The sequence below is a fragment of the Primulina eburnea genome, chromosome 11 (assembly GCF_022965805.1).
Source record: "Primulina eburnea isolate SZY01 chromosome 11, ASM2296580v1, whole genome shotgun sequence".
NCBI lineage: Eukaryota > Viridiplantae > Streptophyta > Magnoliopsida > Lamiales > Gesneriaceae > Primulina > Primulina eburnea.
The window spans coordinates 36,493,813-36,553,147 of NC_133111.1; the positions used below are offsets into that span (position 1 = coordinate 36,493,813).

Here is a 59,335-nt window from a genome sequence, read left to right on the forward strand (position 1 = left end):
CAGCGAGAGGGACGTCGGGAGGACGCTGGAGCGGGAGCCAATAGGAGAGGTGTGGTATTGAAAGCGGACCGGTTACAGTGGCCGGAAGCGCAACGAAAGTCAAAATTTTAATTTTAAGCACTAAATTTTCGGCCACCATGGTTTATGTGCAATATTTACAAAACAAACACCAAAACATTCATAGGGTGTAAGAAGATATTACCTATCAACCTCTTGAGGTTGATGTTTGGCACCAACTTTGTTGTGAACAACAAAGCTCTTCAAAAGGGAAGACAAGTCTACAAGCTCCTCCTCCTTTGCTTCAAAATCAAGCCTACCACTAGCAATGTAAATCCCTTCTTGTTTTGCACTAGAAAAACAAGAAGATTTTTCAAGGAGAAGACTTTTATTCTCCAACACTTGAAGAACAAAAGAGAGAAAAATTTGAGAGAATTTTGAAGAGAGATTTCGGCCAAGTGAGAGAGGGAATGAGAGAGTGAAGTCTAGTCTTGGGTGTGTGTAAAGTTGGGAGACAAAGTTGCATGCCTTTTGAATTTTTTAATAAAAAGTAATCCACACCTTTTCACCTCCCAAGCATGCAAACCCTAGCATGTCATGTATATTATATGTTTTCTAACACATTAAAAACCATGGACTAAATTTTAATTATCTCAAACACATTTGAGATTAATTAAATACTACTTGAATTTATTCAAGTCCCACTAGTTAAATAATTATTTTAATTGAGCTCTACAAGACTCAATATTATTTAATTAATTCAACACTTAAATTAATTTGATTATTTAGACTCTACTAGGTCCACTAGTGTTTAATTAATTCAACACTTGAATTAATTTAATTTAGTCAACAATAATGTTTATGAAAATCACAATTTTCAACTACATTATTTACTTGGCCAAATTTTAATCTTAGGAACACTTCCATAAATTAAAATTTATATTTCTCTCTTAGAAGTCATACTTCTATTTTTCTTTACGCTTATAAACACATTTATAAGCCGTTCAACACATTGAACTATTTTACTTCTCATCGGGATTTACAAAGCTAATACTTGTGTGGCCCTCAATGGTTCATTGATACAACTAGCCGTGGGTTCACATCTCCATGTGATTCGGACTAAACATGTCCTTATACGAGCATACCCCAATTGCCCCATTCTTACTTATCAACTCCTTGATAGTAAGAACGTCAGAACTCAAGTCTGATAGTACCCAACCAATCACGTTAAACGCCTAGCAGCATCGCTTACGTGATTCCCTAGGTATCACATGATAGTGCCTGCAAGAACCAATCAATTATGGTTAGCGTACAGTACGGTCCCTTCAACTCATATATCCCGACCGATTCGACAACTATTGGTTTATCGAGAGTTGTCAATGAATCGATACTATGTGTCATGTTGTGGTTGCATCGATGGTGTAATCTATGAAACCCTTTTCATAATTACCACCATACTCTGATCAGAGATTTCAACCTACACATACATGGAAAAACACATAGGATATCCATACCCGTAGGTAAGCGGTGAATCCTCGGCTACAATGCATCGACTCCTATATGTTTCGCCGTAACACCCAACCTTGCCACCTGATGACCCCATAAGAGTCGGTAAACAAGTCAAAGTGAAACGCTAGCACATAGAGTCTCAATGTTGTCCCGGGTCATAAGGACTAATGGTGTACAACCATAAACTAGGACTTTTTCCACTCGATAAGTGAGAACCACTTGGAAAGTCCTTTATAGAGGGTTGTTCAGTGCACTCTACCAAGAGCACCTATCTGCATGCTCGGACATCACAATGTCCCCTACCAATGAAACATGGTACTCACATCGCAGATACTAGTCTCTAACTCGAGCGGCCTATATCCTTCTTAGTGGCGGCTGAATCGACTAGGAACCGTTTAGAATATACAATATTACAAATATGAGTTTCATGATACTCATCATATGAGCATCTCATATTCTTTCTACTATATGTATATTCAAGGACTTTATCTATGCAACTCGCATGGGTATAAAGATAAAGATGCGCCAAATTAATAAATTCAAATATTATTAAAATAAAGATCGTTTATACAAAGAGTTTCATCGTGAACAGTCGGCCAACACTTGGCTCGACGTGCACCTACTCTAACAGGTATTGGAGCCGGTTCCGAGCCTGAGGAATACGGAAAGTGATGTCGGACATGAAAAGATCCAACTGATTGAAAACCACGGCGGTCCGTCATCGTGGACATTCAAAATGGTGGCCAGAGATGTGCTAGTTAAGTCGATAGTAACTCTTTTGACGTAGGTACGAAGATGCTGCATCCAGTCTTGTCTTTCTCCTAAAAATTAGCGTAGAATTGCCAGACTAAGTCAGGGAAATATGGGCCATCAATATCTAGAAGAGGACCCCATCCAAATTTATCAAACTCCACCCGGAGTGGCACATCGTGGTCACTCCGTGGATGAATAGAACGTTACACAATGACGTAGTTTCCACGAAGCGCCGAGTACCACTCAAAATTCTCTCGGGAGGTGAATCTTAAAGCAATAAATGGCAATTTGGTGGACCCAGAGGATGAGGAGGCACTGGCTCGGGAGCACTTACTAGTGTGGCGGCGAGGAGGCATGGCGATATAAGCAAATCACCCTAACAGTGCAATCACAAAAATCCAATGATTTATCACAAACAATCCGAACCAATTCAAGTCTATCCCAACGCACCGCTAAGCAATCCACCACAATATCCTCAACAAAAACCAGAAGCAATCACCAAAAGTATTAACAAGGTAATCCAAGAACAATCAATGCCCAACAATCCAACAATCTAAGAACTATACCAACACGTAATCTGAAGTAATGCACAATACTCGAAGACTGAAAACAAGGGATAGCCACGCTTACCGGAAAGTAAGAGGTGATGGCACAGTGGTGATAGGTGGTCGGCGACGGTAGTAGGGCGCCGCAGCTGGTGGAGCAGTGGCTGTGATGCTATTGGTGGTGTGGGAGGTGAGAAGCGGTGGTATACGGTGGTGGTGGTGTGTGCGCAAGGTTGTGACGGCAAGGGGCAGCAGGAATCGGCGTGAGGTGGCGTGGCGCGGCGGTATTCGACTGGAGACGACTGTGGGAGGAGAATAAGCGACTGGGGATTTAGGTATTTAGGAAAGGATGTCGCGATTTTATTCTGAAAGCACTCGAAAATAGGAGGCACGGACCCCGTGTAGGGGTCCGTGTAAAGGTATGTGTACACTCGGGAGTTTGGCATTTGTGAAAGGGATGGACGCGGACCCCGTGTAGGGGTCCGTTAACAGGTCCTTGTAGGCTCTGTAAGTGGGCATTTCGAAAAGTTAAAGACACGCACGGGGTCCGAGTAGACATCCGTGTACACTCTGGAAATCAAAGTATATCCCCTTTTTTTCTTTCCAATCAAATGCGAAGCCATGAATGTACAATTCTATAAATCTACACATAAAAATTGAAACTCAATCAAGCACACAAGATGCAAGAATTTTACAGAAACTTCTCTGGTCTATTTAACGTTCTGAATCCGCTAGTCCGAATAGAATCCCCACACTGGAGAAATCCCACCATCAGTGAATAAACTACCTGCACCACCATTCACTGAGATTTCTCCTCGGCCCACAGAGACAAAAATTAGCTCGCGAGATAAGTAAAGACTAAATAAAAAAAACAACTAAAATAAAAGATGAAAGAAAAATAAAATTAAACACTGGTTTGCCTCACAGCAAGCGCTAAACTTTATAGTCGATAGCCTGACTGTACTCCATTTATTTAGTTTGGATCTTGTAGATCCACACTGATCGGCTCATCGGGTATGGTACCACCATTATAAACTTTCAATCTATGCCCATTCATCTTGAATGCTTCAGTTGCTTCACTAGTGATCTCCACTGTCCCGTAAGGGAAAACTAGCGTAATGGTGTACGGTCCTGACCACCGTGAGCGTAGCTTACCTGTCTTCAACTTCAGTCGAGAATTGTACAATAGTACCGGTTTTCCCACCACAAATTCTCGATGGACGATGTTCTGATCATGACAATGTTTGGTTTTTTCCTTGTACAACTTGGCGTTCTCATAAGCATCCAGCCTAAACTCATCCAATTCATTTAGTTGCAGCACTCTCTCGTCACTTGTGGCTTTGGCATCAAAATTCAAGAATTTAGTAGCCCAGTAAACCTAATGTTCAAGTTCTACAGGTAGGTGACACGATTTCCCATACAACAATTTAAAAAGAGACATGCCAATGGGGTTTTTTAATGCAGTGCGGTAAGCCCAAAGTGCATCGTCGAGTTTTCTAGACCATTCTTTCCTTGAAGCAGCGACAGTCTTCTCAAGAATGAGTTTAAGTTCTGTGTTTGATACCTCGACTTGGTAACTAGTTTGAGGATGATAAGGTGTGGCCACCTTATGTCGGACCCCATACTTAGACAACAGACTGTCAAACTGACGATTACAAAAGTGAGTACCCCCATCGCTAATAATGGCTCTAGGTGCGCCAAAACGTGAGAAAATATTTTTCATGAGAAATTGAACGACATTAGTTTTCTTGCAAGTGCCTCCACCCATTTAGACACGTAATCTACAGCCACCAAGATATATTTGTTTCCAAAAGAAACTGAGAACGGACCCATTAAATCGATACCTCATACATCAAAGATCTCACACACCAAAATATTATTAAGAGGCAATTCATGTCTCCTTGAGATATTACCTGTGCACTGACAATTTGAACATTTTGTAACATATTCATGTGCATCCTTAAACAATGTAGGCCAATAAAAACAAGACTGGAGGACTTTTTATGCAGTTCTTGTTGCCCCAAAATGGCCTCCAGCCGGACCAACATGACAATGAAACAAAATCTCACTTACCTCTTCTTGGGGAATACATCTCCGGACTATACCATCTGCACATATTCCAAACAAATAAAGATTCTCCCACAAATAATATTTCAAATCTGAGAAAAAAATTTCTTTTGCTGATAGTAAAATGGGGAGGAATGAACTTACTGGATAGATAATTAACAAAATAGGCATACCAGGGTAAACTGTTGATCTCAAAAAGTTGTTCATCCGGGAAATCATCGCGAATAATATCCTTACCTGAACTTGGATTCTCCAGACGCGAGAGATGGTCAACAAATTGGTTCTTTGTTCCCTTCCTATCGATTATTTCCAACTCAAATTCCTGCAACAGAAGAATCCAGCGAATTAGCCTTGGTTTTGCATCCTTTTTGGCCATCAAATATTTCAAGACTGAATGATCGGTGTGCACTACAACTTTGCTCCCTATTAAATAAGATCTAAATTTATCCAGAGCAAAAACCACAACAAGAAGCTCCTTCTCTATAGTGGCATAATTCAGTTGGGCAGCTGACATTGTCATACTAGCATAGTAGATGACATGGATGCATTTGTCCCTCTTTTGACCTAACACTGCCCCTAGAGATGTGTCGCTTGCATCACACATCACCTCAAATGGCGAGCCTCAGTCAGGCGCTATCATCACAGGTGCGGTGATTAATTTCTCCTTCAAAATTTGAAATGCCTGCACACACTCATCAGAAAAATCAAAGTGCACATCTTTTATTAGCAAATTTGTCAGTGGCTTAGCAATGCAAGAAAAATCTTTTATAAAGTGCCTATAGAACCCTGCATGGCCTAAGAAACTACGCACTCCTCTGACGTTTGTTGGGGCTGGGAGTTTCTCTATTACTTCAATTTTAGCCTTATCAACTTCAATCCCAGTTTCAGAAATTTTGTGCCCCAACACTATTCCCTCTCTCACCATGAAATGACAATTTTCCCAATTTGAAACCAGATTTGATTCCTCACATTTCTCCAAAACTTTAGACAGATTAATCAAACACGTATCAAATGAAAAGCCAAAGACAGAGAAATCATCCATGAATATTTCGATAAAATCTTCAATCATATCGTGAAAAATTGCCATCATGCAGCGTTGAAAAGTTGCTGGTGCATTACATAGACCGAATGACATTCGTTTATATGAAAATGTCCCGTAAGGACATGTAAAAGTAGTTTTCTCCTGATCTTCAAGGTCAATAGGAATTTGCATATAACCCGAATAACCATCCAGAAAATAGTAGAAAGGATGTCCAGCTAACCTTTCCAACATTTGATCAATAAAAGGGAGGGGAAAATGGTCTTTACGGGTGGCGTCATTAAGTTTTCTATAATCGATGCAAACACGCCACTTTGTAACAGTTCTGGTAGGAATTAACTCATTGTTTTCATTTTTTACTGCAGTGATCCCACCCTTTTTCGGAACAACTTGTACTGGACTTACCCACCTACTATCAGAAATTGGGTAAATAATACCTGCGTCCAGTAGCTTTATCACCTCTTTCTTTACCACCTCTTGCATAGCTGGGTTCAAACGCCTTTGAGGTTGGGTAGATGTCTTGTGGTCAGCCTCCATCAGAATTTTGTGCATGCACATGGATGAATGATCCCTTTGATGTCTGCAATACTCCAACCTATGGCCTTGATATTATCTCAGAACTCGCTACAGCTTTTCTTCTTCCGTACTTGTCAAAGTAGAGGAAACTATCACTGGCAATTTATCATTATCAAGTAAAAATAGATATTTTAAGTGCGAAGGAAGATGTTTCATCTCTAGGATCGGGGCTTCTTCAATGGATGATTTTAAAGGTCGTGGGATATGCCCAAGCTCCCCAATCCTCGAGTTTACCATTTTTGAAATCGGTCTGCATGCTTCCAGATAATGAATACATTCGTCCAACTCTTGATTTCCCAATTCTTGCGGACATGAATGGGTCAAACAGACCGCCAAAAGATCCTCACCAGAGGTCCGTGTAGCCACTGTAAATCTCATTCTCGGAGGTTAATTGACACGGACCCCGTGTAGAGGTCCGTCATGGGGTCCGTGTAGGCTCTGTCAAAGTCTTCCTTCGGCTTCTGAGGAACGGACCCTTACACGAGGGGTCCATATATGGGTCCAGGTGCTGTCTTTTTGTTATTTTCCTATTTTTCTGGGTATTTCTGGCATGGCATTGTGACGCTTGATTTTTCTTTGGCTTTTATCATCTTTTGGTCAATCCTGCAAATAACAATAATAACACGAATAGCGCAAAACTCGGAATAAACATGCCAGATAAGGACGAATACGACAAAATAAAACCCTTGAAACGCTATATAATTCGTGCTTATCACTTACACATATCTTATTCTAGTTTTGTATATGCAATTAATAAGCATTATTTGACTTAACTATATAAATCAAATAACACATGTATATTATTTAAAGTGATATCCAACATTTTATTGCCTTATGTTACTTTCTTTTCTAATCCGTAAATTGTTAAACATATTTTATATGTTTCTTGTGGTTATTTCTAATCATTTTTATAACAATTTTCGTCATTTATTTTTGTTTTTTTGTAATTTTGATTTTCTATATTGTCAAAATTGAGTTTTAGAATTTCATAGAAGAATTGCAATTCGTTAGTTGATATTGTCGGGTTTTCCACTCTCTCGAATTCTTTTTTTTTTTTTGGGATGTAATCATGTATATTTCAAATTTTGATAATTTATTTATTTTAATAGGGAGTGTTGATGCGACGCTGAACACATATGCACCACATCGGTGTTAACTTTGTGTCTTATGGGTGTCACATCGAAAAAATAGTTAAAATTAAAATATATATATATATATATATATATATATATATATATATATATATATATATATGTAACATATTAATACTGAAATTTGACAACATAAAGAACAGATTGTAAATAGATAAATATAAAAGACAAATTTATAATTTTTTTATTTATTTTATTATGACGATAAAATTCACAAATCATATTAAAATATTTCACCATTCTACAAATCGCACACTCCACCATTAAATTTTTTTTCGACGGATTCCAACCTCAAATCATGTTAAACCATCATTTTGCACCATTTCCTATTTCCATTAGAATATTTCCCCAAATATGCAAAATAAAGAGGCAATTTAGTCTATTGGGAAAAAATTTATTTAACCTAATTAATCATTTTTGTATAGCATAGCAACGTTGGACATCTCCCAATGAATATTTCTTACTTACAACTTGTTTGATATATTTTCGTTTTTGAGAAGAGAATCTGAAATTGAGAGAGGATATTGCGTAATATTTGGACAAGTTTAAAATAGAAATAAAAAATTGATTTTTATTATAAAATTTATTATTATTTAGTTATATTTTAGAATAAATTCATTATTTTTAAATAAAAAAAATCAGATGATTCAAGATCTCTTTTTAACCATAAAAGTGTAATTATTTTTAAATTTCTTGCTAATTTGTATTGATTAGCATTTTTGTTTCTGATCATCATATTTTTTCTCAATTATTTGTTCTACATTGATTTCATATTCTAATCAAAATAATTAATTTTCCTTCTCGGATTTTTTAACAAGTAATCACAATTAAATTATATTTTAATATTTTAAAATAACTTTATTAATAGGCAAAAACTTGTATGAGACGGTCTCACGGGTCATATTTCTGAGACGGGTCTCTAATTTGGGTCATCCATGAAAAAGTATTACTTTTTATACTAAGAGTATTACTTTTATTGTGAATATGGGTAGGGTTGATCCGTCTCACAGATTAAGATCCGTGAGACGGTCTCACATGAGACCCACTCTTATTAATAATAGTCAATACTTCTAAATCTATTGTAAAATTATCTGTCCTATTGGAATAATTTTCAGATTCTTTTCTCAAAACCCAAACGGTTAAAATATTTTTACCGTCCTTAAGTTTTGATGAATATCAAATTAAATAGTATCAAGCTCTTTTAAGGTCCAACCGTTTATTTTTGTATAAAACAGTTTTTTTACCACCGGATCAAATATGTATTTTTCAAGCCGTTCAGGAGTTCAAGCCTCTTTGTCTAGAAATCCAACCATCATATTTTATTCAACTCCAACTGCAAGACATCCTCTGACAAGTAATCGATACAAACTTGTTGAAACATTTAATGTTCGCAATCTTAATTTTTATTTTAACAAAACTTGCTATTTTGTTTCTAATGATTTACTTTAGTGCGCAGGTAGCTAGGAATTGATCAGGTTTTTAACTGATCAGTTAAGCAAGGTAAAATTAAAGCTGTCGAAGATGCCAACTGAAAGCATCAACTGATCAACCAAACTGAACCAGTTCAACTGATGTATCGTAAAAGAGTTCAACTGATTGTTCAATTAATAGGTGGTTCAGCAGGAGAACTTCAGAAGCCCGGCCAGCTGAAGGAGTGTTCAACTGATGAAGAACCCAACTGAAGTTCAGTTCAACTGAACAAGAGTGAAATCAGTTCAACTGACGAGTCAACTGATTTCACCAGCCCAACTGAAGACCAGCTCAGAACATCAGTTTGGAGCAATCAGCTGCAAAAGGTACAAAACATTTGTCCAGTCAAAGGACAATAATGGACGTTGCATCAGAACTTAAAGACAAAAATGTTCCAGAAAGATTGTCAGGAAGTACAATGCAGATCTCAAAGAACAAATTCAAATGCAACGAATACAATTATTGAGTCTCACTGTACGATCGGTCTCCCCGCTTATAAATAGAAGACCAGTGAAGACTCAAACACATATAGAACATAACACAGATACAAAAAAGCACGCTTCAAAGTCATATCAGCTTAAGAGAGAAGCATTCAGCCCAGTTGTGAGGGAACACTTCAACGTGTTATCAGCTTAGATTAGAAGCATATTTCCTTCAGTGTGTGAGAACACCTTTCGGGTAGTTTTCAGAGATCAGTTCTAACACACACACTCACCACCACTCAACTACAGTCTTGCACAAAGACGTTAAACTTGTGTATGTAGTCTTTCTCACATAGACATTAAGAAGTGTTGACTGGAAGGTGTTGCCTTTAGTTTAGTCTAAGAGTTCAGTTAAGCCAGTGGGTAAGTCCTAAGCTGGGTGGGTTTGTACAAGTTGTTGTATAAATCAAAGTCTTCTAGTGAATCCTACCCGAGGTGATAGAAGGGATGACGTAGGAGCAGTTGAAGTCTTCGAACATTCATAAACATATCTTGTGTATTTATCTAATTAACTATCGTTTTCAAACTGATTTACCTAGTTAGAGCATCCGCTGGTTCAGTTCTCACCATAATTGAACGAATGAATGCAAAAAATAGTCTAGTCTTTTGTTTATTCAGTTACACAAGATATAAAAATATATCAGTGTTTCGTAATGAATGATTATTTCGAGTGTTTTCTGCTTGTTTCTATACCAAACTCGATCTAATTCATTGGTGTATACATTCTTAGAACACGAGATATTGCAGCTCTTTGAGAATATTTTGTTTGAAGCACATCAATGTGCTCTGTACTAGATCCTTCAATTGGTATCAGAGCTAGTTGTTCTAAGAAGGATATTTGAAAACTGATATTTTAAAATATATTTCAAAATGTTATTTAAAATGGATTTCAAAATCCTCTTAAATATTTTATGCGTTAGTTATGAGGAGAGAGTAGGTTCTTGGCTCAGCAACTAACATTGTAGCCACTTCTCTCGACTCATTAACTTTGTTGTTTTAAGTAGCTTGCAGGGTTTAGAGCTCAACTGACAGCAGTTCAACTAAATTGCTCTAAAGACAAAATTTCAGTTGCAAGTCTATCAGTCCAACTGATCAACAAACAAAACCCAACTACCAGCTGAAACTAGTGAGTTAAGTGGAGCTTAATCATCAGCAGTGACGTCGCTTAATTACCATATCAGATCAATTATATATGATCAATGCGTTTCAGCACCAGTTGAGTCTAGTTTGAGTCAGCTCGACCAGTTAGCCAGCACAGAGATCAAGTCCAAAGGCAAATTAGCTTATCTTCTGGATAAAAGAAACTCAAAATATTTGCAGCATTCAAGGAGACCAGCTGTTAGTATATTCAGTTCTGTTATGTGTAAAATAACTGATATTTGATGTTATTTAAAGTCTACTAGTGGAGTAGCAATTCCCTTACATTGGTTGATATGCGCAGATGTATAATACAAAGGACGCTTATTTGATTAAATAAACATCTTGTTCATCCAGTTAGCCTTTACATAACTGAACTGTTATTTTAAGATTTGTTGTCTAAAGTGCTTGATTGATACTAAAACTTCATTAATCGAGTAAATGATTGTTTTTTAAAGGGAGTTTTAAATTCAGTTTCTGAGAAGGAGTTTTGTTTAGAATTATCCCTCGAACTGAAAAATTGTTTTCAAATTATTTCATTCAGTTGTTGAGGGGGGGGAGGGAGGGGGAGGCATTTTTTGCTATTCCTCGAACTGAAAAACTTTTCTTTAAAAGCTTTTCTTCATTTCTTTGATTCTCTCGAAGGGGAGAATTTCTTTTTAGCTTTAATTTGTTCAAGTTTTATGATCATCAAAAAAGAGGAGATTGTTGGAACATTTCATGTTCGTAATCTTAACTTTGATGTTAGCAAAACTTGCTATTTTTTTCTAATGATTTACTTTAGTGCGCATGTAGCTAGGAACTGATCAGGTTTCTAACTGATCAGTTAAGTAAGGTAAAACTGAAGCTGTCGAGGACGCCAACTGAAAGCATCAACTGATCAATTAAACTGAGCCAGTTCAACTGATGTATCATAAAAGCGTTCCACTGATTGTTCAGTTAATAGGTGGTTCAGCAGGAGAACCTCAGAAGCCCGGCCGATTGAAGGAGTGTTCAACTGATGAAGAACCCAACTGAAGATCAGTTCAACTGAACAAGAGTGAAATCATTTCAACTGACGAGTCAACTGATTTCACCAGCCCAACTGAAGACCAGTTCAACTGACCAGTTCAGAACATCAGTTTGGAGCAATCAGCTGCAGATCAAGACAAGCTGATTTAAGTGGAATCCAGTTGTGCGCAAAAGTACAAAACATTTGTCCAGTCAAAGGACAATAATTGACGTTGCATCAGAACTTAAAGGCAAAAATGTTCCAGAAATATTGTTGGGGAGTACAATGCAGATCTCAAGGAACAAATTCAAATGCAACGAATACAATTATTTACGATCAGTCTTCTCGCTTATAAATAGAAGGCCAGTGAAGACTCAAACACATATAGAACATAACACAGATACAAAAGGGCACGCTTCAAAGTCATATCAGATTAAGAGAGAAGCATTCAGCCCAGTTGTGAGGGAACACTTCAATGTGTTATTAGCTTAGATTAGAAGCCTATTTCCCTCAGTGTGTGAGAACACCTTTCGGGTAGTTTTCAGATATCAGTTCTCACACATATCAGTACTCACACACACACACTCACCACCACTCAACTACAGTCTTGAACAAAGACGTTAAACTTGTGTATGTGGTCTTTCTCACATAGACATTAAAGAAGTGTTGACTGGAAGATGCTGCCTTCAGTCTAGTCCAGGAGTTCAGTTAAGGTAGTGGGTAAGTCCTAAGTTGGGTGAGTTTGTACAAGTTGTTGTATAAATCAAAGTCTTCTAGTGAATCCTACCTGAGGTGATAGAAGTGGTGACGTAGGAGCAGTTGAAATCTCCGAATATCCATAAACATATCTTGTGTATTTATCTATTAACTATCGTTTTCAAACTGATTTACCTAGTTAGAGCATCCGTTAGTTTATTTCTCACCATAACTGAACGAATGAATGCAAAAACTAATCTAGTCTTTTGTTTATTCATTTACACAAGATATACAAATATATCAGTGTTTCTTAACGAAGGATTATTTCGAGTGTTTCTCGCTTGGTTCTATACCAAACTCGATCTAATTCATTGGTGTATGTATTCTTAGAATACGATCTATTGCAGCTCTTGGAGAATATTTTATTTGAAGCACCTCAAGGTGCTCTGCACTAGATCCTTCAATTGGTATCAAAACTATTAAATGCAATGCATAGGTTCAAACCATTGTTTTCCAATCACACTGTAGAAACGTCAAAATTGAAGATTCCCAAAAGATGTTGCATTTTAAGCCGTGTAGTTGAAAGCTCAATATATAATTATACAGTATCCTACCGACTCCCGAAATGACAGAAAGCTACCATATCCGGATATGGTGCATCAGCTCTATCAAAAACATGGACTTAAAGTAGAGATGACATTTATGAGCATTTAATGATAAGTATGACGTATGCCCATATTATCAGGAAACAATGTAGATGATCGTTGAAAATCAATTTCGGCTGTCGAACACTCTATTATAACTATGCAGTGCATTTCAAAGAGAACACAACCGAAACTATTTTCAAATCGCTTAAACTTTCAAGAATATATCAGATATTCAAAGATGAATGTGTTATCTCAACCAAGTCAAGTAATTACAAAGCTAATTGTTGTGTCATTGTTATCTGTTGTGTTGTCTAGTGAACCGATGGTTCTTAAACATTCAGGCCTTCTAAAGTGATTAATGATTTTCAATTAAAGCAGTGTGATAAATGCTAACTGAAGCGGGCTGTTACAAGACGTTGTAAAACAAAAATATTTTAGATGAAACCTTCCTAAGTGGAAAAAGATGTGACATAAGAGTTTTAATTCATTTATTTATGCATTCTACATTCTTGTATATTCAAGTTTTTAGATCGTTTCTTGTTAAATTATCACTAGCCAAACTGGACAATTTCCACATTTATTTTATTTTAAAGTGGTCCAGTAAAGCTAACCATTCAAGAACAGTTCTGAACAATCCAAAAATTGTTGAGAACGGGTTAAAGTTTAAATAATTTTTAAAAATTGTTTATTTATATCTTCTAAACACATCACCAGTTTTTAACACAAACTTCAAACAATTTGCAAAGTGAGAAATATTCATTGGGAGACGCCTAATATTGCTATGTGAAAACGATTAATAATTCTTTTTCCCAATTGAAAATCGTTCCTTCAATTTTAATATTTGGGGAAATATTCTATTTAAAAATAAAAAAAATGGTACAAATGGATGGTTTTAATATGATTTGAGGGTGCAACGATATGCTAAAAAAATTAAATTAAAGGGTAAAAATTGTCAAATACCCTTTTTTATTATCTTAAATACGCCACTGAAAATCTCATATAATAATAAATCAATAATTTCTTTGCAAGGTTGATCTAATGTAATTAAACATCAAAACAATATTAAGTTATTTTTGTTTACAATTTGATGCTGCTATTATGTTTATTAATTATTTGAAATATTACCGCAATATTTTAATATAATAATCAATTTATTTGTCTTTTACTCAAAATAAGATAATTTCAATGAGAAATCATGTATTTTTGGTATATCAATAAAGGTTTATTTATAATTAAAAAATATATCTTTACCAATTAAGAAATCAATGGAATAGATTTTTATATGTTGAATGAATATAAATTTTTATTAATATCTTACTATATTATTAAAAATATGACTTATTGGAACATTTCATGTTCGCAATCTTGATTTTGATGTTAACAAAACTTATTTATTTGTTTATAATGAGTTTACCTAAGTACGCAGAAATTGAAATTGATTAGTTACCAAACTTAAACTGAAGCTATCGAGACGCAAACTAAAAGTGACAACTGATTGATCGAATTGAACCAGTACAACTGAAGTATCAAGAGCAGTTCAACTGATTGTTCAGTCGATAAGTGGTTCAGTAGAAGACCTTTAGAAACCCGGCTAGCTGATTAAATGTTCAAATGGTGAAGAGCTCAACTGACCAACTCAGCTGAATTAGTGAAATCAGTTCAGCTGACTAATAAATTGATTTCACCTCACCAGTTCAAGACCAGTTCAGAACATCAGTTAGGTGCGAACCTGTTTAAAGATACGACGAGCTTAATCCAGATGTGCATAAATGTACAAAAGTTATTATACGATCAAGGTACAATAAGAGACTTTGTAGCAGCGCTTAAAGCCAAATGTTCCATATATCTATTTGAGGAAACAAATTCAAACTGTAACGAATTCATTCACTGAGTCTCACTGTACGATCAAGTTTAACGCCTATAAATAAAAGATGAAGATCAGTGCAGACACATATATGAATAAGAGGTCGAAAAATAAGAGAGAAAAGAAAGGGCATGCTTATTGCATATGAGATTACAAAGAAGCAATCAGCCCAGTCGAGAGAACACTCCAAAGTTATATCAGCTTAGTATAGAAGTTTATTTCTCTCAGTGTGTGAGAACACCTTTCGGGTTGTTTTTCAGAGATCAGTTATCTCTCACACATACCACCACTTAAATACCGTCTTGCACAAAGACGTAAAACTCGTGTATGTAGTCTTTGACACACAGACGTTAAACAAATGTTGGCTGGAAGGTGATGCCTTCAGTCTAGACTAAGAGTTCAGTTAGGCAGTGGGTAAGTCCTGAGTTGGGTGGGTTTGTATAAGGTGTTGTATAAATCAAAGTCTTCTAGTGGATCGTATCCGATGTGGTAGAAGCGGTGACGTATGAGCAGTTGAAGTTTTCGAATATCCATAAACATATCTTGTGTATTTAATTGTTTAACTATTGTTTTCGAACTGATTTGATCAGTTAGAGTTTCCGTCAGTTCAGTTTTCACCATAACTGAGCTGATATATGCCACAACTGATTCACTTTATTTTCAGTTATTCAGTTACACATGATATAAAATATATCAGTTTTTTTTAACGAATGATTACTTCGAGTGCTTTTCAATGGTTTGAAACCAAATTCGATCTAATTAATCGGTGTATACATTCTTAAAACACGAGTTGTTGCAACTCATCGAAAATATTGTATTTAAAACATCCTTCCAAGTGTCCAGCACACAGATCCATAATAACTTTTGATAAATTACTATGATCATATTCGCAACTTTTTGATTCCATTAATTTACAATCTATCTTTATATTTGTTCTTCTTAAAAAAATAGTCTACCCGATCTTTAATAAGTGAACAAAATATTGTAATTATTAATTAATTATTTTATATATATATATATATATATATATATATATAGTTACACGTCAGCAGATATATGACTCTGAGACTGACACGTGTCACAAAATACGCCAGCGTGGACCCCAGCAAGCGACCGAACCCTTTAAAAGTCACACCCCAAAGCGCCAAAATAAGCTCGCTCCTTTCTCTCTCTAAGGTGACACTCGCTCGTTCGCTCTCTCTTTCTTGAATATATTAATTCTATTTCCACCGATCGAAAATTGAGCCAAGTATGTCGAAATTCCTGTCTCCGTTATGAGAATTCAACCGCCCATTAGAAATTCTTTTGCACGATTGTGTAAGGGTCTTAGGACTAGTCGATCGATTCCTTGAATTGATGAGCTAAATTGTGGGTATTGTTTGTTGCGACGGTGATATCATGCAATTGGTTTTTTTTTGGTGTGTGTTGTTTATTCGATTAGATTCTTATTGTTTTGTTTTAAGTGAGTAAAATCAAGTGGGGTTCAAGGTTTCTGTTGATTGAGAGGTTTCTGATCTTTTGAACTTCTTGGGTTTACATCAGTTTAAGTGTTTAAGGTAGGAATTAGCCGGTTAATTGATTTTTTTTCCTCATTGGATTAGTTGTTTGGAACTGAATATTTTGGGTAAAATGTCACAATTTCTTGGTTGCACATCAAAACCTTATTCTGTTGGTGTTTTTCTAATGCAAATAATACGTATGTTATATGTGAAAATGCTTTGCTCTCTCTGCTTTTGTGGGGGTGGTGGGATTGTATATGGTGTTTATCCGTGACTTTAAGTACTTTCTGGTAATTTTTCTTTGCGTTCTTTTGATGTAACATGAATCCTTTTTGTTATCCATAAAATGGGATTTGCGAATGGACACAATCTGTTTTAAAGGGTTGTGTTTGTTTCAATGCTGAAATTAGTCCAGCATAGATATATGTGCGTTTGTGAATGCTGCATCATATTTTTTTAAGTCAAAATAATCAAAGACATGAATCTCTTGATATCTATTTATTCGTGCACCCAAATGATCCTGGACTTATTAGCTATGTACAGAATATGTCATTACATAGTGAAAGAAAATTCAAATGACTCTAACAAATACTGTAAATGTGAAGACGGCAAACACCCAATTTTTATTCTTGCCTTGAAATTTCCTTTCTTTGGTTGGTGAGCTTGAAGTAATTTGATTTGGATTATCTTCTGTTACATTCTAGAACACTCAACATTTTCTAAAAGTTGTTTGACTTTATCTTTCTAAAAGTTACTAGTTTACCTGCTATTACCTCTCATGTGACTCATCTCTCTATGTTAACATCACCCAAATATTGCTTAAAATTGTTGACAGTAGAAAAATGTCATATTTGTGCTTTAAAAGATACCGTGTATTGAGTTGAACCAAAATTTTATTTGCATGCCTGAGCCATCAATTGTCCATTTATACATTTAGTTCCCATGAAATGAGATAATGACAAAGATTCTCTTCCATTACTGCGTTTAGATTGCACTTAAAAATGAGATTTGAGGACTACCAGCCTGCCTTGACTGGTCCTATGGAAGGGCACTGCGAGCTTGACCTAACCATTAAACCAAGTGGAAGTACTGATGTTGGTCAGACACATCTGGATCGTGTTCAGTTTCCTCGGCAGGGTGTAGAAGTAACTTGCCAGTCCAACCAAAATCAGTATGATCATGAACCCGGCATGATGGTTGGCCATGCATATTTGAATGGCTCAGTAGTTTCCAAAACCGATGCAAATACGATTGATGTCAGGAGTGATGCATACAAGTTCCTTATTGTATCAGAAATGTCTCATCCTGCAGGGAATGCAGAATATCGTAATTCACAATTGTGCATGAATTTCACTCAAATCAGAGAGGAGACCGCCTCAAATCATCTGGGTGGGTCTTATAGACCAGAAGCTAATACCAATAAGTCACAGATCAGTGGAAACTTTTCTAATTCAGGAATGAGGACATCTATGCTATCACATGTTGGGAATGCTACCGGAAATGGGAATGAGAATCACATGAATTCCGGTGCTCTTCAATTTGGTCATCCAGGAATAGGCGATGGGTCTTTTCTGAGACTTGGTATTGGAGGTGGTATGGACACCAGAGCCAATAGTAATTTTAGTGCTCGAGAAATTTCCAGTAAATTAGAGGAAGTAGATTCCTCCCCACATCACAATTATCTTGCTCAGAGAACTGCAGGGTACCATTTGAATCTTGCTCAATCCTCGGGTAGAGCAGCAAGATTACAGTTTAATGGCGGTGGGTTGTCCAATGTGGTCAGCAGGACATCCACTTGTGAAGGTGGTGGGCTTATTACTGGTGCCAATGGCTTGATAGGATCTAACCCTTGCGCCAGTTCACAGATTCCACAAGTTAATATACCGAGGAATTTTTCTTTCAGTGCTGATCATAGCTCAGGTTTGCTACAGGATCATAACCCTTTGCCATTGCCTTATAGTAGAACTTTGATGTCTCATCCTGGATGTGCTGTGCCATCACTCATGGAATCGCAACTACCCAAGCCTACTTATTGTACTACTCAACCTGTGTCTGCTCAGCAACAAAATTGTTCTGGAAAAGATTCCAACCATGTCTCACCAGAATTTTTTTCAACATCCCCTATTGATTGGCGAAGAGGGAACTCCGTCAGGCATTCACAATTGCGTGAGTCATGTCAGTCTAATTTTGTGTATTCAAGTTCAAGGACTCTTTACTGTACAATTTGGAGTCTTCAGATGCCACTTAATTTACCTGTTATTTTATCCTTTTCTTTGTGATGATGGGAAGTCTTTTCTGAAATTTAGGACGTAATTCATTTGGTCGAATTTTTTATCCAACTGCAAAGAGTGTTATCCATGTGTCTTTCTATACTCTTTGAAGGAAATATTAGCACACCGCATAAACTTAGATACATCGAAAGAAACACGGTTTCTGCATTCTCTTTAAATACGAAAAGTGCACTCATAGGCTTCAAAGTTGATGGATACGGCTAAATTTGCTCAATGAACCATCGTACCCGAGTTATGTGTGGTATAGTTTAACATTAATTTTTTTTTATGAAGTTAATTATGAGTTTTATGTTTGCATGTTATCAATTTAATAAAAACTTTTATCTTGGTAAGGGATGTGGAGAAAATTTTTCTTGTCAACATATACCACTAGTATAGCAGTCCATCCTAGAATTTTTTAGCTTGCTCTGAAACTCAGGAAATTGATTCCACTGACAGGTGGTAGACAAACTCAAATTGCTGACAGCGTTCCTTTCCCAGTGATCATTGAACCACATGGTAAGGAATCTGTGTCATTTTTAGCCTAACTTTTGCTGATAAACGATTTGATTTTGTAATTTTGGCTTAATAAATACAGTTTTGAGTTGTCTCAACTGTGAAATCAGTGGTTTTATTTCTGCATTATTTTTTTAAGCGTTTTATAAGGAATTTTGGCTTCAATCACAGAAGGGTCCTCACCAAATCCCGTTAATATTGGTTCTTGTCAAACAAGTCTTCTTCAACCAACTGGTAACTTATTTACTTCATCTCAATTGCTATGTGTTTTTAAGCAATAAATTCGTGTGTATGTCAATCAGTAGTCAGTACCTCTATTATCAAACACATATTTGGACAGGTGGACTATTGAAGAGACCTTATGCAGGTTGAGGTATCAAATATCGGTATCTGTATATTTCAAAACTTTAAGTTATGGGAATTTTGAAGTGCAAAAAGTTTTGATGTCAAGTTTGAGTTAGAAAAGAACGATGGAAATTTACATACAAAGGTAGACATTTCAAAATTAAATGCAATTATATATTCAAATAAAAATGTAAATGGTTATGTCATGCCCCAAGTATATCGAGTGGGGGCCATGTAAGCGAGACTGGACACAAATTGATTTTGCTAGCAACCACTTCATATCTATCATCACTTTACGAAATAATCAACCAATTTTGCTAGATGTTACCATTGTACATTCTTATTAATCCATTCATAATATCCCAACATTTCAATGTGACAACGGGCGTTACAATCATCCCAACACTCTGTTCGACACATGATGTCCTCATCATGGTCCTTCATATTCTAAAAACACCTCGAGTAGAAGTTTCTGTTTTACATCCTTATAATCCCATTCAAAATATTCTGACATTTCAATATGAGACAGGGTATTATCATTATTCTTATATTCCATTGGACTCGGGATGTACTCAACTGGCTCCTTCACATTTTGGGCCTACCACTTGCACATCTAGCTGAACTTGCAACGATAATACCCTTGAATCTGCTCTGATGCCATTCGTACAGATCTTAGTCCAGTGATTGTGGGGCCAGTGCAAGCGAAACTGAACATCCAAGTCATTGATTTGTATCTTTTATGAATGACAATGTTGTAAATGGTGGTAGGTTGGTGGTGGGGCGGTCAGTGACTGCCTACCGTCTCGGCCACCTAGGCAGGCCGCTTGCATAGGCGGTTGAACTTTTGTTTTACTATTTTATACATAATTATGAAAACTTAGGTGGTGGCGATGGTGGGCGGTTCGATGCGGAAGGAGGCGAGGGTTGTGGGTGACTTTGTTGGTGGGACTATTATGTTTTGGAAGAAGAAGTGTACAAGTGTAATAATAATTAGTGTTTTTTTAAAAAAATTTGTTTGCTTTGACTATAACGCTTGTCCCTGCTCATCTCTGACCACCTATAAAACCGGCTAAAGCAAAGGCGGTGCAGTCGACAGCCGCCTCCTGCCTAGGCCCCACCTAGTCAGCTGCCATTTAGGACACTGCTTAATGGACATAATTATCCAAAGCTGCTGATCTGTTGCACACCAATATGAAATCATTCATGTTGTCCCAACGTTGTAATGTAGGAGTGCGAACTACAATTATGGTCATGATGTGTTGATGATGTTTCTATTCAGTTATATTAAAAAATATCTGGATGCTTAATTTTATACTTCAAAAAAAATGATATGCATAAATATATAGTAAAAGTACTTGCGCTATTGATGCTAGCTAATATTTTTAACACGTGTATTTTTTAAGGGATATAGCATTTGAGAATTATTGAGTTATTGTTTTGTGTTGAAGTTTTTGCAGTCTAAAGAACAGTAATGCATGGAAGAATGGTGGAATAGACAAACACTTTTCATTTTAAATCATTTATGAAATTTGGATAAAATTTCGGGAATTTTGATGAAATTCTGTTACTTTTGTCGAGCTATTCTTAAATTCTGGCGAAACATCCACAAAAATCAATTGTTAGGAGAATTTGTTCTGATTGGTTTGAAAAATATGAAATTTCCATTGAGATATAAAGCCATGGTTCAGATAACCAAGATTGATGTGTTACCATTCTTCAGTTAGCTGGGAGTTAATTTTTTGAGGGAAGGAGAGATTTAGTTTTTATGTTCAAAAATATCATAAGAGCTGCTTTAAGTCTTCAATTAGATCCCCTTAAAATAAAGATGTGCCTTGGTCAAGCCAATTAAAAAGTTGTAACTGCGAGAAGCTGCATTTGGCTGCGCACCTGTAGCTGTAATAAAAGCTGTAGCGATAAAAATGGCATCTAAAATATTTTATTTTATATAGGAATCTAAGTATCATGCTTCTATTGTTGTGTTACATAAACAGCAGTGCAAAGTGAACAGTAGCTACTTTCCCAGATGGCTACATACACGGTGATGGTTTGACTAAAACTTACAAGTTTGATAGTAGTTATCTAGTTCCAGTATGCCTTTTTAGCACACATTTGCTTAAAAAATTAAAATATGGGTGCGTGTTCTTCTCAGGGCAGCTATTTTCTCCTCAAAATGTTGGTGTTACTGAAGCTCATGGGTATCATTTGTTCCCTGGGAGAACAGGTTTTCCAGTTTCAAAAGGCAGCGCATTACAGTTTGTTGTCCCAAATTCATTCCCGAGAAGGCTTGGGGTTCAACCTATTGACTTTGCTGCTACTAGAGCTGGTGAGCTTGCTTATTCTTAATTAGTGGGACTGTGTTGGTCATGTGTTCAATCTTTGTTTACATGCTCCTATTTGTGAAAATGACTTTCTCATCAGTGCAAGTAGAATGTGAACATTTGATTATTTTTTGATTGGTCAAATTCCATTGAACTACAAGTACCTACTCCAGATTTGTCTTGACATAGAATATAGATAATTGCATCAACACAATTTTTAGTTCTTGTAATTTGCACGGTTGCATGGCACTATGAAATACTGGAAAAACAGAACATACTAAGCAATTTTTCCATTTTCTTATGAATATGGGTATTCTACCTATGACTACTTCGCAAGTGATGATCATATGTCAATGAGTAAATTTTTGGTGTTGAATAGAAACAATAGGTTGCCTTAGGTTCTGTCTGGACTTGTTTGGCTTCTTTTTATTTTTGTTTCTTATTGGTCAGGAGGGAGTTTTGTAAATAATTCAGGTTATGTGAACCAGTCTGAATGGACCTCAATTTTCTGTTAGTATTTTCTATTCCATAACTTCTGGTTGTCTTTACTTCAGAAATATGGATATACCAGAATGGGTATGACTTTGTGATTCATTCTGTTTGTGCCAGGACCTTCTCAAACAGGTTTGGATTCCCACATTAGCCACCTTGGCTACACTGTACCCTCAGGTCATTATGCTGAGACCTTTGAATTGGCTATTTGTCGTGCCGTTTGCTTTCAACTTTGAGTTTTAATTTAACTTGCCTTGTTTGCTCAATCTAGGCCAATATGTTCGTGTTGTGCCATCTCATATACCCAAGGATTTTCCTAAAGTTAGTCATACCAATGGTATCATCCTGTAACATATGCATATTTTTTTTTGTTCTTTTTGGTTCCTTATAGATGTTGATTCTAACAGCAACCTCTGTGATTATGGCTGGGAAATATTCCCACTTTTCAGGTCATTTTGATCCAGCTGCAAAATTTGGAGGTCGGCCTCAGGCTTTTCCTTTTCCGCGTCATCGGTCTTTGAAAAGAGGTGCTATTGAAAATTCTAATGCCACACACCCAAATCACCGTAGAAAGATAATTCCTGCACCAATGATACATGGGTCAGTACCCCAGCAAAGGAAGTGGTCTCCTGCTCGTGTTCCAAATCCAGCTCAAATGCCCTCTTCCCCTTTTCATATAAAATTTCAAGGTAGGTCTCTCTTCTGGCCCTTTGCTTGTCATCACTCTTTTTCAACATAGGACTGAGATTATTAACGTACTTCAAATGTGTAATCGCCAATCGGGATCGGATTTTGATTAATATATGTGGTGTGTGACTACCCATTTTGTTCTAGGGAGTCATACCTCAAATTTTTTTGTTATGATATGTGGTTAAAGTGCTGCCAAGTTATTGAGAGCTTTTCTTTCAAAAGTATTCACCTCTTGTCTATACCTATCAAAATGAGTACCACTTTTCATCTTCTGCAGAATATGTATATCTATTCTATTTGAGTTTATCAGGCAATTTTGTTCTCATTACACGAGTAGAACTGATGTGCATAAATTGCTACGACAAAGGCCAACTAATGAGTCCAATAGCGTAACCGTTGGTTTTTTTGTATTTATATTCTGAGTTCTGAGACATAGCAAGGTGCATCAGTGTGTTCGAAAAAAGAAAGAAGAATGTATTTATTTTTTAAGAGAACCTTCTCTAGGACCCTGGTAATGCCCAAATCAAACTAACCTTCCCGCCCAAATATCGCAATTACATCTCTCTCCATGGTGGAGTAAATGTGACAAATAATGTGGTAATTTTGAGAGACATTTAAATGGAACGTTGAGGAAACAGTGTCACCTACATCTTGACCTTTTCATACCTTAGCCAAGGTAGATGCAACCTATAATTTCCATAAGAGAGGTTACACAACATGAATATACGTACATCATAGCCGTATTTGTTCCTCTGATTAATGTTCGTCACAATCCGGTGAGCTTTGTACATGTTTGTAGGTTCTGATGGACCACCTAAGCCAGGTGGATACAGTTGCTTCTTGTGCAAAAGAGATCTCGCGTTCAGAGCAGAAGGCCCAGTGTATCAACCTGCTGCTCCCCCAGCTGTTGCTGTTCTTCCTTGTGGGCATACGTTTCACGACAGTTGTCTGCAAAGAATTACTCCGGAGGACCAATCTAAACATCCTCCTTGCATTCCTTGTGCCACTGGTGAAACATGATACTTTTGCTCGAATCTACTTCATAAAGTTGTGTGACTGACAACATAGAAGTTACATCGAAATTTTGTTTAAAGCAGGAGTATAGAAAGAAAACTAGATTTTGAAGTTGATAATGGAGTTCATGTAACTGTACGTAGATAGAAGTGCACCCATTCTGTGATGGTGAAATGTTTGTATTGGCTTCTATTGACTGGTTTAACTGGAGAAGGCTCATATGTAGTTTGAAATTCAAATAACTAATTGTAATAATGGAGTAATTATGGTGTGATAAGTTTCAAATGGATACTATGATAGGATATTTACAAGTGCTAAAAATTGCAGGTACTAAAACTCATATTCTTACCATAATTTGGTTGTTTTAGGTGGGACTTGATTCTCAGGCAATGACTGAATTAATCCCATGACAGGGTTTTAGTTTTAGGTGTTCACGAAATCCTTGCCTGTGATTATGGATTACAGTCCATTATTTATCAACATTTTTGTAAATCATTATTTGAAAACTTCTATTTGTTATGTTTCTCGGTTTATTTCATCCTACTCATATGGACATTTTCCCCTATCAGTAGTAAAACAATTTAAAACATTTACTAACTTGATATTTGTTTTTGAAATAGGATTAGTAGTAAAACAATTTAAAATACTATATCTGTGGCATAAATTTGATTAAAATTGTATTTAACCAAGTTCCTAAATCGTGTCAAATTATCGTAGAGATTTATAAACTATCATGTGGCTCATTATGATCACAGGCAGGAGTCTGGAAGTGGCTAGGCGAGACTAGGAGGGTGAGGAGGGGCTGGATGGGCGAGGGAGAATGGGTGAAGCGAGGATGTATAAGAGATAAGGGCATTGCAGGTGCCGAGTGGTCTACACCGAATTATTTTATTTACATTCTTTCAACTCAAATTTGCACATATTTATTTGATTCAACAACAATTCACGATCACTATCTGTCTACGTTTGAACAACAAAAAGAAAAACAATGTTATATAAGATAATCATATCAACATCGCAAACCGAAATCTTTTTATTCATGAAGTCAATTTATTAAAAAAAGAAAATAAAGAGGTGAATGAGCTCAAAATATATTATATTTTTCTTTCAAATTAATTTTATATTGAATTTATTTAGTCAATGTTTGATTACATTTTTGTCAATATAGTCATTAAATATGTGTATGAGAATAACTTTACAAAAGCAAATAAATTTTGATTGTTGTGAAAAAGTAAAAATTTATGGTAAAAAGTAAAAATCTCAAACTCTCAAAATTTACCAAACTACACACTTTATAATATTTTTCTCTCTACTCAATTGTGATTTTCTTCACAAATGAGAGATCTATTTATAGAGTTTCATTACACATAATCCAAAAATAAAATACATCATTACCTACATCATCACACACAAATTTCTAACTTTACAACTCTTATTTTCCACATTCAAATATTCAACTATTACTTTTTCCATATTAAAATATATTATTTCAACACTCCCCCTTGTGATGATGATCATGATACGATGATGTCTTCGTTACGTGTTTTGTACTGCCTCGTTAAAAACCTTACTAGGAAAAACCCATTGGGATAAAAACCATAGTAAGGGAAAAAGAGTGCAGTCATGTGAACTCCCCCTCATATTGACACGAACAACTCTTCACAAATTTCGTAGATTGCGCATCCCAATATTATATATGTGCTTTCTGAATATTGACGTAGGTAGTGCCTTTGTGAAGAGACCTGATGAGTTTTCACTTGATTGAATGTGACGAACATCAATACATTTATTCTTCTCAAGCTCCTTGGTGAATGCGAAGAACTTAGGAGGAATATGTTTAGTTCTGTCGCTTTTTATGTATCCTTCTTTCATTTGAGCAACACATGCAGCATTATCTTCATATAGTATCACAGGCTTCTCATCAAATGATAATCCGCATGAAATTTGGATATGTTGGGTCATTGATTTTAACCACACACATTCACGACTTGCTTCATGTAGTGCAATAATCTCGGCATGATTTGATGAAGTTGTTACGAGCGTTTGTTTCTGTGAACGCCAAGATATTGCAGTGCCTCCACGAGTAAATACATATCCAGTTTGGGAACGTGCCTTGTGTGGATCAGATAAGTATCCAGCATCAGCATAACCAATTATACTTGGATTAGCATCTTTTGAATACAAAAGTCCCAAGTCTGTCGTTCCTCGTAGATAACGGAATATATGTTTAATTCCGTTCCAGTGTCTCTTTGTTGGATATGAGCTAAATCTTGCCAACAGATTCACGGCAAAAGATATATCAGGCCTTGTACAATTTGTAAGGTACATAAGGGCACCGATGGCACTTAGATATGGTACTTCTGGACCAAGAATATCTTTATCATCTTCACATGGACGGAATGGATCCTTTTCTATGTTTAATGATCTAACAACCATTGGAGTACTTAAAGGATTTGCTTTATCCATATTAAAACGTTTAAGGATCTTTTCTGTATAATTTGTCTGGTGAACAAACATTCCACATTCTTTTTGTTCAATTTGTAAACCCAGACAATACTTGGTTTTTCCAAGATCCTTCATTTCAAATTCTTCCTTCAAGTATGACACAACTTCTTGAATTTCCTTATTCGTTCCAATGATGTTTAAATCATTGACATATACAGCAATAATTACGCATCCGGATGTTGTTTTCTTAATGAAAACACAAGGGCATATTGAATTATTTACATATCCCTTTTTCATCAAGTGATCACTTAGTCGATTATACCACATTCGACCTGATTGCTTTAACTCATATAATGATCTTTGTAATTTCACAGAATAACATTCCCTGGGTTTTGAATTTTGTGCTTCAGGCATCTTAAATCCTTCAGGGATTTTCATATATATATTACTATCAAGTGATCCATATAAGTAAGCTGTAACAACATCCATAAGACGCATTTCTAAATTTTCAGATACCGCCAAGCTAATCAAATACCGAAACGTAATTGCATCCATCACAGGAGAATACGTTTCTTCATAATCAATTCCAGGCCTTTGAGAAAAACCTTGTGCAACAAGTCGAGCTTTATATCTTATTATTTCATTTTTCTCATTTCGCTTTCGAATAAAAACCCATTTGTATCCAACAGGTTTTACACCTTCAGGTGTAAGGACTATAGGTCCAAAAACATTACGTTTATTTAGCGAATCCAATTCAACCTGGATGGCATCTTTCCATTTTATCCAATCCTGCCGATTTTTACATTCACCAAAAGATTTTGGTTCATGATCTTCATTATCATTTATGATGTCGATTGCCACATTATAAGAAAATATATCATCAATTTCATCTATATCTTTTCGGTTCCATATTTTTCCAGTATTAATGTAATTGATAGAGATTTCATGATTCTCGTCAGTTTGTGGTTCTGACAGAACATTTGCATCATCATGTTTTTCTTCAGGATCATCATTCTCTATTTTGTGATCATCATGTGTTTCTTCAGAAACATCATTCTTTATTTTGTGATCATCGTGTTTCTCTATGAATTTTCTTTTTCGAGTATTTTTATCCTTGAAACCGACTGGCCTTCCACGCTTCAGGCGTTTGATGACATCATGAGTATCTTCCATTTGTTTCTTTGGAATTTCAATTCGAGCAGGGGCATTTGCAGCATGTATATATGATTTAGTTACCCCTTTTGTGTCTGCAAATGCATCTGGTATTTGATTTGCTATTCTTTGCAAGTGTACAATTTGTTGTACATCTTTTTCACATTGTTTTGTTCTTGGATCCAGATGTAACAATGATGATACATACCATGTAATTTCTTTTTCGGTATGTTTTTGTTCTCCCCCTAACATTGGGAAGATTTCCTCATTAAAATGACAATCAGCAAAACGTGTTGTGAACACATCTCCTGTCTGAGGTTCAAGATATCAAATGATTGATGGACTATCATAACCGATATAAATTCCAACCTTTCTTTGAGGTCTCATTTTCTTTCGTTGTGGTGGTGCAATAGGCACATACACCATACATCCAAAAATTCTCAGATGAGAAATGTCTGGTTCTTTACCAAATGCAAGCTGCAATGGGGAGTATTTATGATATGCACTTGGTCTGATGCGAATTAATGAAGCAGCATGTAAAATTGCATGTCCCCATATAGAAATAGGGAGCTTTGTTTTCATAATCATTGGTCTAGCAATCATTTGTAGACGTTTAATCAATGATTCAGCCAATCCATTCTGTGTATGTACATGAGCAACATGATGCTCAACAATGATTCCCATAGACATACAATAATCATTGAAATTCTGGGAAGTAAATTCACCAGCATTATCAAGTCTAATTTTCTTGATTGTATAATCGGGAAACTGATTCCTCAATTTTATTATTTGAGCAAGTAATCTTGCAAATGCAACATTTCGAGTTGACAATAAACATACATGTGACCATCTGCTGGAGGTATCAATCAATACCATAAAGTATCTGAATGGTCCACATGGTGGATGGATTGGTCCACAAATATCACCCTGAATACGTTCAAGAAACATTGGTGATTCAGTTTGGATTTTGACTGGTGATGGTCTTATAATAAGTTTTCCAAGAGAACATGCTTTACATTGAAACTTATTATTCTGAAAGATCTTCTGGTCTTTCAGTGGATGACCATGTGTATTTTCTATAATTCTTCGCATCATTGTTGAACCAGGATGTCCCAATCGATCATGCCAATTGGTTAATATCGAAGAATTATCAACTACCATGTTTGATTCAATGGGACTTATATGTGTATAATGCAATCCAGTAGGGAGCATTGGTAGTTTTTCAATCACATATTTCTTTCCTGATTTATATGTGATAAGACACATATATTTCTCATTCCCTTCATTCATTGTTTGAGTATCATACCCATGGGAATATATATCATTAAAACTCAACAAATTTCTTTTCGATTGTGGTGAATATAAAGCATCATTGATCAAAAATTTTGTACCATTAGGTAACAAAAATTGTGCTTTACCACATCCTTTAATCAAGTCTACATGACCTGATATTGTATTCACCGTTGTTTTTGTTGGTTTTAGTTCCAAGAAATATCTTTTATCTCGGAGGATAGTGTGCGTTGTACCACTATCGGGTATGCAAACTTCAGCTTTGCTCATAGCATTTTCCATATTTGAACTTCAAAAAAATATGCAATGAAATAAAATTACTGAAAATACATATGTAAATATAACACATATCATAATTATACAACAAAACATTATTACATGAATACATGAAAAATCAATTATTGTACATTTATATTCTACCATTAAATTGTTCATTTTCAGAGAAATCATTGAGAAAATCTGTAGCATCAAAATTGTTCGTTTCTATCCCACCAACATGTTGATCATTTCCAGAGAAATCATTCATAAAATCACCAGCATCAAAATGAGTTGAATCACTCAAACGGTCACTGCGTTCAGTGAAGTTGGTCTCCTTTTCTTTCCCCTTTAATGATTCTTTATAAAGTTTACAAAGATGCTCAGGGGCTCGACAAACTTTGGACTAATGTCCTGGAGTACCACATCTGTAACAAGAACTTTCATATCTTTTTGAGTGATTTTCGTTAACACTTGTATTCTCATGATGCCTTTTCTGTGGATGGTTTGGGACGCTCTTTTGAGATGAGTTATAAAAATAACTATCTCTATTATTTTCAAAACCACGACCGCGTCCACGACCACGGCCAATTCCACGTCCACGTCCACGTCCACGACCTCGACCTCGACCTCGACCAAAATCTTGTCTATGAATTTGATTTAGGTTCCGAGGTTTAAATTCATTTTTACTTACAGCATTTACTTCGGGAAATGCTGTTGATCCAGTGGGTCGGGACTGATGATTTCTCATTAATAGCTCGTTGTTCTTTTCCGCCACAAGAAGACATGCGATGAGCTCAGAATATCTCGCAAATCCATGTACTCTATATTGTTGCTGTAGAGTAATATTTGATGCATGAAATGTGGAAAATGTTTTTTCAAGCATCTCAGATTCTGTTACCTCATGTCCACAAAATTTTAATTGCGAGATTATTCTATACATCGCCGAATTGTAATCACTGACTTTTTTAAAATCTTGGAATCTCAGTGTGTTCCATTCATCCCGGGCGGTCGGAAGTATAACTTCCCTTATATGTTCAAATCTTTCTTTTAATCCCTTCCACAAAGCCATGGGATTTTTTTCAGTCAGATATTCACATTTCAATCCACCGTCGAGATGTCGACGCAAAAATATCATGGCTCTTGCCTTTTCTTGTGACGTGCATATGCCATTTTCTTTAATGGTCTCGCTTAGACCCAATGACTCAAGATGCAATTCTACATCTAGAGTCCATGGCATATAATTCTTTCCCGTGATGTCGAGCGCAATAAATTCGAGCTTTGTTAAATTTGACATGGTGGTACTAAAAAAATTACGATGCATTTTATTAGTTAATAAATATTGCAATACAAAGTAACGGATAAACAACAAGTACAAGTATTTGTAAAAATAAAGAAAACGCACGAGGAGGATATTCTCCGATAAATACAAGACTCGTGAGTATGATAACCAAAATAATTAAAAATATCCTTGAGAAAGTCATCTTCTTTTTTCTTCGAAAAATTTGATGATGAATAATTTTTAGAGAAGAAGAGAAAGTTGGAGTGATTGAATGTGTTTGTGAGATGATATTTATAGGGCAAAAACTAGCCGTTTGTTACCGTTTATGACCGTTGGTGTACAAAAAATAAATGTATGTATTTGTATAATTTTATGGTAATAATATGATGTATATAATATTAGACATGTTTAAATAATTATATATATCATATCATAATATTATAACGACTATCATAATTTATTTTGTTTAAAAACCTTATAGGCTTTTATACTTGTCGTATCCCTTGCCGGGAGTGTGGGATGTCGTCTTAACATCCTCCCAGGATTTATAACAAGTTTATGAAAAATTATTTTTATTATTTCTAATAATAACATTATATTGTATATTAAATAAATACACAATAAATAAATAACAGTAAAATAAATATTATTACTTTTGTTACCTTTTTTTTCTGTTTGGAGCTTGGAATAGTATGTAGGACTTTTAGAGCTTCGTGCTGATAACGTGTTGTGAAAAAGTAAAAATTTATGGTAAAAAGTAAAAATCTCAAACTCTCAAAATTTACCAAACTACACACTTTATAATATTTTTCTCTCTACTCAATTGTGATTTTCTTCACAAATGAGAGATCTATTTATAGAGTTTCATTACACATAATCCAAAAATAAAATACATCATTACCTACATCATCACACACAAATTTCTAACTTTACAACTCTTATTTTCAACATTCAAATATTCAACTATTACTTTTTCCATATTAAAATATATTATTTCAACATTGATGACATTGTTGTTATAGTTAAATACTATTTGATAATATATAATTATGAAAAGACTTAAATTAAATATAATTTATGAGATGAAATAAAACAATTAATCATTCAATTTATTTTATTTATTATTAAAATTCGTGTGATTGATTTTCCACATAGATGGGAAGGACAGTGGAAGCTGTTCATAGAGATGCGTGCTTAAACGTATCCTAACAAGTACTACTTCCTTTGGTTTTATTCAAAAACAAAAATAAAAGTGAGGATTGATGGAGAATGTTGGAAAACACACCACGCAGTCAAAACTCAAGAATTTTAAATTGAGGTGACGAATATATGAGAGAAATAATCGAGTTTTGAACCTGCGATTCAACTTGATTTGAGAGAGGAGACGAGGAAGACACACCAAGGCAACCACCAACTTGATTTGAGAGAGGAAACGAAGAAGACACACCAAGGCAACCACCAAAACGACAAATCTATTATTTGCGCTTGAAAAGCTTCGACCATCCCGTCATCAACCCAACCCCACCAACTCATTTCTCTCTTTCTTTCTACACGAAAATACATCTTTTATCGTCCCTTTTCTTCTTTAAATATGTAATATCATGTTAATCAGTGTAACAGAAGTAGGCCAAGAATTTTGAAGCTTATAGGTGGAATATATATATATATATACACAAATGGAAGAACAGAGGAATATGATGTGCTTGAGTGGGTTCTTTCCTGTTTCCTCTGACTCCTGTTTATTTGGAAGACAAAAACTTGTGTGAGACAGTCTTACGGGTCATATTTTGTGAGACGGATCTTTATTTGGATAATCTATGAAAAAGTACTACTTTTTTATGTTAAGAGTATTACTTTTTATTGTGAATATGGACGGAGTTGACCCATCTCAGACGGTCTCACATGAGACCTACTCTTACCGGAAAGAATTTCAATGTTCCGTTTGCATGCAGAGCTGAATCAGATCGATCTTTCTGTCGCTGTGACTAAAGATTCATTAGTTTTTGGGAAAATTCAAAGATTTTCTTGAGCTTTAATTTAATAGATTATTATTTTATTGATAAATTCATTTAGCTAGTTTAAATCTCGAAACTGGATTATTCAACGGTGAGGCGTGGTTGAATCATGGTTTGCCGTTTGCTGACACGTCAATTCAGCTGTGACCTTGGGTGGCTTGTTTATTAATCATTGTTTGTTTATTTTTTTTTATTCCAATTACTTTTCACGTTTTTTTAAAAAAATATATATTTTTTTGATTAATTTACATTTTGAAGTTGGTGAATACTTTACTCTTTTCTTCTGGAAAGAATATAAATGGAATATTCGATAAATAGCTAAAGAATATATATATCCTATTTTCTTCTGGAAATAATATAAATGGAATATTGGATAAATAGCAATATATATGTATAATTTTGTTATGTCATCAACCGCATCTACTTTTATGTCCACTAATCTAATAAACTGACGTTCTCTTATTGAATGTTATGAAGCATGTCAAAGTTTATATATTCAAGTAGATGTCACCTCATTTGTTGACATGATTAGATCTCTGACGAGTCAACTCTATCAATATTCACAATAAAAAATAATATCCTTAGCATAAAAAGTAATATTTTTTCATGGATGACCCAAATAAGATATATGTTTGATAAAATACGATCTGTGAGACCGTATCACACAAGATATTGCATGTTGACATAGAAATTGACACAGTTGGTAGTCATATACTAACTAAAAACCAACAAGATCTTTTAAAATAATGCATGACATATATAATACATATATCACAAAATTAATGTATAAAATAAAATATGCATAATGTTCTTCAATAAAATATTCAAGATTAACATATATTTAGAAATTACTGAGAAAAACAACAGAAAACACTCCGTGAAAACAAGAAAGAAATTTCAATTTTTGAAAACTAAAAACGACTTTAAGAACTTTTGGGAAGTTGCATGCATGCTTTAACTTTGATTTAAACTGTTAGTTCTTCTCTTTGATTTATCTTTGAGAATGTTGCATGCATCACTCCCACATCCGGATTTCGAATCTGCTAGCTATCCAAAGGGTTGGATGATCGGGAAAAAACGGAAGCTTGTCAATGTTGATGTTGTCGAAAGTATGCGGAGGATTGCGGTGCAGGAAATGAACCGGAAGGTTAGAATTTCTCTCTTTGTTTGAGCAACATTTGAATGTGGCTTTTTGGGAAACAATTTACAAGACAAAAAAAAAAGAGCTTGGTGAAGACAATTGTTAGTTTCGGCGGAAGTAAATTGGTGAAGTCTCGGATTCGGGTCTTATATATGGATGGTGAAAGTGTGTTTGGAAGAGCTTTTTCCGATAATAGGTCTGACCCGAATCGACTTGGTATTAGTGTGTATCCACCGTGGGTTTTAGGAGATTTAGACAAAACAAACAATAAATCCAAAGCCACATGTTTTTGGTATACTTTATTCAAAATTCGGAGACTTAATCCCCCATGCACCCCTGTCATTGGGTGTATACGTAGATCCTAGTCAAAATTCGTGTGGGATCAATGATGCATTTGATTGTGTGCATATGGTCTGATGTTGTATGATTCGCAGGAAGCAGATCTCTCGTTCTAGCAAGGACTAAGACCAAATATACAGTGGTAGAACTGTTGGTGTATCATGGTACATTTCGGGTTCCAATCACATCAGGGGTGTGAATAATATTGTATATATATTTGATTATTGCAATGCAGGATAGAGAGATCGGTGGACTTAACGAGCAATTAGAAGAGGATGCTCGATGTTTAGAGCACCTTCAACTGCAGCTGCTGGACGAACGGAGTAAGCGTGCTGAAGTTGAAAGGCAGAATGCCATGTTGCAGAACCAGATTACTCTGTTAATGGACATGTTGCAGGAAAATGATGTCATTGATTTGGATGAACGGGATGATGGGGTGTAGAACATTTTTTCTCTTCTTTTGGCATGTTTTTTATTCTTTTTGTACGTACCAATGTTTTAGAAATCTTGAAAATGAAAAAGAGTAGTGGCAAATCTGTTTGATCTGGTTATGAGGATTGTATATGAAGTATGTATACTCTATGTCGGGTAATTCTATATTTTGCTTAAAAATCCACATGTCTAGGTTATTTCGTGTATACATAGATACAACACAGAGAAATGTAAGCAAGGACTGCTCCGGCTAGTCCGGCACAACATTTTCTCCCCATGTTCTTCACAAATTCACCATTTCAAATTTAAATCACCTTTTGTACATTGAATGATTGTATCTGTGAAGCTGCACTGAAAAATATTAGCAGTTCTTATACTTCGAGCAGAGGTATTTCCTGCTTTGGAATCCCGGGTCACAAGGATGTATTAGCACCCAAGTTAGAGAAGCCGTAAATATTCTCTGCTGATTAGTTCCATTGAATCTAAGTGAAGGCACCCGAAATTCAACATTCAGGTAGTGGAAAAAGGAGATCTTTCACCGGAAGCATGCTCATCACAACAGCAGAAGTTTCTTCCAATTGAGAAGATTCCGCCTCTATGAATCATAATCAGTGTCGGAGTTGTTTTCAGACATCGCCTTCCTCACGAGGCGTCCTTCGACATACACATCAAGATTCATGCACGGGGTCGGAAAGATTTTCCCTATCACACGTCCTTGCACAAAAGAACACTGAAAAATGTGCTTTTTCTTGTACGTGATGCCCACTGACATGTTTTGGAAGGTCACATTCCGAACTGGTATTTGCTCGCTGCCATACATCCTGACTGGAATACGAACCCCGCGTCCATTTATTCCATCAAAATTTATGTCCTCGATGACAGGAAGGGCGTCTGGATTGTATCCTTGGTCCGGATGCTCCTCGTAATCAGTCTTTAGTGCGATGCCCACCCTCACATTTTCTAAAGTGATGTTTTTGTATGTTATCTGTCGAACATATCCTCCCCTGCCTGGACTTGTCTTGATTCTGATGCCCCTTTTTGAGTTCCAAACAAGGAGATTTTCCACTTTAATCTTGGAGACTCCACCAGACATTTCACTGCCAATCGACACTCCTGCACTGTTAATTAAGAAAGGTGTCAACAAAAGAAAAAGTAGCAACAATCATGGATTTGCAAAGGCTTGCAACATAATGGATTCGTTCCAAATTTCAGATAAACCGACATGATAATTCTTTCTATTTTTCCCATTAACATCATATTTAACCGAGGACCAATGCATTGCATGACTTTTACAACCATACCGGTGTACATAAGCCAAATGGCACCGTACAACATTTTTACCTTATCATCGACTGCACAACAACATTACGTATGAGAATGTTGGTAGAAGGTCGAGCATAGGCAATTCCATACTGATCCCACCCACTCTTGATTGCGATTCCATCATCGCCCACACTTATGTAACAATCTTCTATCAACACATTCTCGCAAGAATCTGTAGTCACGTAAAGAAACAGTCCACTTAATTAGTGCCAGAGAGAGGAAATAAAACAAGCACTCGAGCCAGTTTTTTGTCATTGAAATTGCTTAGAGACTAACTACAGAAACAAATGAATAATGAATTTGCTTCCACACTAATGTCTAAGATCTTATTTGGCTAAAATTACCTTATACATCTCATGAGTTTAAAAGCTTTTAATGCTAAGAAAATGTTAAGGTTATAAGCTCTTTGATTTTATTTTTAAAATTTAAGATCATAAGAAACTGTTAAAGTTTCTAATATTTATTTTAGTCAAAAGGTTAACCGATTGATCACGTCAATAAAATATGATTAAATGTTATGAAGTTGCTCTTTTGAATCGTGTATGGAATTCAAAGTTGAATGAAGAAACAAACATCAAATTACTCTCGCCCTCTATGATTACTGAACAAGATAACTAAATCCAGTTCCAAATTCCTAATGCCAACATCATTACATCTATACTATATATAAATAGTCGCTACACGAAAAATACAAGAGTAATTATACGCATCAGGATGTTTGATTGGATCAAGATTGAACATCCTTGACCACTTCATGAGGTTATGATTCCTGTTCTTTGAACATCATTACCAATCATGGATATGGAAGCCAAAGAAATGAACTATTTAAGCTCACCAGGGTCTATTCCATCAGTGTTGGGGGCACCAGTGAGTGGAGCCAATATGGTTACATTTTTAATAGTAACATTTTGACAGTCGTAAGGATGAAGAGTCCAAAATGGTGAATCGCGCAGAGTCACATCGGAGATCTGAATGTCTCTTGACCACATAAACTGTACGAGGGGACCCCTCGTGTGGTTCAAAGCCTTCTTAAGATACTTAGTCCACCACGTCTGGCCCTGTCCATTTATCGTACCATTATGTCCTGTGAGCAGTTGATTAACTCGTGAGATACATCCTCATGCTTACTTCAGTGAACATTGAAAACTGAAATGTTTCGGTGTGAGAATGAGAAGCCAACCATGCAAAACCTATAGCTCGTACTAGAGGAGAAACAGCAGCCTCATGAAAGCTAAATTTCTCAACCATCTATAATTTCTTCCTTCCTCGCCAGTATAATATCATGGCTGACCCAACATTTACAAACCTAGCATCAGACAAATATGAGGGAAAACAAAACATCCTGTACCATGCCTGAAAGGGGAATAGGTGGAGACCACCACTACCAATCCTGAAGTCCGCATTTCAAAGTGTGTTAAGAAAATCAAAATTTTCACTTAACATGTATCCAGTATCCTAATAAGGTATATCTATATCTATAAGTCTATAACTGAGAATTGGTAGTTTGAGAACAAGTGCCATTGATCCAAGTGATAAAAAGTGTTGAAGCCATGTCTTGGAAATAAATAAATCAATCAAGAATTTTCATTTTGAAACCGGTGGTAATGTCAAAGTATGTCCTGTACTAGATCAAAGCCAAAAAGTAATTTAAGAAAGAGTGGCTTCCATGTATTAAATGTGAATTCCTAACTAAACAATATTATACCGTAGGTTTGGACATACCAAAAGAAAGTTTACTTGAAAGTTATAAATGAATTCAATGAAGAGCTCATGAGAATGGCCAACCAGTTATGATAACATCTCTCAGATTTTGGCCATGGATCAAACTTCCAAACCGTGGTCCAGCCTTTTCCCTTCCATATCCATAAGATGGCAAAGGAGGCATCAGTGGCCAATACTTCTCATCCTGTCACATAAATTAAGAAGGTAAAGAGCTATATTTCTATTGCTTTATTTCTTCAATTTTCTTTCTTTACAGTGGGAGTAGGGGGCAAGGCAGACACTGGTAAATACAATTGTGAATGATTTCAGGTAGCTGAATTTGTTTAGGTAAAGTAAATTCAGTGAATGAGAAAAAATATATATTGCGAACTAAAGTTTAAATCACAGGAAAATCTGCTAATAAACTAATATAAGCTCTACGAGTCATATTAAAAGGTCAAAGAAACAAGAAAAGTAAGTACCAATTTGCTACATTAAACTTTAACTTAACAAGTATCAACAATTCGATCACTTCACGAGCATGGTTCGCCGGAACGGTTGCGGTGCTTGGAACGGCAACTACCGTTCCAGTTGCAATGTTATGTTGCGGAACGGTTGTATAAAAAAATTAATAAATTCAAAAAATTGGTAAAAAAATTTAAATATAAATTACATCATACTAAAAAATAAAATATATGAAGTTATTATAAATTAATAAATCAATACAAAACTATTTTACAATAATAGCACAATAAGAAATAAACACTAAAAATTATAACATAACATAGCTAATACCATGAAGAGTGACACGGATGAGCGAAATCATTGTTATATTATTGATCACTATCTCGTAGATTAAATTGATTTCAAACATTTGGATACGTGATTGTTCATAGAGATATTGATTAGATTGAGATGACGAAAGATCATTAGAATAGGATAACTGAATTTGTAACAGTGTTTCGTCACGACGATTATAATATCTGAATCCACGATACAAAGTAGAACTATCAGCTGTACTTGAAGATCTATACTAAGGACCATGACGTCCAACACCCCGCCATATATATGATGAAGATTCATTGTATCTATCACCAATATATTGAGACGACCCATAATCACATCCACGATGTCTAATTCCATGTGTACCAGATGTTGAAAAATGAAATGATTTATCAAAACATGAAAGTTATAGCCTTATATCTTATCTTTTTAATGGAATTGGTCTCATAACAATTGGATCAATATACAAGACATTATACTAAAAACCACAACTACTGCCACATTTTTCATACCTTTTATGTACTTCAATTTCGTATTTGGCTCAAGATCAACTTTCTATTATACACATTCATTTTCATAATCATCAACAACTATGAAATATAATACCAATAACATAACCATTCTATTATCATTCCAATAAACATAACCATAAACAAGAACCATCTACAATAACCATTACCATACCTTACCGTAATGAACCATGAATATCTCATAACCATATTTTTTAAACACCAAACCGTTCCGCTCGGCCGTTCCGTTCCGCTTCGCCGTTAAATCGCCGATAAAACGTCGAAGAACAGCGCTACAAAACAATCATCGATTTGCCCCGGAACTTTGGAACGGCGGTTACCGTTCCGGCGAACCATGTTCACGAGAACACTTGTATTGACCAAATTTAAACAGCGAGATTCAAGATATTCAAATCTTCCACCCACAACCTCATAATTCATAGACGAGAACAAAAAAAGATACTTTCCCGTTTCACCACATTTAATAAGCAGCTAATCAATTCAGTGGTTGAATTGATATTAGACTGAAAAAAGATCTCTGCGCAAATTTAAAGAAAAATCCAAGTGTTTAAATTTCTGGCATTCTCCATCAAGTGAGAAATTTAACGATTAAACTAAACGTCTCCCACCCTGAAAATTAAGAATTTGATTTTTTGAAGAAAAAAAAACCAAAAGACATCTAGCAAAAGATGGCCATTTTTCGCTTTACCAGAGTTAATCATGTTAAACTGCAATCTATCTCATCAACAATTGATATTTTAACCAACAAAATAAAGCAGTCAAAAACGAAAAGGACCAAGACATCTCACGTCAATTCCAAGAATAACAGCATTTTGTGCGAGAAACAAAGTCATGTGACTAGTGAGATTAAACGGAGCCGTAAGCCACCGCCCAGCCTCCACATTAAGCTGTCCACCGCCCCTTCTCTGGATTTCCAAAATGGCACTCTCGAACGCCTTTGTATTCACCGTAAACCCATCTCCCACAGCTCCGAAATCGGTGAGATTGAAGACCAGAGACCGCAGCTTCGGGATGGGCCGGACAGGCAGAGCCCATATGCGATCAACGACTGTCCTTTGCCAGGCTATTATCACGATGAACGCGAAAACCCAGATCAAAGCAAACATAGAATGTCGAGAGAAGAGAAATGGGGGAAGCCAACGCTTGGATTCGGGCCTGAAGCTGGCGCTGCGTTGTGGGAACCGGGAATCCACCATAGTTCAAGAATGCTTCGATTTCACTGAGAATCAAAAGTTTTCATCGAAAAATGAATCAGCTCACAGATTTGGGTAACTGAAGTGTAGAATAATTAGAAGGTGATTGGAAGTTTCACTGGAAAATGCATGATTTTGGAAGTCGAGCACTTCACCGATATTTTCTAATATGGAAGTATGAAATCAGGATTCCCTGCCCCTTTTGAAAATGTTTCCTAAAATATGAATCGCCAGCTACAATATCAATTCGGGTCGGTTCCGATCTGGTTGAGTCAAGCATCGCATTTGGATGGATTCGGATCTGTTGAAGCAGTATTAAAAACACCCGAATCAATCTGAAAATTCCTAAAATATTTTAATTCAGTATTGTTCTTTGACTCGTTTAGCGACTACATAAGTGTAATAAGGTGGCGAAATTGAATGTAATAGCAACACACGTAAGAGTCATTACATTATAGTTTGAGATTTATCGCTCGCTTACAGAAGTTGATATTCTATGTAATATGATGATTTATTAGACATAAAAAATCTTACCAAAATATATGTGATTTAAGGTAAAGTAGTTATTTAGTTGTACATGTGATGTCACTATGATCACTCAAATGTACATTATATCATTATCAAATTCACACCCAACTTAATACAAATTTTTACTATATAACATTAGTACATTATTATTTTAATTTTAATAAAATAATTAAATAAAAAAATTCAAAACACATAACAATGATAATATTTTAATTTAAACATATAATAACAAAGTTTAGCTTAAATATGATAATTGTGTTTCATTAGTTTAAAGATTTAATTTAAGAGTCCAATAATTATTATCTGAATTATTAATAAATCTAAAAAGAATTCAAGTATAATAAATGAAACACACAAAAAATCTCAATTACTCATAAATACTTGGTAAATCTAACATAAAGAATTCAAGTATAATAGAATCCATTTCCATAAATAAATAGTTAGAATAAATAAGATTATCAAGATCTAACAAGAAATCTATAATAAGATCAAAACTTAAGAAGCTCAAACAATATGATAAAAATAACAATAATTAACCATTCAAGAAAATAGAGAAGCATATCAAATGAAGTTGATCTTAGAAATATTGTAGCAGCTTTTTTCCGTCCTTGTTAAAATCAATAATTTTTAACAACATTTAAAATGTAATAATATACTAACGCTCATCATGCATATTTTTTTTTATTTTTGAGATACATTTTCTTTTAATAATGGTATCACAAAATATATTGAAATTATTAAGATATTATTATTTTTTATATTTCATTTTCTAAAAAAAAACCCATTATTTTGAAATATAACATATATTTTTTATATTTAAAATAAATTTATCAGGAAATAAATAATGGAGACAACATTTGCATGATACTACTATCGGTAATAAGTTATTCTTGTACATGAGATAATAACATCTATATGTCCAAATATATATATATATATATATATATATATATATATATATATATATATATATTCTAGAAAAAAAATTCACCATACATTGTACAAACTATATTAAATATAATGCACAAAAAATCACTAAACGGTCGTGTGGGTTTGAGTTGACAATTGGCTCGATTATTAATTTAGGTCAACTCATATCAATCATAACCCAGTCTAACCCAAAAAAAATCCGTGTCAGCTTTTTGGTTTGACCCGAAGCTGAAAACTTTCAACTTTGACCCGATATTATTTGGGACGCCTTGAGTCGGATTGGAGGGTCGGGTTAATTTTTTACACTCCTAATGATATGGCTTTTTATAAATAATTTTAAATAAATAAAAATTTTAAAATTAATGTATATGGTGGAGTTTTGAGAAAATACATGCAAAACTCTACCATTCTAAAAGATTTGATGAATTTTAATTACTTTTGTAGAATTTAAATGTTTATAGGTATTCAATCAACACTTTTATATATTCAATAGAAGTTTAGTGATATTTGAAATAGACATTTCTAGATTTTTAAAAGTCAATTGTATTCATCTTTGACTTTTACAAACTCTATAAAAATTTATGTAATAATCTGAATCTTTATTTGAATAAAGTACTAATTAAGAAATGATTAAAGAGTTGTTAATTAGATATTATCAAGAAATTGATTAATTGAGGATTAGTATGTTGAGATCTATCGAATTTAAAATGGACCATCCAATATAATTTTATCTTATCCCAAGAAATCCAAATAGACGAACGAGATTATGACACGTGACATATTAGGTTGAGTTCGGATCTTCTGCATTTGTATAGATGCCGCCCATAAATAGAATATGATTTTATTTGTTACCTACTATGTTTTCTCTCAACTTTTCTCTCTAGAGTTCTAGCCATATATCTTAGTTTTTCTATATAGTTTCTAGGATAGTTTTGTGTCAAGAAGCTTCAGAGCTATTGTTAACTCAAGAAAGGGCCAGTGAACCGGAACACAGAGATCAAGATGTCATCAGCGAGCTGACGATGGACGGAAGTATAATCCTAAAATTTAAACTATGATTAAAGGATCGTTAAGAAATTTTTTGAATGTTTAGTGATTATGCATCTTTCTTGATAGTGATTTCAGTATGTTGGTATTGTCTAGGTTCAGACGAGTAGACTTTCTGTCAGATTGTTTTAATGAGGTATATGATGTACTGACTGATATATTCAACCGTGGTATACACACTTATATGTTTTATATTTATCTGTTGCATGATACATGTTTTATGGCTTTAACATATTATGCATGACATATCACGTTAGATATGATATCTTTTGATATATATCTCGTTTGTTGGGGATGCTCAGCATTGTTCTATATTGTATACTGTTTGGTGTCGAGAGCTACAGTGTCTGATGGGACCCGCGTGCACTGAGGACCCTGAACATTGTAGGTCAATGACTCATGACGATGTGATAGCCAAAACACGTCTAGACAAATCAGAGACTACATATTTAGGGGTCTTTAGACTGAGTATAATTTTTGTTTGACTTGAACCTTGATATCCGAGCATATTGAATTTCACATGCATCATATCATTTGAATACTCTGTAAATTCTCTATTGGGACGTTTGTTCACTCTCGTCCTTGTTTTTCATCCTTGGAGATCTCTTTCCCGGGCAGGTCTTAGGTTGGATGATTCGTACGACTATAGGCATGTCTAAAAGCATTGGTTTTTTGGTGGTTATCAACTTGAATTTTTATTTAATTTCTCTGTATACGAGATAACGATGGTGTCTTTTCAAGAAGTCTGTATCTTCTTTTTCTTCTGGTTCTTGAGGAATTCAAAGTTTTTTGTAAGAAAAAGCCGCAATGTGGTCATTGGGAGGTAACCACTAGACGGAGAAATGTCTAACGGTGACAAGTGCTTGTTTCAATTGTGGTTGTTTTTGTAACATGAACAGAAATTGCCTAACTCGGAGGATCATAGTAGATGCAGAGGCTCCATGGTAGGATCTTACAATGGAAAATAGTCTGAGGCCTTTGTGCAGCATAAAGGTTTTCCCGCTTAAGGTTCCCGTCGTGGAGGGAAATTGCAAGGATCTCAGCAACGCCCACGAGTCCAAGGCAAGTGTTTGCCCTAAACCAAGAGCAGAAGAAGAAAAACAAAAAAAGTCGTTGCAGGTAATTTATTTTTACGTGGTATTCCTGCATATGTATTAACTGACTTGGAGCATCACATTTATTCATAACATCAATGTTTACTAAGAATTATAAACTACGCTAGGTGAAAATTATTATATGTTTTAATGTTGGTGTCTACATCTATGAGACAATAGGTTTTAGTTAAGCGATTAATAGTAGAATGCTTGTTAGAGTTAGAAGGAAAATATTTGTATGTCGATTCGATGTTATTTTCTAAGGAAGATTTTGATTGTACTATAAAAATTGACCCATTGACTAAGTATAGAGCGAATGTATATTGTTATTAACGTCTCATTCAATTTCATACAAAAGTATATGAGAATTGGTTCTTCTAAGGTAAGGGAGCTCAACCTCTAATGTCAGTAGTGTCTGCTGTAAATGCACGCAGCGAAAGGACATGAATGATACCTCATATATTCTGTATATGTATCGAAATATGCAATCTATGTGAAGAACATCGAAAGATTTAATCTACGTTAAGAACTTTCCAATTATCGATGAATTTTCTGATGTTTTATTTCTTGATTTCCTATGGAGAGAGAAGTGGAATTTGAGATAAAATTGGTACCGGGAACCTCACATATCTCCAAAGCTTCTTATAGATTGGCACCACTAGAGATGAAAGATTTGAAACAACAATTACAAGATCTTTTTGATAAGGGACACATTAAACCCAGTGTGTCTCCTTAAAGAGCATCGATATTGTTCGTTAAGAAGAAATATGAGTCTATGCGGCTTTGCATAAATTATCGGTATTTGAACCAGGATACAATCAAGAATAAATAGTCATTCACCACAGATCGATGCCTTGTCTGATCAATTTCAAGGACTTCAATGCACTCGAAGATCGATTTATGGTCTGGATATCATCAGCTTCTAGTTTATTATCAACGTGATATCCCTAAGACTGCATTTCGAGCAAAGTATGAGTATTACGAGTTTTTAGTGATTCCGTTTTGTTTGACGAATGCTCCAGCAGTGTTTATGGATTTGATGAACCGAGCATTCTATGAGTATCTTGAAAAGTTCGTCATTGTGTTTATTAACGACATAGTGATATACTTTCGTAGTCTTAATTAAGAATTATGTTACTAACATTGATGAATCACCAACTGTATACTAAGTTGAGCAAGTGCGAGTTTTGGCTCGACAAATTTTCTTCTTGGAACATGTCATATCCAAATATGGGATAATAATGTATCCTAGCAACATCGAAGCAGTGTTGAGTTGGGCACGATTGGAATCAGCTCAAGATATAAGAAGTTTTCTAGGTTTGGTAGGTTATTATGTGATATTGCCAAGCCATTGACATAACTTACATGCAAAAATGTGCATTTCTAGTGGACACATTATTGTGTAAATTGTTTCAATGAACTGCGCAAAGTTTAACAACTGCACACGTTTTAGCTTTGTTATCTGAATTAAGAGGGTACATTGTGTACACTTATGTACCACTTCAAGGACTTGATGTGTTTTAACCCAGCACGATCATGTGATTGCATATGCATATAGACAGTTGAAGAAGCACGATGATAATTTGACAGTGATTGTGTTTGCTTTGAAGATTTGATGACATTATCTCCAAGGAGAGAGATTTGAGATTTTTAAGGATCATGAGAACTTGAAGTATATCTTTACTCAAGTAGAGTTAAATATCAACCAAAGAATATGAATGAATTTGTTAAAGGATTATGATTGCCAAATAAAGTACCATATGTGATTAACGAATCTCACAACTGACGTTCTGAGTTACAAGGTGAGATTATCTGCAATTCAAACAAGTCTCATCCCAAGTGTAATACAACATTGTTGTTTTATGATATCAATTCCATCATAAAAAAAGAATGAAAAAAGTTCAAGTATCGAGAATTTTATCTGAACCAAAATTGTATTCCAGAATAAAAAAAGCTCAATTTTTTGACCCGTCGTTGAAAAGTTAACAAGGTTAGCCAACAGAGACATCACATCCGACTTTACGTTTCAAATAGATGGAACCTTGTGTTTATCAGGGAGAATCGTAATTCCAGAAGATTTTGATTTGAGAAATGAGATTTTATCTCAAACCCATATGAGTAAGTTGAGTATCCACATTAAAAGCATGAAATGTATAAGGATTTGAAGACCAGATTTTGGTGGAAAGGTACGAAGATAAGTGTTTATAAGTTTGTAGCCAAGTATTTGGTTTATCAACAAGTGAAAGCTGAACATTCATAACCAGGAAGATTACTTCGGAATCTTCCTATCCCTAAATAAAAGTAGGAGCATGTGACGATGAATTTTATCTCTGACTTGCAGTTTTCTTTCAAGAATTGTGGTGTCATTTGGGTAGTTGTAGACCAACTGACTAAGTCAACACATTTCTTTCTGTATAGTCAAGAATATAGTTTCGATCATATGACAAGACTATACATCCACTAGATACTTAAATATCATGGTGTGCCAACAAGTTTACTTAGTGACATAGACTCGTTCTTTACCTCAAGGTTCTGGGGAACTTTTAAAAGAGCTTTGGAACGATATTGAGTTTTAGTACTACCTATCATCTAATGACTGATGGTCAGTCTGAGAGGACTATTCAGACATTTGAGGACATGCTACATGCTTGTGCTATGGATTCTGGACCAACATTGCATGATCATCAACAGCTTGTGAAGTTTGCGTAAATAACATAACATCGGTATGGCTCCGTTTGAAGCATTTTATGGTAGACGTTGTCGTACTCCATTGTTTTGGGACAAATAGGAGAACAACAAGTGAACGGACCTGAATTAGTGCAACAAGCGGTTGCACAAGATCATCAAGTGAGTTACGCGAATACCAAGTGTAAACCCCTACAGTTTTAGCTAGGAAATAAGTATTTCTTAAAATTTCACCATTTTCAGAGGGTGATGAGATTTGGACTTAAGGTAAAATACGCGAACACCATGTAATATGTTGAAAATATAGCGTATCGATTGACTTTACCATCGTATCTGTCCAGCATTCATAATGTCTTTCACGTATCATTACTACGAAGGTATGTAGCAGATGAATCTCACATTCTTAACCCGACTTATGCTCAATTTGAATAAGACTTGACTTATGTCGACCAGCTGCTCTCAATTCTGGGTATGAAATAGAGGAAGCTTATAAACAAGACCATTCCACTTGTTATAGTGAAATAACAATGCCAAGATACCACAGATGTGACTTGAAAGTGAGAGAGCTACGTGCACTCAGAGTATTGACATTTGTTTTGAGCTGTATCATTATAATCATGTATTATATGTTATTCAGTTGTATCTGTACTTCAGTTCTGATTTCGATGACGAATTCTCTGTAAGGAAGATATGATATAATGACGTGAATATTTATTTGAATGAAGTACTAATTAAGACATGATTAAAGAGTTGTAATTTAAGTATTATTAATGAATTGATTAATTGATGATCAACATGTTTAGATCCACCAAATTTAAAATGGACCACCCAAATCTGTAAAATTCTGTGAAACTCAATAAAAATATGTCAAATCCCCATATTAGTCTATCATTATAAAAATTAATAAAAATATTTAAATATCTTGATTGTATTTATCTCATTTAAAATCTAAATAATATACTTACTTTTTTCACCTTTTTTTTATTCTTATACTTATTAGAAGGTATAAAATATTTTATATACATTTTATAAAGATGCTACCACAAAATATCAATGCACACCAAACTAAAAGTAATATAGATTTGATCAACAATAAAGCATTGGTTTCTTGATCTAGAACCATTCAATCTAAAAGTTAGGAGCTCTCAACCTTCCATCCCATCACAATTTTTGATATTAAAGCACACTTGCCATAAGTTAGACCGTATTAGTTGATATTGTACCGGCTTAATTTATAATTAATACATTTTATATGTTATGGTACCATTCAATTAATGAGAATTGAACACACAAAAAAAACACATTATGTAAAATTAGGATTGAAAATTATTAAAGAAGATGTTTTTATTCGAATATACTTTGTCAATGTTCCAGATTGAATATGATATTGCTATGATGGCTTATTATGCTGACCATATTTTAGAATACAACTTGAAGTAGTTGACTTAATTTATTTAAATTTATATTATAAATTATTATAAATTTTTAAATAGAATATTATAGATTGTTATAGCAAGCATATGAATATGATATTTATTTCTATATTGAATTTTTTTAAAAAAATATTTAATCAATGGAAAACAATTGCACCAAAAACAACAGGACTCTCGTGAACATCAAGATTCCCTATAGGGGCCAATTGTAAATTAACAAAACACCAGGGTGCAATGTGGAATTATGACGTGTGCTCCAGAAGCGCCCAATTTGACTATTTATTTTACTTTCATGTATTATTCTCCTCTGCAGATTACACGCAATTTTTGATTATCTCCTGTAATTCATCCTTTCGCAAATCAGGTAAGAATCCATACCCTGTACATCAGTTAGCCTCGATTATCTTTTCAACTCCCAGAAGTAGGATTTTATTCGAAAATTTTGTTTAGGGCTCTTGATGATTCTCGATCTAGGGGTTGTCCTTCGATTCTTGAGATGTTTGATGATATTTGTAAGATTTTTTTATGATTTAGGAAATTCTCGATTTTGGAATTATTTTCCGACAACACTGGATGTTTGGTGTCGACGAGAACAATTGTTTTGGGTTTTTGGTGTTTCTCAATTTTATTTTGATGATGGCTAATTTATACATATCCGAGGTTGCCCATTAGTTTAATTTGTTATTTTTTGGGTTTGGATCGTTTGGCGTGATTAATTTTTTTAATTGATCGGTTATGTTTTTGCAGAAGAAAGATGTGGGCAGCTTCATGCTTGGCATCATGCTGTGCGGCATGTGCCTGTGATGCGTGCCGTACGGTTGTGTCGGGGATCAGTCGACGCTCAGCTCGTATTGCATACTGTGGTCTTTTTGCGCTTTCACTGATCGTTTCTTGGATACTTAGAGAGGTCGCCGCTCCACTTATGGAGAAGATGCCCTGTATGTTTTTATGTCCATTTTCTTGTATTTTTGCAAATCAAGCATGAAGAACTTAACCTAATATTTGTACCAGAGTATTGTGTTTTTGTTGCTTTAGGTGAAGTCCTGAAGGAACAAAATTTGAATTTTTGTTACCTTGTGTTCTAGCTAATTACCGATATCATCTTAGATTTATACAGTTGAATTACCCATTTATGATTTGAATTATAGATTTCCAATAATTAAGTAAAATGCACCTTTAAAGTCATCGAGGAACGTAAATTCTCCATGCCATCATTAACTTTCTAAGTTGAGTGAATTTATTTTCGCTGGCTGACTGATAAAGCTGATCACATCATTGATAATTTATGAAGGGATCAATCATTTTCACTCAACACCAGACAGAGAGTGGTTTGAAACAGATGCTGTGTTGCGAGTGAGCCTGGGAAACTTCTTGTTTTTCACGATCTTTGCTATTTTTATGATTGGTGTGAAGAATCAGAAGGACCCTCGTGACAGTTTGCATCATGGAGGTTGGATGATGAAAGTCATTTGCTGGTGCATTTTGGTGATATTAATGTTTTTTCTTCCTAATGGAATCATCAGCTTCTATGGTAAGCACGAGTCTCTGGAATTTATGCTATTAAATGAGCTTTCTTCTACTTCTTGCGTCCTTTTTATATTGATGACTCTCTCTCCATCATTAAGGTAATTTAAAACAAGATAATATATCATGTTTGCTATGCAATGATAACTAAAATTCCTATGCTGCCAGAAGGAAATCTTTAAAACTATATTGACATGAGTTTGTCATGAGCCTCCATTGCACCAATATGGAAAGTTCAAGCTCCAAAGTGTTATTCTGCTATAATCATTTGTAGGATTTGTTGTTATCTTATCATTTATTTAAGTTGTAAATAAATAGGATTATTCCATAGTTAGAACGATCTTTTATTTATATTAAGATATAATTTTTTTATTTGAATCAATGTATGCTATTATAAATAGAGTGTGATTCTATTGATAAAATTATCAGGAAAATTATTCACAATATTGTGTTACGAAAGCTAAGGTTCTCTCCCAACGAGCCTTTAACCAAAAGATCGTGAGGTTCTCTCAAAATGAGCCTCGAAACTCTATCCAAATACATTGATCATCCCATAACATGTTCCAAATATGGGACCATAACAGATTTCAACTTTTGTCTTGTCAATGCAGAGTCATCTTCAAAATTTGGCTCGGGACTGTTCCTTCTAGTTCAAGTGGTTCTTCTGCTGGATTTTATTCATGGATGGAATGAGAAATGGGTTGGGTACAACGAGCAGTTCTGGTGAGTCTTAAATTCGTCAGATTTATTCTTTAGCCCTTTGAGAACTTAATCCATCATTCTCACTCTCATGCACACATACACACAATTTTTGCAGGTATATGGCTTTGCTTGTGATTTCTCTTGTATGCTACGTGGCAACCTTTTCATTCTCTGGACTACTCTTCTATCTGTTTACCCCATCTGGGCATGATTGTGGACTCAACACATTCTTTATTGTGATGACTTTAATTTTCGTGTTTGTGTTTGCTATTGTCACGCTGCACCCGGCGGTGAGTTCTTAAAACTCTTCTCTTTTTTAGAAATGGACTCGCTCAATATCTCCTGCTCACAAGATCTGAAAGTTTCTTTTGGTAGATTTCTTGAGCCCTGGAGTCTTTGTGCTGCTGACTGCGGTTGTTTACTTCCTATAGATTTTCTTTCTACAAAATTAAATATAAAACAAGTGCTCGTTTGACAATGGCTTGATCCTGAGGGTTCTCCCAGGCACATGGCTCAGAGCCAGGCGTGCACTTTTGACAACTCTGTTCATATACATGAGTTATGAATGTTTTTTTACTTGGCGAACTAACCCAACAATTATCCTTGTTTTCTGGCTTTTGTTGCTACTCGTTCATGCCATTTTCTCCACTGCATGACAATCTTTGAATTTCAACGTATATCATAAATATACAGGTAAGTGGAAGCATTTTGCCATCTTCAGTTATATCTTTGTACTGCATGTACCTCTGCTACAGTGGGATGGCCAGTGAACCCAGAGATTATGAATGCAATGGTCTTCACAAGCATTCTAAAGCAGTTTCCACTAGCAGTCTTGCTCTAGGTTTGCTTACAACTGTACTGTCTGTTGTTTACTCGGCTGTTCGTGCTGGATCTTCAACAACCTTGCTTTCCCCTCCGAGCTCGCCCCGAGCTGGTCAGTTGTTTCCTTTTTTCTTTCTTTGTTTTTTGTGTGATTTTCACTGAACCAAGCTTTATCATAACAAATGCTTATTATTCCTACGGATGATAACCTAGCTTAAATATATAATGGTGAGATATGCTCGTCTCGATAGTGTAGATCCAAATTGGGGTTTCAATTTGTTTCTTTGAAATATTGGGGGGAAGGATGTCTTATCCATTTAATCTTCTGTTGAGAGTAGTTAGAAGGATGTGTCATACTTCGATTGTAAATATTAAAATAATTAGAATGAACTTAAAGAATGATATTCACAACCACATCGGACTGATTGAATCTCTTTGATTGGAAGAAAGTATAACTTCTTTGTAACAATTCTTGGAGTTGTGGAGAGAGGAGTCTAAGTTTCATGCTTTAAGTGGAATCTCCGTTCTGCATTTAACTGGAAATATCAACATTTTGTTTTGAATCAATACGACATCTTAAGCTAGAGGATTATAGTGGTCTCTATGTTCAAAACCCTTTGGAATATACTCTCTTAAATATCAATATTTTTTCATCAATTTCATAGAATATTTCTTCCCATTGAACAATGATATGATATATTAAACTATTTTATTTAAATACTGACATTCAAGAAATTAAATCACTTTTCCAAAAAAGAAAGAAAATAATAAACACCAATGTCAATCTTAGGATCTTCAATCCAGAGATTATGAATGCAATGGTCTCGAACTGCATTATTAATGCTGGTATTTAATTAAACAACATCTGATTTTTTTCTGCTTTTTGCCTGGCAAATGTATGACTTGCAATTGAAAGGTTCTGGAAAGCCATTGTTACCTCTGGACAAGGCCGATGAGCATCACGAGGAGAAAGAAAAGTCGAAGCCAGTCACATATTCTTATTCCTTCTTCCACTTGATATTCTCTTTGGCTAGCATGTATTCAGCCATGCTGCTCACAGGTTGGTCAACCTCAGTAGGAGAGAGCGGGAAGTTGGTAGATGTTGGCTGGCCTTCTGTCTGGGTCCGAATCGTGACTGGATGGGCTACTGCTGCTTTATTTATTTGGTCTCTCGTGGCACCGATTATCTTTCCAGACAGGGAATTCTGATTATCCCTTGTTTTTTTTTAACTCAGTTTAATGTTTGTTTTGATTGTACCGCCTGAACGCTTGGCTTTGACTCGACGTATTCGAATGTGTAACTAGACAAACTTGTGTTGCCGGTGAATTCCAGAAGATGATGTGTGGATTACTGGATTTCTACTTATAAGGTATACATTGCTTTCATGTATATGCAAAATGTTTGTGGAAGTATCCATTTCATGAGCTCAAGTTTTGCTTTATTTTTTTTATGGATTTATGAAGTTAATAATTTCAAATGCATAATAAAAAAATTATTGGTTTGTTTTGATAAATCGAGGTGACAATTGATTTCAAATATCTAATTAGTTATTTTTTGAGTCATTGTGATAAAATTTTAACATATCTCAATACGAAATCATTTCAAATATTTTAATTACTCTTAGTTAATTATGGTTCATTATTGTCAGAATTGATGGATTTAAATGGATGATGAATTTAATTTAATGGATGAATTTCAAATATATTTACTATTGATATTGCATAATTGTATATAAAATGGATTTGAAATTTACTTCAACTTTGTGTATCGAACAAGGCAAGCAGTGTTTGAATTGAAAAAATGATTATAAATGATTTAACGTTAGAATGAATTTAAAATCTATTATAATGACTCAAAGACAAGACATATCAAAATGAGTTAGATTCATCAGAGTGGCTCGGAGTAGCACATAAAATAGGTGGATTGAGTTGAGAATATCCCGACAATCCAAAATGCGGAGCCAGTTTTCCCCGCCCCACCTAATGGATGGTTGTGACGGGTTATGAGTCAAACCACCCGACTAGTTCGTTTTGACAGTGCTATATAAAAAAACAAATTAGTTGAGATTTGAAATATATTATCGAATGAATTTACTTAAAAAAATTCAGTTGATTTGTTATTAATTATTAGCTTCAAATTCATAAATCCAAATGCAATATCGATTAATGAATTTCAAAAACCATTGATTTCAAATGTATTTTTGTATTTTTAGATAAACAAGACCATAAACTTCAAATTAACATCTTGGATATTTATTTAATTATGATGAATTTCAAATTCACTCAATAATGAATTCATTTGAAATCCATTATACTTTGTGTAAATAAATAAGATATGAATTTAAGACTTAATATATTATTTCATTGTTAACGATAAAATTATAATTGAAATCAATGAATTTTAAATGCATCCAACCTTACGCAATCACGTATAATTTTAAAATAAATATATTTTAAATTCATCATCGATAAAATTAATACACTATACGCAGTGCATGGGATGATATGATTTGGGTTTTGTAATCATTCCGAAATGGTGATTTGAGGGGAAAAAAGAAAGTGAAAATGAATTTGCGAAGGACCAACATGGCTATCATCCATGCTATCTTAGTTGTAATCCTGATCTAAGAACAAAAAAGATCAGGAAAATTGAAATATGACAAGGGTATTTTGGTCATTATCTGGAGGAATACAAAATAATTCTTGTATATTAGCTAAAAAAAATTTATCCAAACAATATATATTTCATCACACAACATTAATTATCCACCTATACAATTTTTATTTAATTATCTCATTCATCAAACCAAGCGACATCTATGTCAATTATCCAAGCATGACCTGATATATTTGAAGACCCAAGCGAAGATAATAATAACTTAAAACTCTAGAAACGTGCTTCCTTTAAATCCAAGAATGCCTAGTCCAAACAAAACAAACAAACATACATACAGCCCATCAAGCTTCATTTCGAAAATTTTTGAAGTACAATTTGACCATCATTAACAACCACTATGACTTTTATAATCTGAATTTTGAACCATCCTTTGAATCAGTCATGTAGGCAAAAACTTGTGTGAGACGGTCCTCACGGGTCGTATTCGTGAGACAGATATCTTATTTGGGTCATCCATGAAAAAGTATTACTTTTATGTATGCTAAGAGTATTATTTTTTATTGTGAATATGGGTAGGGTTGACCCATCTCACATATTAAGATTCGTGAGACGGTCTCACATGAGAACCACTCTAGCATGTAATATCCAAATAATGGGTGTCTAAAGCCATTAAGATGAGATTATTACAGGCTGAAAATCCTTCAAGATCTCTCCCAATTCTAGCCTATAAGTATCACCTCAAAGCTGAAGGAAATCATATCAAACACAAAAGATTTATCCCCCTATTTTCGAGTTTCCTTACGACAACATATGTGAGCAAGAGTGCCGCAAATTCTGAGTAAAAATTTGTCCAAATCAGGTAGGAAGGTGCTATCCATTCTCTAAAGCTGATTTCTGCCCATCTTCGAGCAACAATTTCCAAGCAAACTTCTGTTCACTTCAAGAAAAGAAAGACAACTACTTTCGAGTTCTCAAAGAAGAATTGTTGTACTTCGAAGAACTTTATCAAATTTAGCTACCTTTCCAACATCTTTGTTCATATTATTCTCAACTTAAGATCAGGTATGTGTGTGTATTTTAAAATAATGATGTTTTTTTTAAAAAAACTCAACCGTACAATACTTGTTTAATATAATTTGATTCGTATAAGTTTTGTTCCACATGATTCATCTGTTATACTATAAAATCTTGGAAACACACTGTTCTAATTCAAATTAAAATTGGTAAGGAAATTTCCGAAATATGATAAGATAAGGTCCTGATGCGGTATGTTATAATAACAGATATATGATATCGTCCCCTTAGATGAGTAATAATTAGAGGTTGATCAGTATGTAATGGATAAAGAGTTGAATAATAGTCCCTTGTTTTCATATGTTTTGTTTCGAATTTTGTTTGTCCTATGTCTTGATTCATGTTGTGATATATTATGTGATATTTCACATTTGAACTAATATTATATGTATATTTCAATTTGTGTACGATTGCCTCTACATGCCGAGTGTTTCTCTAAACATTCACCCCCTACTTCCCTCCCTAGATAAGGGTGAAGATCAATTAGAAGATGATGAACAACACATATTTTGGAGTTGGTGATCAAGTTCGAGATATGAAATTTCAAGCATCAATTTTAGTTTTATTTTTCATTACATTATCGCTTCTGCATTTATGTTAAGCACTATAAAAACAGTTTTGATTTATGTAATAAACCGATATTTGGCTATTTTATGCACTACGCGACTTGTTGTTTCGTGATTTTAAATTGTTAAACAATGTCGATGACGCGTCTCGGTTTCGGAGCGTGACAACACATTATATCAATTTAAAAACACCTAAAATTTATGTTACTTGTCGATCAATTTGACTTGGATTAAACTAATTTCACACCATTACGCAGTTATATAAATATAAAAAAATTATTTACCACAAGGAACTAGTTATTCTGTCATGAAGACTTGTCTTTCTCATACAAATTTGAAATTTTAATTAATGATAGAATTACTTATATGGTCGTCCCTAATTAACAATAGACTTAAATGTCGTTAAGATTTTAAAAATAAAATTTCATTATTTCAAGAAATAACAACAGAAATTATGTCAATCGCTAGTTCCTTTGCTAATTGCCAGATTAATTTTTATGCAAAAGCTAGTTCTGTTGGTAAATTAAACACCAGTACTGTAGTCAAAAAAATTCGAAGAAAATCTAATTATTTACTATATTAACATTATTAATTCAATTTCAAATTTGTGAAATCTATTATTGAATGGCTCAAACAGTCAAACTAATTAGTAATATATACTAAATATCTATTGCTTGTAGAATTCAATGGTCAGTCAGAATTCTGCAAAATTTTCAAGTAAAAAATTAATTATTCAAACAGAGTTCCTACTATATATTTATCCCTCCATCACCAAAAAAAAAAAAAAAAGGAAAAAAAAACAACAACTCCAATTATTCCCAACAAGAAATTTTTACAAATGAGGTCTTTATTTCCTCCATCCTTCTGGGCACTGATGGTTTTTCATTTTCTTCTGCTTCAGCATTCGTCAGGCGACACTCAAGGATTGATCAGGAAAATTTGTCAAGGAACGGATGATTTCAAGTATTGTGTGGACGTTTTCAACAAGAACTTATACTCGCCAACTTTAGATATTAAAGGACTGTGCCAGATCGCTATCACCCAGACGCTGTCATATGCTACAGATACTCGTATTTTCATATCTAGAGTAAAGCAAGAGCAGAAGAACACGACCACAAAAAATCTTTTGGTCATTTGTGAGGAAGGATACGGGTTGTTGGGGGGTGAATTTGTGGATGCAAACTTGGCATTTGGTCGAGGAGATTATAGAAACATGTTGTTTTATGAGGATAAATGTGACAGATTTGTGAGTGATTGTCAATTTGTTATAGGGTCGAGAGTGTCTAACTTGGATGTAATGAATGCACGTATGAGGGTTTTGGTTCGTATGTCACAAGTTAGCGGCGAGCTTATTACCGGCGGCCGCCGATAGCCATGCGTTGGATAAAACAATGATGCATAATCTTATAATTCGTACAAAAACACAAGCGTCATGATGTAATTTTGATACACTGATAACACACAAGAATTGCGATTTCTTTATCAGTTTTCGTGAATTAAGAATTATCGAACTTATCCACCGAATCTTACATAAAGGATTCAATATCATAAGTACCAATATTAATCCATTGATTTTGAGTGATACCACATTTATCATAATTATTTCGTGATTTAGTTACGGCAAAAACTTGTGTGAGACGGTCTCACGGGTCCATGAAAAAATATTACTTGTTATGCTAAGAATATTACTTTTTATTGTGAATATCGATAGTATTGACCCAACTCATAGAGTGTGCCATCCACTAGTTTTTAATGAATTTCCAAAGAAGATAGTCTTAAAGTAATTGTTTTTTGTATCTAAAACTAATAAAATTTACTTTCTTAAAATGCCCCTTCTCTATAATATTTTTAACTTTGATGATAAAATAAAGCACAATATAATAAAAGTTTGATAGGAAAAAAAAATCTGATATATATAGTTACACTTTGCACAAAAATATATTCAGTATAAAACTATATTACACTTTATTTTAAAATTGATAATAAATAAATATTATATCAAGTGCAAAAAATCAGTGGAAAAGTATCGAAAGATTTCAACATGATATTTATTAGGTTCGTGGTATTAATATTTTGATATGTCGTTAACAAAATTGAGTTTCATGCAAGTATCATCGGATCTAGGAATTTTGACAAACGTAGAATGTCTTATTCAATAACATAAAATACGTACATCAAAATAAATAATAAAAAAATACACGCCTGAAATTTACTCGATACAAAACACGGTTACACTAGGTGGATTATTCTTTCACCAAAAAATAAATGTTAATAAAATCGATTTATAATATATATTTTAACTTCAATTCAAATGATTTGGAACCTGTCTATACGGTACCCCGGTGTATGTGTTACGTGCTTGTACATTATATTTTTTTGTAATGAAAAACAAAACAAAAAGGTAAAATGATTTTATGAGACGGATCTTTTATTTGGGTCACCTATGAAAAAGTATCACTTTTTATGCTAAGAGTAATACTTTTTATTGTGAATATGGGTAGTGTTGACTCGTCTCACAGATTATGATCCGTGAGACGGTGTCACATGAGACTCACTCTAGATGTTTTAATCGTCGGCACAAATTTTATTTTTATTTAGTTGCATTATATTTGCAGAATTATTAAATATTTAACGTTACATGTTTCGGTCCTATAAAAAAATTACGGACGTTACAATGTGCTTCCTCTAGGTAGTGAATGGTACTAGTATCTTAAAAAACTATATATAGTAACCACCTCATCTACATCTAGACGAACAAGATACATTTGTATTTTGGGTGAAGATTTTGTACTGTATTTGGTGCGTTTTGTGCTTGACAAGTTAAATATTGTGCCTCCTTTTTCATTCTTTGGGGTAAGGCATTGACACTTGATACCAAGTATGAACAATGTACAGCAGAGGAGTCAAAATAAGTAGTCTACTTCCAAACATTTGAGACTATTTAGAAAACTTGAGACAATTAACAATAATACAAACATATCAAATCCAAAAATATTCTCAGCGTTGAAAATATGAAAAAATATTGTTGAAAATTATAATGCTCTGAAAATTAGGTAAAATTAAGTGTTGAATGTTGAAAATCAGGTGTGTGATGATGTATGTAATGATGAAATTGTTTTTGGATTGTGTTGGAACATTTCATGTTCGCAATCTTGATTTTGATGTTAACAAAACTTGTTATTGTGTTTCTAACATATTTACTTAAGTGTGAAGTTGCAAACACAATAAGCAAGTTGAAATTGATTTCTGCACAAATTGAATTTCTGGCAAGCTTTGGTATTTTGATGATATCTCTTAACTGCATGATGAAAATGACATTCCGTCAATTGGAATGATCAGAAAACTCAATTTGGAACAAGTCGTATATCACGTCAGTTGGGCAAAATCGGATGTTATCATGGTCTAAATGATCGCTCAATTACCGAACTGATCACACGAAAACAACAATCAGTTGGGTTTGAGCAGCTGCGGTATTTTGGTCATATCTCTCAGCTCGGTTATCGAAACGAAGCGATTCAATATGCGTTGGAAAGATAAGACAAAGATCTACAAATCATTTTCAGAAGTCAAAGTCTGAATCGAAGCTTACAATGCTGATAAATGACGATGAAGCTACTGGTTCTGCACAAACTGAAATCAGCTAGGCTGATTTCAGCACACCAGCTGAAACTGAACCAACTGCTTACCTGCTGACCAACCAACTGAACTGAACCAGCAGTTGACCAACTGAACTGAACCAGTTGAACTGAACGACCAGTTGAGTTGACCAGAGTTGACCAGTTGACCAGAGTTGACCAGTCGGGAAAATACCCAGCAAGCTGAATTTGACCGTTGCAATCTCGGAAACAGTACAAAAACTTTTCAAACGGTCATATTCTTGTGTCTAACGTATATATCATTGTTGGGGCTTATAAATACAACATATTGAAGATCAAACAACAGCTTTGAAGTGGATTCAAAGCATGAGCAGTTAGCATGAAGAAATCTGCTAGTTGAGAGCACAAACCCTTGTGTGAGGATACATTTGAGATGTACACTGTAAAAGATAAATTCCTCACACACAATCACTCACACATATACAAGAGAGTTTAAGTTCAAAGATTAGTTGAGTGAGTCTTGCACAAAGACGTAAAACTTGTGTATGTAGTCTTTGCATATGAGACATTAAACAATATGCTGATTGTGAGGTGCTGCCTACAATCTTGAGTGCTAGGAGTTCAGTTTAGGCCGTGAAGTAAGTCCTAGCTGAATGGGTTTGTACAAGGTGTTGTATAAATCAAAGTCTTCTAGTGAATCCTTCCCAAGGGGAAGAAGGGGTGACGTAGGATTGTTGAAATCTCCGAACATCCATAAACAAATTCGTG

The 59,335-nt window shown here is 34.7% G+C and overlaps 5 protein-coding genes across 13 annotated transcripts; 4 read left to right on the forward strand and 1 right to left on the reverse strand.

Annotated features, from left to right (window-relative positions):
- Positions 1–15,974: 15,974 nt before the first annotated feature.
- Positions 15,975–24,370, forward strand: LOC140805689 (uncharacterized). Of its 8 annotated transcripts, none has more exons than XM_073161954.1 (9): positions 15,975–16,100; positions 17,412–18,598; positions 19,153–19,212; positions 19,381–19,443; positions 21,704–21,877; positions 22,482–22,541; positions 22,636–22,701; positions 22,814–23,053; positions 23,854–24,370. In XM_073161954.1, exons 2-9 carry the CDS (start codon positions 17,425–17,427, stop codon positions 24,072–24,074), a joined length of 2,058 nt encoding a protein of 685 aa, XP_073018055.1. In that variant the 5' UTR covers positions 15,975–16,100; positions 17,412–17,424; the 3' UTR covers positions 24,075–24,370. The 8 variants fall into 8 exon arrangements, with proteins under 8 accessions (XP_073018055.1, XP_073018054.1, XP_073018053.1 ...); XM_073161953.1 differs by having other exon boundaries at positions 16,092–16,173; XM_073161952.1 differs by lacking the exon at positions 15,975–16,100 and adding an exon at positions 16,107–16,241.
- Positions 24,371–33,510: 9,140 nt separating this feature from the next.
- LOC140805589 (protein HEADING DATE REPRESSOR 1-like) lies at positions 33,511–34,854 on the forward strand. Its single transcript, XM_073161851.1, has 2 exons — positions 33,511–33,654; positions 34,223–34,854. The coding sequence occupies exons 1-2, from the start codon at positions 33,511–33,513 to the stop codon at positions 34,427–34,429; spliced, it is 351 nt and encodes a 116-aa protein (XP_073017952.1). The 3' UTR covers positions 34,430–34,854.
- Positions 34,572–40,208, reverse strand: LOC140805692 (probable polygalacturonase). 2 transcript variants are annotated; one of them, XM_073161962.1, is made up of 5 exons: positions 39,545–40,202; positions 37,528–37,648; positions 36,578–36,826; positions 35,761–35,914; positions 34,572–35,537 (listed from the first exon to the last, which is right to left on the reverse strand). In XM_073161962.1, the coding sequence occupies exons 1-5, from the start codon at positions 39,950–39,952 to the stop codon at positions 35,015–35,017; spliced, it is 1,455 nt and encodes a 484-aa protein (XP_073018063.1). In that variant the 5' UTR covers positions 39,953–40,202; the 3' UTR covers positions 34,572–35,014. The 2 variants fall into 2 exon arrangements, with proteins under 2 accessions (XP_073018063.1, XP_073018064.1); XM_073161963.1 differs by lacking the exon at positions 36,578–36,826 and having other exon boundaries at positions 39,545–40,208.
- A 7,696-nt stretch (positions 40,209–47,904) lies between these two features.
- Positions 47,905–52,162, forward strand: LOC140805694 (uncharacterized). Its single transcript, XM_073161966.1, has 7 exons — positions 47,905–48,030; positions 48,414–48,604; positions 48,958–49,197; positions 49,802–49,913; positions 50,008–50,182; positions 50,586–50,826; positions 51,631–52,162. Exons 2-7 carry the CDS (start codon positions 48,421–48,423, stop codon positions 51,921–51,923), a joined length of 1,245 nt encoding a protein of 414 aa, XP_073018067.1. The 5' UTR covers positions 47,905–48,030; positions 48,414–48,420; the 3' UTR covers positions 51,924–52,162.
- A 3,647-nt stretch (positions 52,163–55,809) lies between these two features.
- LOC140805590 (cell wall / vacuolar inhibitor of fructosidase 2-like) lies at positions 55,810–56,343 on the forward strand. The gene has a single exon (XM_073161852.1). It carries the CDS (start codon positions 55,810–55,812, stop codon positions 56,341–56,343), a length of 534 nt encoding a protein of 177 aa, XP_073017953.1.
- The last annotated feature ends 2,992 nt before the right edge of the window (positions 56,344–59,335 follow it).

Bases quoted from the DNA above. Each gene is read 5' to 3' on its own strand.
- LOC140805689 (XM_073161954.1), top strand. From the start codon at position 17,425: ATGAGATTTGAGGACTACCAGCCTGCCTTGACTGGTCCTATGGAAGGG. The intron at 18,599-19,152 runs GTCAGTCTAATT...TTCCACTGACAG, and splicing joins TTCACAATTGCGTGAGTCAT to GTGGTAGACAAACTCAAATT. The intron at 21,878-22,481 runs GTGAGCTTGCTT...TGTTTGTGCCAG, and splicing joins CTTTGCTGCTACTAGAGCTG to GACCTTCTCAAACAGGTTTG.
- LOC140805589 (XM_073161851.1), top strand. From the start codon at position 33,511: ATGTTGCATGCATCACTCCCACATCCGGATTTCGAATCTGCTAGCTAT. The intron at 33,655-34,222 runs GTTAGAATTTCT...ATTGCAATGCAG, and splicing joins TGCAGGAAATGAACCGGAAG to GATAGAGAGATCGGTGGACT.
- LOC140805692 (XM_073161962.1), bottom strand. From the start codon at position 39,952: ATGGTGGATTCCCGGTTCCCACAACGCAGCGCCAGCTTCAGGCCCGAA. The intron at 37,649-39,544 runs GTGAGATGTCTT...TTTATGTGACAG, and splicing joins CTGTTATTCTTGGAATTGAC to GATGAGAAGTATTGGCCACT. The intron at 35,915-36,577 runs GTGAGCTTAAAT...ACGTGACTACAG, and splicing joins CACTGATGGAATAGACCCTG to ATTCTTGCGAGAATGTGTTG.
- LOC140805694 (XM_073161966.1), top strand. From the start codon at position 48,421: ATGTGGGCAGCTTCATGCTTGGCATCATGCTGTGCGGCATGTGCCTGT. The intron at 49,198-49,801 runs GTAAGCACGAGT...TTGTCAATGCAG, and splicing joins TGGAATCATCAGCTTCTATG to AGTCATCTTCAAAATTTGGC. The intron at 50,183-50,585 runs GTGAGTTCTTAA...ATAAATATACAG, and splicing joins TTGTCACGCTGCACCCGGCG to GTAAGTGGAAGCATTTTGCC.
- LOC140805590 (XM_073161852.1), top strand. From the start codon at position 55,810: ATGAGGTCTTTATTTCCTCCATCCTTCTGGGCACTGATGGTTTTTCAT.